The sequence below is a fragment of the Cyprinus carpio genome, chromosome B10 (genome assembly GCF_018340385.1).
Source record: "Cyprinus carpio isolate SPL01 chromosome B10, ASM1834038v1, whole genome shotgun sequence".
In the NCBI taxonomy this organism is placed as follows: domain Eukaryota; kingdom Metazoa; phylum Chordata; class Actinopteri; order Cypriniformes; family Cyprinidae; genus Cyprinus; species Cyprinus carpio.
This window is the reverse complement of record NC_056606.1, coordinates 1,038,693-1,110,781: the sequence shown is the minus strand read 5'-3', so window position 1 is coordinate 1,110,781 and position 72,089 is coordinate 1,038,693. Positions and strand designations below refer to the sequence as shown.

The 72,089-nt window shown below is 41.7% G+C and overlaps 2 protein-coding genes across 2 annotated transcripts; both read left to right on the top strand.

The window, feature by feature from the left end:
- Positions 1-34,281: 34,281 nt before the first annotated feature.
- Positions 34,282-46,281, top strand: LOC122134018 (protein PRRC1). The gene is made up of 8 exons (XM_042732069.1): positions 34,282-34,301; positions 36,010-36,321; positions 37,151-37,293; positions 37,381-37,483; positions 39,468-39,631; positions 39,742-39,845; positions 43,955-44,057; positions 45,177-46,281. The coding sequence occupies exons 2-8, from the start codon at positions 36,099-36,101 to the stop codon at positions 45,384-45,386; spliced, it is 1,050 nt and encodes a 349-aa protein (XP_042588003.1). The 5' UTR covers positions 34,282-34,301; positions 36,010-36,098; the 3' UTR covers positions 45,387-46,281.
- A 6,493-nt stretch (positions 46,282-52,774) lies between these two features.
- Positions 52,775-71,446, top strand: LOC122138637 (cortexin-3-like). The gene is made up of 2 exons (XM_042732068.1): positions 52,775-52,963; positions 70,147-71,446. The coding sequence occupies exons 1-2, from the start codon at positions 52,933-52,935 to the stop codon at positions 70,458-70,460; spliced, it is 345 nt and encodes a 114-aa protein (XP_042588002.1). The 5' UTR covers positions 52,775-52,932; the 3' UTR covers positions 70,461-71,446.
- Positions 71,447-72,089: the final 643 nt, after the last annotated feature.

The following is a 72,089-nucleotide window of genomic DNA, read 5'->3' as shown; positions in this document are numbered from 1 at the left end:
ATACTTGGTTGATCAGTTCATATACAGTATGTTTACCTGGATGACATGTTAATATTGACTTTTTCTATCTCTCCAGGAGCATATTCAGCACGTCAGGCAAGTGCTTCAGAGGCTGCTTGAAAATTGTCTTTTTGTCAAGGTGGAGAAATGCGTTTTTCATGCACAGTCGGTCCCATTTTTGGGGTTTGTCTCGTCCGAGGGGGTGCACATGGATCCAGACAAGATTCAGGCTTGGTTGATTGGCCAACCCCAGATTTCTGCAAGGCCCTGCAGAGGTTTCTGGGCTTTGCCAATTTTTCAGCCTCCAAGAACATCAAGCCGATGCTTTGTCTCACATTTTTGATCATTCCGAATGTCCATCCTCTCCCTATTCCATCATGCAGAACAAACTGGTAATTTCTGCAGTTATTTGGCGAGATAGAATCGAAGGTTCGCAATGCCTTATAAGGGGTAATGCCTCCGTCCAGTTGCCCACCGAGACGTTTATTTGTGCCGGAGAAGTTGCGGTCTGCCGTCATCTGCTGGGGTCACTCTTCTAAGATCGCTTGTCATCCAGGAGTGAATCATACTATTTTTCTGGCTAAACAACAATTCTGGTGGCAGTCTTTGGTTCGTGACGTCCATAGTTTCGTTTTTGCCTGTTCTGTTTGCGCTGTTGGTAAGACTTCCAATCAGCCCCCGGCGGGTTTCCTTCAGCCGCTGTCTGTCTCTTCGAGACCCTGGTCCCATATTGTGCTAGATTTTGTTACAGACCTCCCACCCTCCCAGGGCAACACAGTGTTTTTAATGGCCCATTTTATTCCCCTGCCTAAACTTCCTTTTGCCAAGGAGACAGCAGTTACTGTCAAAGACCATGTCTTATCTATTCATGGCCTCCCGTTGGACGTGGTCTTTGACCGAGGACCCCAGTTTGTTTTCAAATTCTGGAAGGAGTTTAGTTGATTGCTGAGTCTTTCTTCTAGGTCCTATACCCAGTGCAATGGTCATACTGAAAGGGCCAACCAAGATTTGGAATGGGGGTGTTGCGATGTTTGGTGTCTCAGAATCTGTCCTTCTGGAGTCAGCAACTCTCATGGGTTGAGTATGCACATAACTTGTTATCAGTATCGTCCACGGGCCTCTCTCCATTTGAAGGTAGTCTCGGTTACCAGCCACCAATTTTTCAGAACCTGGAATCCAAAGTCGTGGTCCCCTCCGCTCATGCCTTTGTCCAGAGTTGCCGCCATACCTGGAGAAAGGTCAGGTCGCCTCTCCTCCGGGTGCAGGCGCGCACTAAGGCCCAGGCCGACTGCCACCGGTCTAAGCCTCCTTTATACTTTGTTGGTCAAAATGTGTGGCTTTCTATCTCAGAACATTCATTTCCGCACTGTTTGTAATAAGCTTTCTCCAAAATTTATTTGCCCATTCACTGTCACTAAAATCCTTAGCACAGTGGCAGTTCGCCTCAAACTTCCTCCGGTATACAGGAGAATTCATCCGGTTTTTCATGTTTTCAAATTAAAACCTGTGTTCGTTCACCCATTAATCCGCTTGCCCTGGCCCCATAGCCACACAACAACCCCCCACCCCCCGCATCATCTCATAGAAGGGGAACTTACCTATTTGGTCACATGGATTCTGGACTCGAGACGGAGGGGACTCGGTTTTCAGTACTTGGTGAACTGGGAGGGTTACAGTCCAGAGGAGAGAAGTTGGGTTGCTGCAAGAGACATATTGGATCACTCCATGATCATTGATTACAGTCGATGGGTAAGTTTGCATGGGAGTGAGGAGGGGTACTGTCACAGTTCCCAGGTCTGTGGATTCCTTCTCTGTTTTATGTGTGTCTGTGTGTGTGTTGCTGTTACCTGTGTTGCTGGGCAACTCATGATCGCTGATTAGCAATCAGGGTTTGTTGGTGCTGATCAGCTGAGCCCTTTATACATTGCAGATATACTTACTTAATATAAACCTGTCAGGGTATTTCAGGAAAAGACTCGAGATTCAGTTGCAAGTGCACAAAATTTATTTTCTGAGATCCCGGACAACAGTCAAAGAAACATGTATTCCACAGAGAATAGCAAGAGTTCCTCAGTAACAGGTGGTTCCACAATAGAACGGCAGTAACTCCACAGGGTAGCATCCACAACGGTTGGAGCTGAGTGCAGCAAATGGGAGACAGGAGAACACTGAACAAAGAACGAGAATGAGCAAACAACAATCTGACAGGAAATGAACAACAAACAACTCAATATTTAGGTCCTAGGACATTGAGTGATTTATAAACCAGTAAAAGTACTTTAAAATCAATCCTAAATATAACTGGAAGCCAGTGTAAGGACCTGAGGACTGGTGTGATATGCTCAGATTTTCTGGTTCTAGTCGGAATCCTGGCAGCAGCGGCCTGTATGAGCTGCAGCTGCCTAACAGTCTTCTGTGGATCCAGTAAAAGCACTTTAAAATCAATCCTAGATGTAACTGGAAGCCAGTGTAAGGACCTGCGGACTAGTGTGATATGCTCAGTTTTTCTTGTTCTGGTCAGAATCCTGGCAGCAGCATTCTGTATGAGCTGCAGCTGTCTAACGGTCTTCTTGTGAAGGCCGGTGAGGAGACCATTACAATAGTCCACCCTGCTTGTGATAAAGGCATGAACAAGTTTCTCCAAGTCTTGACTGGAAAAAAACATCTAATTCTTGCAATGTTTTTAAGACAGGGGAGTAACCACAATAGACATTGAGGGGGAAAAGTCCCTCCCAATAATTAAAAATGGCCAGTCTGTCCCCCCCAATATTTGAAACTCTTGCGCTGATCCGCTGCACTACACAGCGCTATGTTTTTAAAAGTTACATTGTCAGCCTGCTCAGCAGGCTAACAGCGCTTGTTAATGTCACAAAAACTGAGCTGGCCAAGCAAATCTAAGTAGTTAGGGTTTACCATTCACAGAAAAAGAGCGCAAATTCCAGCATGAAGTTTCAGTTTAACGGTGAAAGAGAACGAGGTGAGATTTTTTGTCATTGATGGTCATAGATTTTTTAGTCATTTTGATTAGTCAACTGTTTAACCATAGACATGTTTAATGACTGCTCTATGATGACCCAGTGATGCAAACTACATTATTTTTTTCCCCTTAAATATGGCCATTTTGAGAGAGAGAAGATAAAAATTGTGTGTGTGAATTATCTGTTCTACACCTTGTTGCTGCTGATTAATGTCTCAAAGCTATTTTATTATGCGAGATTCAATTCAATTCAAGTTTATTTGTATAGCGCTTTTTACGATACAGATCATTGCAAAGCAACTTTACAGAAAATTAAGTTTCTACAATATTTAGTAGTAGCTTATCAGTGGTGACTGTCAGTTTATGTGTATACGGCAGAAATGTTCAGAAAAATTAATAAAAGACGTAAACAAACAGACGATTAACACTATTAACAGCAATTATGCAATCAAACTTAGAGCAAAATGTGGTAGTTCTGTATTTTGTCTCTGGGTTAGCATCATCTGAGGTCCTCAGAGGGGTTGGCATCATCTCTTCTCAGGTGTTCTGGATCCAGACTGGAGCTTGTGTAAATCCTAGTTACCACGGGATGTAAATCCCGTGGCAAAACAGAGAAACAAATAGAGACATAATTAGCGTAGCTGCTGTTCCAGCCAAGTAAAATTAATTAGTTTTTAACCCAAGTTAAAGAATAATAATGCGCATTTGATCAGATATAAATGCAGTCCAAAATTATGAGATGCATTATTTGAATGCTTGGCCAAAGAGGTGTGTTTTTAATCTAGATTTAAACAGAGGAAGTGTGTCTGAACCCCGAACATTATCAGGAAGGCTATTCCAGAGTTTGGGAGCCAAATGTGAAAAAGCTCTACCTCCTTTAGTGGACTTTGCTATCCTAGGTACTATCAAAAGTCCAGCGTTTTGTGACCTTAGGGAGCGTGGTGGGTTGTAGCGTGGTAGAAGACTAGTTAGGTACGCAGGAGCTAAACCATTAAGGGCCTTATAAGTAAGTAATAATATTTTGTAACTGATACGGAAAATTAATAGGTAGCCAGTGCAGAGACTGTAGTATTGGGGTAATATGATCATATTTTCTTGACCTGGTAAGGACTCTAGCCGCTGCATTTTGGACTACCTGTAGCTTGTTTATTGAGGATGCAGGACAACCACCTAGCAGTGCATTACAATAGTCCAGTCTAGAGGTCATGAACACATGAACTAGCTTTTCTGCATCAGAAACAGTTAACATGTTTCGTAGCTTGGCAATGTTTCTAAGATGGAAGAATGCTGTTTTTGTAACATGGGAAATATGATTTTCAAAAGACAAGTTACTGTTTAATGTAACACCCAGATTTTTGACAGTAGAGGAAGTAACAGTACATCCGTCTAATTGCAAATTGTAGTCTACGAGATTCTGTGTAATGTTTTCTGGTCCAATAAGTAATATCTCTGTCTTATCTGAATTTAATAGGAGAAAATTATTGGTCATCCAATCTTTTACATTTTTAACACACTCTGTTAGATTAGATAGTTTAGAAGTTTCACCTAGTCTTGTTGAGATATATAGTTGAGTATCATCAGCATAACAGTGGAAACTAATCCCGTATTTTCTAATGATATTACCAAGGGGGCAACATGTATATTTAAAAATAGCAGAGGACCTAGGACAGATCCTTGTGGCACTCCATATTTTACTGGTGATAAATGAGATGACTCCCCATTTAGATAAACAAAGTGGTAGCGATCGGACAGGTAGGATCTAAAAACCATCTTAAAGCCTGCCCTTGGATACCTGTATAGTTTTGTAACCTATCTATGAGTATGTTGTGATCTATGGTGTCGAACGCAGCACTAAGATCAAGTGATACTAGCAATGAGATGCAGCCTTGATCTGAAGCAAGAAGCAAGTCATTTGTAATTTTAACAAGTGCAGTTTCTGTGCTATGATGGGGCCTGAAACCTGACTGAAATTCTTCATAGAGATCATTTTTTTTGCAGGTAGGAGCACAATTGAGCAGACACCTTTTTTCTAAAATTTTAGACATAAAGGGAAGATTTGAAATGGGTCTGTAATTTGCCAGTTCACTAGGATCTAGTTGTGGTTTCTTAATAAGAGGCTTAATAACCGCCAGCTTGAATGGTTTTGGGACGTGACCTAAAGATAACGACGAGTTAATAATATTGAGAAGCGGGTTTTTCTGCTACAGGTAACAACTCTTTCAGTAATTTAGTGGGTACAGGATCTAATAAACATGTTGTTGGTTTAGATGCAGTGATAAGTTTATTTAGCTCTTCCTGTCCTATAGTTGTAAAGCACTGCAGTTTATCTTTGTGTGCGATGGATAAAACTAAAGTATTAGATGCTGTAGAATCTACATTTGTTATTGTATTTCTGATGTTATCTATTTTATCAGTGAAGAAATTCATAAAGTCATTACTATTTAACTGTGAGGGAATATTTAGATCAGGTGGCGTCTGGTTATTTGTTAATCTAGCCACTGTGTTAAATAAAAACCATGGATTGTTTTGGTTGTTTTCTATGAGTTTGTGGATATGCTCGGCCCTGGCAGTTTTTCCAAGTTAGTTTTTCTCCATTTGCGCTCAAGACTACGAGTTTCTTTCTTGAGAGTGTGGGTATTACTGTTGTACCATGGCACAGTACGTTTTTCTCTAACCTTTTTCAATTTGATGGGGGCAACAGCTTCTAATGTATTAGAGAAGATACTGCCCATGTTGCCAGTCATTTTGTCTAGTTCATGTGTATTTATGGGTACACAGAGCAGTTGAGATAAATCAGGCAGGTTATTTGCGAATCTGTCTTTGGTGGCTGGAACAATGGTTCTGCCCGGACGATAACGCGAAGCCATATAGTTATTATCATCAATATGCAAAATGCACGATACAAGGAAATGGTCAGTAACATCATCACTTTGAGGTACGATATATATGTCAGTAAGATCGATTCCATGCGATATAATTAAATCTAACGTATGATTAAAACGATGAGTGGGCCCGGTGACATTTTGCTTTACTCCAAAACAGTTTAATAAGTTTGTAAACGCAAGTCCTAATGCATCATTTGTTTTATCAATATGAATGTTTAAATCTCCGAAAATTAGCACTTTATCAGCGGTAACCAACAGGTCTGAGAGAAAGTCTTTAAATTCTTTTAGGAATTCTGTATATGGCCCTGGTGGTCTATACACAGTAGCCAGAGAAAGAGATACAATAGATTTCTTTTGCATATCTGACAGTGTAACATTAAGCATAAGTATTTCAAATGATTTAAACCTGTATCCTGTTTTCTGGGTAACACTGAGAATATCACTATATATTGTTGCAACACCTCCCCCACGACCAGTCTGACGGGGCTCATGTTTAAAACAGTAGTTTGGTGTAGTAGACTCATTTAGACCAATATAGTCATTTTTGGTTTGAGCCAGGTTTCAGTCAAGCAGAGTACATCAAAACTATTGTCTGTGATCATTTCATTTACAATAACTGCTTTGGGTGTGAGTGATCTAATGTTTATGAGCCCAAACTTTAGAAATTGTTTTTGTTCATTTATTTTATTTTTTTTCTGGTTTAATCACGATAAGATTTTTTTCTAGATCCTACATTAAATTTATATTTTGACCTCACTATTCGGGGAACAGACACAGTCTTAATAGATTGGACAGCGCAAGTACTTCTAACATTTAAGCGGGGTAGAACAAAAGCCATCATAGCAGTTATTTGAAAATTGTCTTACTAGTCAAATGGAGCGTAGAGTCCTGGAGATGTTGTCCGAGAGCAGCTCCGCTCCGACTCTGCTGGGGTGCAGGCCATCAGCGCGAAAAAGCCTAGGTCGCTCCCAGAAAAGATTCCAATTATTAACAAAGAGCAGTTTCTGTTCTTTAGACCATGATAATAACCATTCATTTAGTGCAAAAAGTCTACTGAACCTTTCGTGTCCTCGTCGATACGTGGGCAGTGGTCCTGACACGATGATCGTCGCCGCGGGCGTCGTGCTGCGAACCGTCTCGATCAGGCTCCTGAAGTCCCTCTTCAGCGTCTCCGTCTGCCGCTGCGTGGTGTCGTTAACCCCGGCGTGAAGCACGACCGCTCTGGGGCTCTCGTCGGCCTTCAGGATCGCGGGTATCTGCGCAGAAAAACATCGAGAACACGAGCACCAGGGAGACAGTGAGTGTGCACTTTACCTTCGGCTAACGTAGCACGGACGTGTCGGACGATGGAGTCGTTTATTTGTACCAGAGAAGTTGCGGTCCGCCATCATCTGCTGGGGTCACTCTTCTAAGATCGCTTGTCATCCAGGAGTGAATCATACTATTTTTCTGGTTAAACAACGATTCTGGTGGCAGTCTTTGGCTCGTGGCGTCCATAGTTTTGTTTTTGCCTGTTCTGTTTGCGTTGTTGGTAAGACTTCCAATCAGCACCCGGCGGGTTTCCTTCAGCCGCTGTTTGTCCCTTCGAGACCCTGGTCCCATATTGAGCTAGATTTTGTTACAGCCCTCTCATCCTCCCAGGGCAACACATTGATTTTTATGGCCCATTTTATTCCCCTTTTTATAATAAAAGGTGAGGGATAGTGTTGACACCATTTGTGTTCATTTCTCAGGGCTCTAATCTTACTTTTCTTTTTAGGAGCACTGGTAATTTAAAAAAAAAAAATTAGGAGCACAGTCAAAAAATTAAACCTTCTGTTTAATAATCAAAATTTTTGATAAAAAAAAATAGCCTTACCATTACGAGGTTGATATCTGACTCCTTAAAGTGATTTACAGTAATGGCATTTTTGTCAGTAATTATACTGAACAAAATTATAAACGCAAAACTTTTGTTTTTGCCCCCATTTTTCATGAGCTGAACTCTAAAATCTAAGACTTTTTCTATGTACACAAAAGGCCTATTTCTTTCAAATATTGTTCACAAATCTGTCTAAATCTGTGTTAGTGAGCACTTCTCCTTTGCCGATATAATCCATCCACCTCACAGGGGTGGCATATCAAGATGCTGATTAGACAGCATGATTATTGCACAGGTGTGCCTTAGGCTGGCCACAATAAAAGGCCACTCTAAAATGTGCAATTTTACTGTATTGGGAGGTCCGGAAACCAGTCAGTATCTGGTGTGACCACCATTTGCCTCACGCAGTGCGACACATCTCCTTCACATAGAGTTGATCAGGTTGGTGATTGTGGCCTGTGGAATGCTGGTCCACTCCTCTTCAATGGCTGTGTGAAGTTGCTGGATATTGGCAGGAACTGGAACACGCTGTCGTATATGCCGATCCAGAGCATCCCAAACATGATCAATGGGTGACATGTCCGGTGAGTATGCTGGCCATGCAACAACTGGGATGTTTTCAGCTGTCAGGAATTGTGTACAGATCCTTGCAACATGGGGCCGTGCATTATCATGCTGCAACATGAGGTGATGGTCGTGGATGAATGGCACAACAATGGGCCTCAGGATCTCATCACGGTATCTCTGTGCATTCAAAATGTCATCAATAAAATATACCTGTGTTCGTTGTCCATAACATACGCCTGCAAATACCATAACCCCACCGCCACCATGGGCCACTTGATCCACAACGATGACATCAGCAAACCGCTCACCCACACGACGCCATACACGCTGTCTGCCATCTGCCCTGTACAGTGAAAACCGGGATTCATCCATGAAAAGAACACCTCTCCAAAGTGCCAGACGCCACTGAATGTGAGCATTTGCCCACTCAAGTCCTTTACGATGACAAACTGCAGTCAGGTCGAGACCCCGATGAGGACGACGAGCATGCAGGTGAGCTTCCCTGAGACGGTTTCTGACAGTTTGAGCAGAAATTCTTTGGTTATGCAAACCGATTGTTCCAGGAGCTGTCTGGGCGTCTGGTCTCAGACGATCTTGGAGGTGAAGATGCTGGATGTGGAGGTCCTGGGCTGGTGTGGTTAAACATGGTCTGCGGTTGTGAGGCCGGTTGGATGTACTGCCAAATTCTCTGATACGCCTTTGGAGATGGCTTATGGCAGAGAAATTAACATTCAATTCATGGGCAACAGCTCTGGTGGACATTCCTGCAGTCAGCATGTCAATTGCACGCTTCCTCAAAACTTGCGACATCTGTGGCATTGTGCTGTGTGATAAAACTGCACATTTTAGATTGGCCTTTTATTGTGGCCCGCCTAAGGCATACCTGTGCAATAATCATGCTGTCTATTCAGCATCTTGTTATGCCACAACTGTGAGGTGGATGGATTGTCTTGGCAAAGGAGAAATGCTCACTAACACAGATTTAGACAGATTTGTGAACAATATTTGAGAGAAATAGGCCTTTTGTGTACATAGAAAAAGTCTTAGATCGTTGAGATCAGCTCATGAAAAATAGTGGCAAAAACAAAAGTTTTGCGTTTATAATTTTGTTCAGTGTATGTCAGCTTTTATGTCAAATTCAAATGTTTATAAGCTTTTTAAAATTTCTAATTAAAACAATAGAATATGAACAAATAAGAATAAGTTACCAGGCATATGAAAACAGTATTAACGTTAATTTGTAGGCTACTAGGTGGCACAGAAGAAGACAAAAGTGGATTGTAGGTGTATTTTCAGATGTTTAATGAGACTCAGAGGTGGCATGAGTGCAATTAAATTCATAAATTTATGTTGAGATTAATGTTTTAAATATAACAATTTTAATAGGCCTATAGAAATATTCAGTGTTTAGGGACGATGCTGATGTTTTTTGTGTATAATTTTGTAGGAGTTTATTAAGGGAAGATCTTACAATCAGAGTCGTGAAACCAGGCAAAGTGTCAGTACCGTAATGGCAGTCGGATCTTTCAACATGCACAGGGGTAATCCAATAGGCAGAGACGAGTAGGCAGGCAAACAGGTCAAACACAAACATCAGTCCAATCATGCAGTAAATCCAATGGGGCAATCCAAGAGACGTGAACGAGGAAACAGGCAGAATAGTAAACAAACAGGCAGTCAGAATAATCACAAGGAAAACGCTCGGTAAGGCAGGTAAACTGGCAATACTTCGCAGTGAGGTAACATGCTGACTCATGTTAAATAGTCCCAAACAGGAAATGACTGTAGAAGCAGAGAGAGCAGTAAACAGTCAATACTCAGGTGAGAGCTCCCTCTGCTGGCGTGGCGTTACAGAATCCCCCTCCCTATGAGTGCCTCCTGGCACTCGGGCGCGGATGTCCCTGTGGCTGGCGCGGGTCGATCGGGTCTGGCTCGATGGAAGTCCTCCGTGAGAGATGGATCCAGAATGTCGCTGGCGGCTACCCATGACCTCTCCTCAGGTCCATATCCCTCCCTCCACCAAATATTGGAGCTGACCCCCTCTCCTTCTAGAGTCCAGTAATTCCTTGACCTTGTAGGCCAGCGCTCCATCAATGTCCAGTGGCGGTGGTGGCTCTTGAGCCTCATGATTGTGGTCAGCATCCGGGTGGACCGGTTTTCAGCAGCGACACATGGAAGGAGGGAGAGATACGGTAGTTAGCAGGAAGCTCTAATTGGTAAGTGACCTCATTTATTCTTCGTAGAATTTTGAATGGACCAACATACCTTGGGCTGAGCTTCCTGCTTAGTAGCCGCAACTTGAGGTCCCGTGTAAAGAGCCAGACCCGTTGTCCTGGTTGGTAGGGAGGGTGTGGCTGACGTCGCTTGTTAGCCTGGAGTTCCTGTACTCTAACAGCTCGTTGAAGGCGGACATGAGCACTGTCCCACACCCTCTCACTACGATGAATCCAGTCATCCACAGCGGGGACTGATGATGTTTCGCCAGACCACGGGAACATAGGGGGTTGATATCCAAGGACCCACTGGAAAGGGGTCAGACCTGTTGATGAATGAGTCAATGAGTTTTGTGCATACTCTGCCCATGGGAGGAATTCTGACCATCGATGTTGTTCTCTGCTGCAATAGGATCGTAAGTATCTGCCTAGTTCTTGATTTAACCTCTCCACCTGACCATTAGCTTGCGGATGATAACTTGATGTGAGACTGACATTAACCCTCTGGAGTCTAAGTGTATTTTTGGGGCCTGGAGAAGTTTTGTCATGCCCTGACATTTGTGCTTTTTTCAGTTTCTTATAAATATCTAAATGGCTAAAGTCTAATTTCACTGTAATCAGCACAAACTGGGCTATAATAATATGTGAGCTGCATGTATGTACATGATTGTGTTTTTGAGAAAAAAAATGTTATGCGTGGTTAGTGAAAAACTAAAAATGTTAAATCACTTGAATAAGGCAATAAAACACATACAGAAAATTGGTTCCCGGGACTTTTGAGAACTGGAGCTTGTAGCCTAGAATTTTCTTTTCTAAATGATGTGAAAATCATCTTGTTTACTCACTTACAGAAAACAATATATTGATTTAAATTTTCTAAGACACTTTTTGTTGGTAAAAGTCATATGCGAGTAGGCGTCAACTATCATGAATTCACACCTGAGAAGACAAAGGCCTGCATAATGAGCCATTCAGTCAGCTGTGTCACTGAGAGGGATGAGTTACAAGAAAGAATGTGAGGACAAAATAAATGTATATAATTTTATGTTTGTAGTTTATTTAGAATATATTTAATTATCCCACAACATAATTTAATATTCACTTGTGAGTGCAGTTAAACAGTTATTAGGAACAATCAAAGCTGACTTTCAAACTGAATTTTTTTGCATCATTACTCCAGTCACACAATCCTTCAGAAATCCTTTTAACAATCTTATTTTCTACAAAAAAAAACATTTATTATTATTATTATTATTAATGTTGAAAAGAGCTGAGAATATTTTTTTCAGGTTTTTTAGGGGGGATAAATTGAAAGAACAGCAATGTTTGTTACATTTGTTACAGTTACATTCATTGTTACATTTATATTATTTACATCAAGCTTTTGAATGGTATAGTAGTGTATATTGTTATTGAAACTTCATAATATTTCACTTGATTATACATTTAGTCAGGAATTATAGTTTGGAAAAAGTCTTTGGAAAAAGTCTAACTAGTAAAATGTTTACACGTTATGTGAAAACTAGTACAAGTATATAAATAAATAAGAGACTTACTCATGTTTATGATCTCTGCTGAATAAAGTACTTCATTCTTTTTTTCTGAGTAAAAAATCCAAATCTCAAATCCTCAACCACATCACATCTTTTTGGGGTGAATTTTGTCTTATTCCTCTCATCGCGAAGCAAACAGTAAAATGAAAAAAACTTGAAGAACAATCTCGCTGCGTTGTCTTCTGTTGTGTAGGCGTATCCAAAAGCCACGCGCTTCAGTGAAACATTTGAATCTCAAAAGCGCGCTCCAGTCTCACTGCGTTGTCTTCTGTTGTGTTAATGAAGGGAGACGTGAAAAACGGACATCGCGTAGTTTTTCATATGGATTACTTTATCACAGAATATTTGTTTTCGGCAGCACTTGTTTAGTTTAAAAGTAGACATGTCAGGCTTTCTATAGATATCTCTCTCATGTCTCTTCGTTGAGTATTCACTGAGTTACAGTTCATATTAATGACGCGTTTGGAAATGAAGATAAGCACAGACAAAGGCTGCAGACAGCACTCCTTGTTTGTTATCTTTATTTTATAAGTGCACAAAGTTTTGTTGTTATTATGTCTGTATACAAAAAAAAGTAGACCCTTTACAGATTCGATTGAGGTATTGCTCTTATCTGTACGATCAAAACTGAAAGTGTAATTTAAGTTCTTTTCGGGGTTATCAGGAGAAAATACCCCAAAACGCGTATACGCGTTAATCGACTTCAGAGGGTTAATATTATGTTTTTTGTAGAATGTTATAGTGACCTGGGATGTGAACTGGGTGCCTGTCACTGACAATATCCTCCGGGATTCCATAATTCCTAAAAACGTGGTGGAACATAGCTTGTGCAGTTTCCATGGCTGTGGGGGGTCCTTTCAAGGGGACCAACCGGCACGACTTGGAGAACCAGTCTATGATAACTAGGATTGCCGTGGACCCTTTGACAATGGTAAGTCTGTAACAAAGTCTATTGAGAGGTGAGACCAGGGGCGTTGTGGGATGGGCAGAGGTTGCAGGAGTCCGGATGGTAATTCCTTGGGGGTCTTGGATTGAGCACAGACTTGACAGGCTTTGACATAGTTAGTGACGTCCTTGGACATTGAAGGCCACCAGAACGAGTTGCGTAACAGGTGTAGCATGCGGGAGATACCTGGGTGGCCAGAGCTGACTGAGGTGTGGACCCACTGAATTACCCTGGTTTGCAGACTTTGTGGAACATAATGGGTGTTAGGGGGGCAGTTGGTAGGAGCCGGTTCTTGGATCTGTTCCCGTTGGATCTCCTCCATAATATCCCAGGTAATTGGGGCAATGATTACCGATGGAGGAAGAATGCATTCTGGGGTATGGTTGTCGATAAGAAGATCATACTGCCTGGAAAGAGCATCTGCCTTACTGTTTTTACTCCTTGGGCAATAAGTTACGGTGAATTGGAAGCGTGTGAAAAAGAGGGACCAGCGAGCTTGGCGGGGGTTTAGTCGTTTTGCACCTTTAATATATTCAAGGTTCTTGTGATCAGTAATCACCTGGAATGGGTGGACTGCTCCCTCGAGCCAGTGTCTCCATTGCTCTATAGCAGCTTTCATAGACAGGAGTTCCTTGTTCCCCACATCATAGTTTTGTTCAGCTGCCGTTAACTTTCTTGAAAAGAATGCACAAGGATACAATTTACCAGGTTGACCATGGCGTTGAGAGAGTACGGCTCCAATTCCTGAGTCAGAGGCATCTACTTCAACGATGAAGGGCAAGTTGGGGTCAGGGTGTTTGGGGATTGGAGCTGTGGTAAATTTACCTTTCAATGTGTTAAAGGCCTGAGTTGCTTCCTCACTCCACTTGAGTTTAGCAGGTTTTCCCTTGAGGAGCGATGTCAAGGGTGCTGCAACCATGCTGTAGTTTCGAATAAATCATCTATAAAAGTTGGCAAAACCCAGGAATCTTTGAAGTTCCTTGATGGTGGATGGTTGGGGCCATTCAGTTACTGCCTTGACCTTGGCTTCGTCCATCTTGACACCCTGATGACTAACGTGATAACCCAGGAAAGATGTCTGCTTGACGTGAAACTCACATTTCTCTGCCTTGACGTACAGTTGATTCTTCAGGAGCCGAGTGAGTACGGTCTTGACATGGTTAATGTGTTCTGCTTCAGACCTGGAGTAGATGAGAATGTCATCAATGTAGGCAATCACATACTGATTCAGTAAGTCACGGAAGATCTCATTTATGAAGGACTGGAAAACTGCTGGTGCGTTGGCAAGTCCATACGTCATGACCTGATACTTGTAGTGCCCCCTAGTAGTGAGGAAGGCAGTCTTCCATTCGTTGCCCTCCTTGATCCGAATCAAATTGTATGCACTTCGTAGATTGAGTTTGGTGTATATCCTTGCTTCCAGTCCTCCATCCTTTTTCTCCACAAAGAAGAATCCTGCTGCCGCTGGAGAAGTAGAAGGTCGGATGAATCCTGAACTCAGAGCTTCTTCAATGTAATCCTCCATGGCTTGGGATTCAGTTTGAGACAACGGGCAAACTCGACTCTTGGGTGGCATGGCATTGGGGAGTAAATCAATACTACAGTTCCGATTGCAGTGTCGTTGATGGCCTTAATCTTAATGGGTGGGTTACATGGTTGGACGGGTAAGTTGTACTTCATGACGATATCCTCATGGATGAGATTTAATGCAGCTCCAGAGTCAATCATTGCCGTTAACAATATAGACAGTTCTTCAGTTTTCAAGATAAGAGGAAGTTTGAACGCTTGATTACTAGGCAATGACAAGTGTTCAGTATTTACCATAATGGGATTCTGGGCTTTGTGTGGGTGTGTTTTGTTGTGATGGCCTGGTTCACCGCAGTAGAGACAGAGATGGAGTTGGAGTCGCCTTGTTCATTCGATCTCGGAGAGCTTGGTAAGGTTTACTTCCATGGGTTCTCCAAGGAAATTGACAGTATTGGTAGGTATGGCTTGAGTCATCGTTGGGGTAACAGGCGGTATCTCACTCACATTCCTTCCTCGAGGAGTTTGTCTCATTAAATTATCCATCTTGATTGCGAGCATGACAAAGTCGGTAAACGATACATTTTCTCCCTTACAAACCAATTCTGCCTGAAGGTCAGTATTGAGGCTCCTCTGGAACACAGCTCTCAGAGAAACATCATTCCAACCACTCTGGCCGCGAGGGTGCAAAACAAGATGGCGTACTCTGCAGCTGTTCTGTTTCCTTGCAACATTTGCAGAAGTTGAGTTGATATATCCTTGCCCCCTGCGGGATATTCAAACACTTCTTGAAGTTGTTGCAGGAAATAGTCAAAGGATTGTCTGAATCGCATGTCAGTATCCCCAAACAGCTGCAGCCCAGTCAATCGCCTTTCCAGACAACAAGGACATCATGACGGCACATTTCTTTTCGTCAGAGTTAAACTTGTCTTCCTGGTTGTCAAAAAAAATCTTCACTTGTCGAACAAAGCCCCTACATCGATCAGCAGAACCATCAAATTTATCGGGTAGTGCAAAACTCACCGCTCTAGGCATGGTTGATGGAAGTGACTGGATGTAGCTCGTCAAGTGCTCATTGACTGCTTGAAGTTTACCCAACTGATCTTGGTACCCCTTTAATACTTCACTTTGATAAGCGAACGCCGCTTGCATGTTAGTAACTTCTGCTGGATTCAGTTGAGGTGAAGTATTCTGTAACAACGAGGCTGAGGCAGTATGAGAATCCATTTGCAGGAGTTTATTAAGGGAAGATCTTACAATCAGAGTCGTGAAACCAGGCAAAGTGTCAGTACCGTAATGGCAGTCCAATCTTTCAACATGCACAGGGGTAATCCAATGGGCAGAGTCGAGTAGGCAGGCAAACAGGTCAAACACAAACATCAGTCCAATCATGCAGTAAATCCAATGGGGCAATCCAAGAGACGTGAACGAGGAAACAGGCAGAATCGTAAACCAAACAGGCAGTCAGAATAATCACAAGGAAAACGTTCGGTAAGGCAGGTAAACTGGCAATACATCGCAGTGAGGTAACATGCTGACTCATGTTAAATAGTCCCTGAACCACACACAACATCAGAGGAGTCTTACCTGGGATAAGGAGAAGAACAACTGGACTGTTGCCCAGTGGTCCAAAGTCCTCTTTTCAAATGAGAGCAAGTTTTGTATTTCATTTGGAAACCAAAGTCCTAGAGTCTGGAGGAAGGGTGGAGAAGCTCATAGCCCAAGTTGCTGGAAGTCCAGTGTTAAGTTTTCACAGTCTGTGGTGATCTGGGGCAATGTCATCTGCTGGTGTTGGTCCATTGTGTTTTTGAAAACCAAAGTCACTGCACCCGTTTACCAAGAAATTTTGGAGCACTTCATGCTTCATTCTGCTGACCAGATTTTTGAAGATACTGATTTCATTTTCCAGCAGGATTTGGCGCCTGCCCATACTGCCAAAAGCACCAAAAGTTGGTTAAATGACCATGGTGTTGGTGTGCTTGACTGGCCAGCAAACTCACCAGACCTGATCCCCAGAGAGAATCTATGGAGTATTGTCAAGAGGAAAATGAGAAACAAGAGACCAAAAAATGCATATGAGCTGAAGGCCACTGTCAAAGAAACCTGGGCTTCCATACCACCTCAGCAGTGCCACAAACTGATCACCTCCATGCCACACCGAATTGAGGTAGAAATTAAAGCAAAAGGAGCCCCCACCAAGTATTGAATACATGTATAGTAAATGAACATACATTCCAGAAGGCCAACAGTTCACTAAAAATGTTTTTTTATTGGTCTTATGAAGTATTCTAATTTGTTGAGTGGTTTTTGGTGGGTTTTTGTTAAATGTGAGCCAAAATCATCACAATTAAAAGAACCAAAGACTTAAACTATTTCAGTCTGTGTGCATTTAATTTATTTAATACATGAGTTTCACAATTTGAGTTGAATTACTGAAATAAATTTACTTTTCCACAATATTCTAATTTATTGAGATGCACCTGTATATTAGTTGATCCCCTCAATGTTCAAGACATCGTTACGGCCTGGTTTTGAGAGGATACTATGCTGATTTATTTACTGTTTTGACATGACTACTGAAACTAAGGTCTGTCTCCAGAATCACACCAAGATTCCTGACTTGATTTTTAGTTGTTTGACCCCTAGAGTCAATGTATGCATTCACCTTGATAACTTCATCTTTGTTTTCAAATGCAATGACTTCAGGTTTTTTCCTTGTTTAACTGAAGAAAGTTCTGGCACATCCAACTGTTAATTTCATCAATGCATTGGCAGAGGGAGTCAATGGTGCTGTTGTCATTTGGCGATAAGGCTAGGTAAATCTGGGTATCATCAGCATAGCTGTGATTGGCAATATTTGACTTAATGGGAGCATATACAGGCTAAACAAGAGCGGTGCAAGAATTGAGCCTTGTGGGACACCACATGTCATGGATGTCCACTTAGACTTATGCTCACCTATACTCATATACTAACCTCTCCCTTCTAAGGGAAAAAGTGAAAGTGAAAGTGACGTGACATACAGCCAAGTATGGTAACCCATACTCGGAATTCGTGCTCTGCTTTTTACCCATCCAAAGTGCACACACACAGCAGTGAACACACACACCGTGAACACACACCCGGAGCAGTGGGCAGCCATTTATGCTGCGGCGCCCGGGGAGCAGTTGGGGGTTTGGTGCCTTGCTCAAGGGCACCTCAGTCGTGTTATTGAGGGTGGAGAGAGCGCTGTACATTCACTCCCCCCACCTACAATTCCTGCCGGCCCTTGGATTGCAAGTCCGACTCTCTAACCATTAGGCCACGACTTCCCCACCTGGTTCAGGTTAAGTATAACCTGAACCAACTGAGTACCATCCCAGAAAGCCCGACCCAGTTTTCCAGTCTCTCTAGAAGTATGTTATGATTGACAATGTCAAATGCAGCACTAAGATCTAGTAGTACCAGCATTGATACTTTGCCAGAATCAGAATTTAAGCAAATATAATTTATTATCTTAATGAGCACTGTCTCTGTGCTGTGGCGACCCGTGCAGCGCTGACGAATGTGCGCTGCGCTTCCACCACAATGTAAAATGATAAACAGCGCAAGACAAGTTGCTTGATCCATTCATATGTCACACAGAATTGTGTTATACAGTCGTGTGATATATGAGAACATTAAATGTTCTGTAGTGATGCTGGCTGAAAACAGCCACGACAATGTAACTTCATGAAGAGGTAAATTGGAAAACGCCAGTACATAGACTTAAATTCAGCACCATAGTAATTTAACTTGCAGTTATTAACACTGTAAAATAGAAATGTATTAATTAGGGGCCAAGCACTGAAGGTGTGATGTATCCGTTAGAATTTTTCTTCTTCTTCTGCTCTTGAGTCTATTGCAGCCCATAGAACCACTTACAGGAAAGTTATGAAATTTGGAACACTGATGGAGGACAGTCTGAACAGTCACCATTGCAAATTTGGAGTCTCTAAGGCCTCGTTTACACTGCCAGTTAAATGCCAGTTAAATGTGACCCAATCCCATATGTGACACAGATCGGATCTGTTCTATGACAGTGTAAACAGGAAAAAAGCGCATGCATTCGGATATTTCGAGATCGGTTTCAGGCCTCATTCATATGTGGAAATAAATTGGATATAAATCAGATATGTGCCAATGCGACTGTCATGTAAACAGGCAGATCGGATTTTCTGAGGCATTGCGTTCTGTACGTCATTAAAACTGTGACAATTTGGTACTTCTCCGTGGTTTAACAACGTCATATGTGACCCGTGCTGGTAAAATGAGTGTAAATTCGCACCGGCTATTTTGAGCTACAGGCAAAAAAAGTGAAAAATGCTCCAAGTCGTAATTAATCATCTAAAGTTATCTTTATTTGTACATTTCCTGAGAGGATTAATGTTACAGTAGCTAACTTTTCTCCACTCGCGCTGACTGTCATCCGAAGTGTGTGCATATAACGGCGCTTCTGACGGTGTGCTATCCCGATAAATAGCCTACACACATATACAGAATTACAGTATTTCATAATTCACGCAAACATCATCTGCTCTGTCTTAAGTGAATGCTTGGGGAACTGTTGGGGGTAACTTTTTTTGTACATTTTCTCCACTTGCTTCTCCATTACAGTATAGGATATCTGTATCATTATCATAATGTTAATCTAACAACAAAAGAAAAGAGGGAATCACTCGCTGCACTTCATTGAACTGCTTTTGTTGTTTGAATAATCAATTTATTTGTAATGAACACACTTAAGTTATTTTTACGTTTGACTATTTGTTTTTCGTACATGAATGCTTTAGTTTAGATATAAAATGATAAAGGTAATGCATTATCTGTTTCATTCTTTTTTTTCATATGTTCTCATTTATAATAGCAAAGATAAAATAAAAAAAATCTGTATTGTGATTATAAAAATAGTAATTAATAATAAGAAAAGACAGAGGACTTCACAGTATCGACTTAAAATGGGTGTGACGTTTTTTGTCTGATTCCAATAAATCATAAATAATTTTGAAGGTCTTTTAATGGAGAATGTCTTTTTTTTTTTTTTTTTTTATTGCTCATTGTGACTTTTTTTGTCAGCACAGGTCATAGTATTCTCATGAGGAAGCACATATGGAGGCGGTAAATGACAATAACGCATGCGCAATGTTTCAGATGCTATGGCAAGTGTAAACACATGAATCAGATATGGGTCACAATCAAAAGAACGTGTAAACGTACAGCCAAAAAAATTGGATATAGGCAACAAATCAGAATTGGGCATCAAGACCTGCAGTGTAAACGAGGCCTAACTCAAACTCTCTAGTGCCACCACTTGTTTGGACTTTGGAGTTTCACTCATGTTTATGTTAATAACTTTTGAACCGTAAAGAATAGAAGGAAAATTCTTTGGCTTCATTGGCTCATGCAGAGTCGAATGAACTCTAAAATGTAAAAACTGTAAAGTTAAGTTTTTTCGCTATTTTTAATAGTTAGAAAAAATCTACTTTTTCGAACTCGTCCTAGATAGTTTGTCTGATTTTCACCAAAATTGGCTCAGATCATCTTCAGACCATGCTGGCAAAAAGTTATGGAAATCAAATTGATTCATCAAATCCTTCTCGAATAAAGCAAAAACGAATTTGATGAAAAGCATGCAAAAATGCATGTGAGGCTGTACCTCCACAATGGTTTGGCGTATTGACTTGGTGACCAAAATTAGTGTGTTTTAGCAAGCATGACCTGAAGCTACATGCAGTGTTTCGGCACAGTGCTACCTAGTGGTCAGGTGATATGAAAAATGGCTATTTTTTATTAAAACGACATCTTCAGACCAAGCAGGTTGATCCAAGTTATGGATTTCGTGTCAATATATGAAACGGTTTTCAACAAATTTGCTGTAAAGATGCCAAACTGCATCTGAGGCTGTATCTCTGCAAAGCTTTGACATATTTACACCAAACTTTGTATGTGCCATTGTCACCTCACACTGACCAGGCCACATCATTTTGCTTACAGCGCCACCTGTTGGTCAAGAGTTATAAACCATTCATTATCCATTAATTATGAAATTTACAAAAATGCTAATTTTTTTTATTGTATTAGCCTATTATTATGAAACTGCTCTCAAGATATTCCTTGGGTCATGCTGACAACATAGATACCAATAATGCCATTGTGGGCTGAACCTCCTGTCCGCCATTTTGATTTATGTTGAAAACCTACTTTTTTGAATTCCTCCTCGACCGTTGGTCCGATTTTCACCAAAATCGAATCAGATCATTATCAGACAGTGCTGACAAAAAGTTATGGATTGTCTTGAGGCTGTATCTCTGCAAAGCTTTGATATATTGACACCAAACTTTGTGTGTGCCATTGTTACCTCACATAGAACACACCACATATATTTGATAACAGCGCCACCTATTGGACAAAAGTCAAAAGCCAATAACTTACATATTACTAGTGGTTGTATTTATGATTTTTGACTAAAATCAAGTGTTCTTTTAAACAACAACGATATTTAAAGCCATAACAAATATTAAATACATTAATTAGTGTAAGAAAAGTCTTAATTATAATTTCAAGAGGTCTTAAATTTGGGGACCAAAAAGACAAGAATTGCGTTATGGATTAACTGTGCTTTGAAACATGCCACATGGACCGTTTATCCGCTTTATCCGTTTATCAAATTCAAACAGCAGCAGAGATCACATTTACTAGAGCATATACGTTCACTAGCGGGCACTAAACAGCGCTGTGAGATCCAGAGTGAAATGCTTGAAATCAGTGAAGAAGGATTATTTTGGCCATATCACCCAGCCCTACTTTTAAGGGAACTGACTTGACTTCAGAAAAGTTTTGATGCCATTTTCATTTAATGCCTGAAAAAGTATAATTTATGAACACAGTTCCCCCTTGTTTACAGTCATCACCGGGAAACAGCTGTATTTCTGCTGTTCCAAAAGCGCCTCCTATTGGCAGAGAATGAATGTGCACTTGAAATAAGACTTGTTAATGTTCTGATCAGTTTAAAGGCTGACATGTGATGCTTATAATTTTATGAGACTTTTTTTTTTTGTGAAAAACTGTATCTAAGCTCTAAAGCATGATATCGGTTTAATATGTTATTAGACATTGCTCTATCCTGCTCATACCTTATAAATTACATTTGTGCAGATCTTTAAAAAGGTAACAAAAAGGCTTAAATCCTGCAGATACCCTGTAGGCCTAAATAGTTAAATAAAATTCCTTCCTTGATATTTGTGTTTTGAAAAGTAGGACAGACTGCAGAGGGTTTGAGAGGCTGAAACCACCCCAACTCCTCACTCTTAATCTATTCTCAGCCCATACTACAGTAGGGTGACCAGGCGTCCCTGTTTTTGGTGTCCTGTCCCCGAATGGAGTTGTCCCCGGAAATGTCCCCGTTTTACAGCACGTTCAAAACAACCCACAAATACACTGGAAAAGCTCGACCAATCTAGCCAGCTGGCTATCATATGATTGGGATTATTTTCACCAGCAGAGGGCGCTGCGAGCTGATTACTTGGTCGACTGTAGCCATGAAAAGCTTGGACGAGAGCAGTGCACTATTATCATCAGTTATTAAAAGAGACCGCGTTATATACATATTAAAATAAAGTAATACTGTTTGTGTGCAGTGTAACAAGACATGTAGGTTGTGGAATTGTTTTGCACACAATAGGCCCATTAAACATTCCTTAAACTTCCCCCGTCACAACTCTGAAGTCTCTGATATGAATAATATAAAAAATAATAAACTAATCAATTACACTTGCACAATTACATTTGAAAATAGCACATACTTTGTAGTCAATATGAGCCTAAAATGCAAAATATTAACCCTGATTAGGTATAGAAAGGATCCATTTCCAGAAGCATGTTTATAAACATAAAATTTGAAAGGTTGTAGGTATGTACACACAGTTATGAAAATGTTAAATAAAGTAAGAAAATAACATATATGTTGTTTTATTTATCATATGTTATCATATTTATTGTTTTATTTCTAATGTGTTTTAGTAAAACCATATATATTTTTTTTACAATATTAGCCTACTGTTTTGAGATGTTTGCTATTTGCAGGGGTGTAAAATACTTGAGTAATTTTACTGGATTACTGTACTTAAGTATTATTTTTGGGGTATTTGTACTTTATTAATGTAAAATGTAAACTTGTACTTTTACTTGATTACATTTCAGAAGATAAAAAACTGTACTTTTTATTACTTACAATTTTATTTCAACTTAAGAAGTACTCATAAATTTTTTGCCTTTTTATTTTATCTCATGCACATTAAATATGGTAAACAGAAACTCAAAAGTGCCTTTGATGTGCAAGAACCAATGAGGTTTGTTTTCACGCATCAAGCACACACATTTCAGCTTCAGTTATAACTTTATCCAGGTACATTTCTGGCATCAAAAGTTTGCTATCAAATCTGAGGAAGCATTCCGAGGTAGCAAAGTTGCTTTTTCCCCCCTCAAAAAGATAACTAAATAAATAAATATATAATAAATAAATAAATAAATATACATACAGACATAAAACAAATAATGAGAACTCAGAACTCCAGTCAGAGCTGGCTTGCCGAGATGAGGGGAGAAACCTGAGTGAATTCATTGATCTCACCATCCAAATTGACAATTTAATCCGCTCACGACGTCCTTCCCGAGCCCTGTCCCGATTCTCGCCGGACACCAGCGCGGCAGCAGAGCCGATGCAACTCGGATTTACTCATCTCACTCCCGAAGAAAGGGAACGCCGTATGCAGAACCAACTATGTCTTTACTGCGGTCAGGCAGGACACAGGATCTCCTCTTGCTCGATTCGTCCATCATCTAAGCCCCGAACGGTGAGTGTCAGTACCCGCGTCACTACCTCTTCCTCGAGCATAAGGTTGCCGGTTATCATAACCGTTAATGATGATGCTATTACCACTACTGCACTATTAGATTCTGGGGCCGCTGGTAACTTTGTGTCACATGGATTTGCCCTGCAACATAAAATCAAACTGACCCCTTGTGATCTTCCTTTGGCAGTGGAGGCGCTAGATGGCCGACCCATCGGAGAGGGGAGAGTTTTATCTGTCACAGAGGAGGTCAAACTCCAAATAGGAACCCTTCATTCGGAGCACATCACGTTCTACGTCATCCCTTCACCCAATCATTCTGGGACTACCCTGGCTGCGCAGACACAATCCACACATCTCCTGGAGGGAGGGGCAAATCACTCAATGGGACCCTACCTGTCAGAATCACTGCCTAGCGAGGATCACACGGACGTCCCTTCCTGACTCTTCTCTACCTGTTCAGAACACGGAGAAAGTAAGTCTGCCCACCGAATATGCAGACCTCGCAGAAGCCTTCAGTACGAGGAAAGCATCACAGCTCCCAGCCCACCGATCAGTTGCTTGCGCCATCGATCTGATGCCCGGTGCCACTCCTCCTAAGGGGAGGATCTTCCCGTTATCGCAACCAGAATCAGAAGCTATGAAAACTTACATCGAAGAAGAACTGGCCAAAGGATTCATTAGACCCTCGACGTCTCCTGCCTTGGCCGCATTCTTCTTTGTAAAGAAGAGAGACGGAGGACTGAGGCCGTGCATCGATTACCGCGGCCTTAATGACATCACTGTTAAGTTCCGTTATCCCCTGCCGTTGGTCCCAGCAGCCCTAGAACAACTCCGCCAGGCTAAGTACTACACTAAATTGGATCTGCACAATGCATACAATCTGATTCGCATCCGAGAGGGGGACGAATGGAAAACTGCATTCTCAACCACTAGTGGGCACTATGAATATTTGGTTAAGCCCTTCGGCCTAGCTAACAGTCCATCGATCTTTCAATCCTTCATGTTTCGGGACCTGCTCAGAGGAGTAATCGTGTACATCGATGACATTCTGGTGTACTCAAATTCCCTCAAGGAACACATTCGTCAGGTCAGAGCGGTGTTACAACGCCTAATTCAGTACCAACTCTACGCGAAGGCTGAGAAATGCGAGTTTCATCAAACAAGCACCGCTTTCTTGAGGTATGTGATCAGCGAGGAGGGAATAGCAATGGATGAGAGAAAGGTAAAGGCAGTCCTGGAATGGCCGCGTCCTCGGACGGTCAAAGAGTTACAGCACTTCCTAGGATTCGCAAACTTCTACCGGCGATTAATTAGAGACTTTAGTTCTATCGCCGCTCCTCTGACCGCCATGACTAAACATCAATCCACCAAATTAACCTGGTCCTCGGAATCGCAACAGGCCTTCGATGCACTAAGGACTCGGTTCACTTCAGCGCCCATCCTCCGACATCTGGATCCAGGCCGTCCATTCATTGTCGAGGTCGACGCTTCTAACACTGGGGTAGGCGCTATACTTTCTCAACGCCATGGATCACCAGCGAAGTTATATCCCTGTGCCTTCTTTTCTCGCAAATTAACGGCAGCAGAACGGAACTACGATGTGGGCAATCGTGAACTTCTGGCCATGAAATTAGCACTAGAGGAATGGCGCCACTGGCTGGAGGGAGCATCACACCCATTTGTAGTTCTCACCGACCACAAGAATCTCGAATATCTCCGCTCGGCCAAATGACTAAACCCCAGACAAGCAAGGTGGGCGTTATTCTTCACAAGATTTCAGTTCACTGTAACGTATAGACCTGGTTCAAAAAATACCAAGGCCGATACCCTCTCTCGTCAAACTGAAGAAATGGTCTGCTCAATCATCAATGACAGTATTCTTCCCGCGAAACTTCTCATTGCCCCTGTGCAGTGGGACATCATGACTGAAATAAACAACCTGAATCTTCAGAACCCGCCACTCCTCCCCCTCCTGAATGTCCCGCAAATCTCACCTATGTTCCAGAATCCCTACGAGAACGCCTATTAACCCAGGTACATGTTCCACCCAGTTCAGGACACCCCGGAATCACTTCCACAGCGCATCTGCTCAAGAACCAATTCTGGTGGCCCACTCTGTTAACTGATACCACCAAATTTGTCCAGAACTGCACCGTCTGCAGCACGTCTAAAACCCCCAGACAACTACCAGCAGGACTGTTACAACCACTGCCCACACCACAACGCCCATGGTCTCACATCGCCATCGACTTCATCACTGATCTTCCCAACTCACAAGGTAATACTACTATCCTCACTATTATCGATCGATTTTCCAAAGCCTGCCGTCTAATTCCCCTGCCGAAACTCCCCACCTCCTTTGAAACAGCTGAACTAATGTACAATTATGTATTCTTCTTTGTAAAGAAGAGAGACAGAGGACTGAGGCCGTGCATCGATTACCGCGGCCTTAATGACATCACTGTTAAGTTCCGTTATCCCCTGCCGTTGGTCCCAGCAGCCCTAGAACAACTCCGCCAGGCTAAGTACTACACTAAATTGGATCTGCGCAATGCATACAATCTGATTCGCATCCGAGAGGGGGACGAATGGAAAACTGCATTCTCAACCACTAGTGGGCACTATGAATATTTGGTTAAGCCCTTCGGCCTAGCTAACAGTCCATCGATCTTTCAATCCTTCATGCATTCTATGTTTCGGGACCTGCTCAGAGGAGTAATCGTGTACATCGATGACATTCTGGTGTACTCAAATTCCCTCAAGGAACACATTCGTCAGGTCAGAGCGGTGTTACAACGCCTAATTCAGTACCAACTCTACGCGAAGGCTGAGAAATGCGAGTTTCATCAAACAAGCACCACTTTCTTGAGGTATGTGATCAGCGAGGAGGGAATAGCAATGGATGAGAGAAAGGTAAAGGCAGTCCTGGAATGGCCGCTTCCTCGGACGGTCAAAGAGTTACAGCACTTCCTAGGATTCGCAAACTTCTACCGGCGATTAATTAGAGACTTTAGTTCTATCGCCGCTCCTCTGACCACCATGACTAAACATCAATCCACAAAATTAACCTGGTCCTCGGAATCGCAACAGGCCTTCGATGCACTAAGGACTCGGTTCACTTCAGCGCCCATCCTCCGACATCTGGATCCAGGCCATCCATTCATTGTCGAGGTTGACGCTTCTAACACCGGGGTAGGCGCTATACTTTCTCAACGCCATGGATCACCAGCGAAGTTATATCCCTGTGCCTTCTTTTCTCGCAAATTAACGGCAGCAGAACGGAACTACGATGTGGGCAATCGTGAACTTCTGGCCATGAAATTAGCACTAGAGGAATGGCGCCACTGGCTGGAGGGAGCATCACACCCATTTGTAGTTCTCACCGACCACAAAAATCTCGAATATCTCCGCTCGGCCAAACGACTAAACCCCAGACAAGCAAGGTGGGCGTTATTCTTCACAAGATTTCAGTTTACTGTAACGTATAGACCTGGTTCAAAAAATACCAAGGCCGATGCCCTCTCTCGTCAAACTGAAGAAATGGTCTGCTCAAGCGTCAATGACAGTATTCTTCCCGCGAAACTTCTCATTGCCCCTGTGCAGTGGGACATCATGACTGAATTAAACAACCTGAATCTTCAGAACCCGCCACCTCCTGAATGTCCCGCAAATCTCACCTATGTTCCAGAATCCCTACGAGAACGCCTATTAACCCAGGTACATGTTCCACCCAGTTCAGGACACCCCGGAATCACTGCCACAGCGCATCTGCTCAAGAACCAATTCTGGTGGCCCACTCTGTTAACTGATACCACCAAATTTGTCCAGAACTGCACCGTCTGCAGCACGTCTAAAACCCCCAGACAACTACCAGCAGGACTGTTACAACCACTGCCCACACCACAACGCCCATGGTCTCACATCGCCATCGACTTCATCACTGATCTTCCCAACTCACAAGGTAATACTACTATCCTCACTATTATCGATCGATTTTCCAAAGCCTGCCGTCTAATTCCCCTGCCGAAACTCCCCACCTCCTTTGAAACAGCTGAACTAAGGTGCAATTATGTATATCGTTTCTGCGGTTTACCGGAGGACATTGTCTCGGACCGGGGTCCTCAGTTCACCTCAAGAGTATGGACTGCCTTCTTCAAACATCTGAACGTGAACATCAGCCTCACATCTGGCTACCATCCTCAGTCCAACGGACAGACTGAACGCCTGAATCAGGAAATTATTCGGTTCCTACGATCCTATTGCCAACGACGACAGGCGGACTGGAGCAGGTACTTATTTTGGGCGGAGTATGCACAGAATGCTCTCATGAAACCAGTCACGGGGGAGACCCCCTTTAAATGCGTGCTGGGTTTGTTCCCCTGGGCTGGCGAGCCACCGACCTCCCCTCAGTCACAGATTGGTTGCAACGCAGTGAGGAGGTCTGGGACCGAGCTCATACCCACTTACTTCATGCAGTAAGGAGACAGGAACAGCAGGCTAACCAACACCGACGCCTCAGCCCCGCATACATCCCAGGACAGTGGCTCTGGCTCTCCACTAAAGATCTACGCCTCAGACTGCCATGCAAAAAACTCAGTATGTCGGTCCCTTCAAAATTTTGAGACAAATAACTCCAGTTTCGTTCCGTTTAGATCTGCCCACTAATTACCGTATCTCTCCAACATTCCATGTATCACTTCTAAAAACCCGCTGGTGGTCCGGGAGGAGAGCCGGAGGAGGGAGCCAGACTGCAGAATCCCCCGCCTATTCTGGTGGACGGCGAGGAGGCGTATCAAGTGCACAAGTTGCTTGACTCCAGGCGCCGGGGTGGCACTCTCCAGTATCTGGCCGATTGGGAGGGGTAGGGACCGGAGGAGCGTTCTTGGGTCAGAGCTGGAGATATCCTCGACCCCACACTCACAGAGGAGTTTCATCGGACGCATCCGGAAAAAAACGGCCCCTCGACCTCGTGGTAGACCCCGGCGTCGGTTGCTTCCTCGCGTCAGGAGCCACTCGCAGGGGGAGGGCTCTGTTACAAGGGAGGCTCCCGTGCTGCCTCCTTCCCACCACCAGAGGGAACTCTCACCTGAATATTGACTGTACCCATTGAACTCCAATTCCCATGCTGCCTCATCCCAGGGACTAATTACATCCATTTATTCTGCCTTCTCGTTTTGACCTGGACTGTTTAACGTTTATCGATTGTTCTCTGCCTGCCCTGACTCGGATTGACCTGTTCCTGTGATTGTTTGCTGTCTGCCCTGATCTTGTGCCTGTACCTGGTTCTGTCTCGGCCTTGCCTTCTCCATTGTATCTACTGGTAATTGACCCTGTCTTGTCTGACTATCCAAATAAAAGCTGCAAATGGATCCCGCCTCTGCTGATGCTTCACAACACATACATACATACATTTTTTGTGTTTATTGATAATGTTTTGTTTGATTTTATATATAAAGTTGAGACCAAAAGTTTGGAAACATTACTATTTTTAATGTCTTTAAACGAAGTTTCTTCTGCTCATCAAGCCTGCATTTATTTGATCAAAAATACAGAAAAAACTGTAATATTGTGATATATTATTACAACTTAAAATAATAGTTTTCTATTTGAATATACTTTAAAAAAAAGTAATTTATTCCTGTGATGCAAAGTTGAATTTTCAGCATCATTACTCCAGCCTTCAGTGTCACGTGTAACATCCAGTCTATCACATGATCATTTAGAAATCATTCTAATATTCTGATTTATTATGAGTGTTGGAAACAGTTCTGCTGTCTAATATATTTGATGAATAAAAGGATAAAAAGAACTGCATTTATTCAAAATAAAAAGAAAATTCTAATAATATATATTCTAATAATATATTTTCTTTACTATAACTTTTTATCAATTTAACACATCCTTGCTGAATAAAAGTATTGATTTTATTTAAAAAAGAAAAAGAAAAAAATTACTGACCCCAAATTACTGACCAGTAGTGTATATTGTTATTACAAAATATTTATATTTTAAAAACATAGCTTTTTTTTTTTTTTTTTTTTTTTTTTATTAATCAAAGTATCCTAAAAAAGTATCACATGTTCTGAAAAAATATTAAGCAGCAGAACTGTTTCCAACTTTGATAATGAATCATCATATTAGAATGATTTCTGAAGGATCATGTGATAATGATCCTAAAAATTCAGCTTTGCATCACAGAAATAAATGATAATTTAAAGTATAATAAATTTAAAAACAATTATTTTAAGTTGTAATAATATTTCACAATATTACAGTTTTTTCTGTATTTTTGATCAAATAAATGCAGGCTTCATGAGCAGAAGAAGCTTCTTTCAAAAACATTAAAAATAGTAATGTTTCCAAACTTTTGGTCTGTACTGTATATATATATATATATATATATATATATATATATATATATATATATATATATAATTATATATATTTATTTGTCCATTTTTATATATTTGTTAGCTGTAGTATATTGGCTGAAATGCACAAAATGGCTGAGTGCAAATACTATCAGTGAACTATTCATGTTTTGTTAGGGATGACAGCTTTTTTAAATTAAATGTTACAAATTTCCAAAATGTGTTTAAATGAGCATTGTATGTTAAATGAATTATTAATCATGTTTAGTGATGTTCTTACCAGGGAGTGGACTTCTTACACCCCAGGCTATTTGCAATAGTTACTATGTACTATTCTTCAGTGTGATTTTTGGTGAATTGTATTTAAAAAAAAAACTACAGTAAGTTTGATTCTCAAACACCACTGTTATCAAGTATGATATTAATGTATCGAACCCACAACAATAATAATAATTAAAAAAAAAAACATTGTCCCCGTTTTTAAGTTCGTGGATAATGACAAGTGAGATTTCAGTGATATTTTGACCACTGAACTAGTAAATGTCCCCGGTTTTCATTTCAGAAATCTGGTCACCTTATACTACAGACAGGGGGAGTTCTGTGGGTTCAGGCTATATTCCCCAGGATAGCACGCCAAAATATGCTTACTACTTGCTGAATCAGATTATATGTAAGAGTGAACTGTGAAACTAAGCTTAGTAGTAACTGAGAGAGACAAGAGGTCTGCAGTCGTCACAGAAACACCCAGAACTCAGAACTGTTCTGCGTAAACTCATTATGATCATTTAAGGAATTTAAATAAAACTTATATATACACATACAAATAGAAATAAACATAAATAAAAATGAAATATATACAAATAATTTAATCTGTGACCAAACTATACGTGTGGTGGTCATATTTACATGAACTTGGTAAGCAGTTTGACAATATTATAGTGAACATTGTTGGTGCATCAAAAATTGTGTTCATTAAGATACCATAAGACATGCGAATCCAGCAAAAATTGGTGCAGAGAAGTCGCCAAAATGAAGTATCAGTATCTCCAAGTTTACTAAATGGGTAGGAACTGAAAGGTCCACTTCTGCCGCTGGCAGGGTTTGTGCTGCTCTCTCTCCCACTTTCTGAGAAGAAGAAGAAGAATGAAAGGTTTGAAAATGACTGATTAAATCGAGTGATTCAAATGAGCCGATTCGCTAAAACGAGTCACTGTTCGCAGCACTACTGAACAGTCAGACTTAACTTTGGAGCGAATCATTTTGGTGTTGATTATCTTATAAATATTTTCTGGCGTGTTCTTAGCACGTCTAAATAACTTCCAAATTATTTGATGGAAAGTGACGTCACTGTTTTGTTGACACGGTGGCACTGCGTGACGTCATCAGCAGCGCGCGGCGTGCCCAGTGTTTTCTCTCATTATCGGCTCCAGTTTTAACATTTATACTCAGCTTGATTGCGTCAGGTAAGTAGCTTCATACTCGATTTATGATTTATGATTCATGATTCGTTCTTAGTGAAGATTGTGTTGACACGCAGTCAGAGAGCGCGGTTAGCTTGAGGCTAGCCTCGCGGAGACATCAGCAGCAGATAATGATGAAATTAACATGATTATTGTGATGCGAATCAGATCTCGTCAAGAGTGAAGTCGAGGAGTGTGTGTGTGTTTTGACTGTAATAGTCGATCAGTGCAGTGTGCATTATAAACACAGTCACAGCCATCACAAACTCACATCAGTTTCATCGTGTTATTAATAAAGCTACTCGTGTTTAATGTCTTCTCGTGTCCCTCGCACTGAAAACATGATTGTCGTGTTCTCCAGTAATCATATCTAAACCTTCACTTATAAGAGCAGCTGATGTGTGCTGTTAAGTCTTGTTTTCTGAAAAACGCATGAAAATGGTGTGTTATTGCTTATAACAAGGAGAAATATTGGCCAGGAGGGTCTGAAGCTTCATTCTGACACAGTCTTCCTGAAACAAGACAGCAGTATTAATGAAGAAACAAATCTCTGCTGGGTGTTGCTTGAAGACACTACAGTTATAGAAATATTCTCGTTGGCAAAATTGAGCAAAAACAGACAATATTGTCACCTGCTGGCCGATATATCTTTTTGTTTTAAACACATCAAGAATTTTGTTTATTTTTGCAGTGCAGTCAGTCCAGATTGTGTTTCATCTTAACGCTTGTCATGTTTACTGACAGCACAGTTTGTTCCTCAGAGAGAAGATGATGGAGGAGAGCGGCATAGAGAGCACCCCACAACCACCCCCCCCCACCACCTCCACCCTCCAGCGGTAACACACACACACACACACACACACACACACACACCTCCCCCACCCCCACCCTCCAGCGGTAACACACACACACACCACTCCACACACCCACCCTCCCGTTAACACCACCACCCACCCTCCAGCGGTACCCTCCACACACACACACACACACACCCCTCCACCACCCCCCCCCTCCAGCGGTAACACACACACACACACCACACCCACACCACCCCCACCCTCCACCCCCACCCTCCAGCGGTAACACACACACACGCTCACACCACACACACCCCTCCAGCCCACCTCACCCTCCCCCTCCAGCGTAACACACCACACACACACACACACACACACCCACCCACCACCCCCCACCCTCCAGCGGTAACACACACACACACACACACCCTCCACCACCTCCACCCTCCAGCGGTAACACACACACACACACACCCTCCACCCCCACCTCCACCCCTCCAGCGGTAAACACACACACACACACCGCTCCACCACCCCCACCCTCCACGGTAACACACACACACACACGCTCCACCACCCCCACCCTCCAGCGGTAAACACACACACACACCCCTCCACACACCCACCCTCCAGCGGTAACACACCACACACCACTCCACCACTCCACACCCCCACCCCCCCTCCGCGGTAACACACACACACCGCTCCACCACCCCCACCCTCCAGCGGTAACACACACACCCACACACCCTCCACCACCTCCACCCTCCAGCGGTAACACACACACACACACACCCCTCCACCACCCCACCCTCCAGCGGTAACACACACACACACACCCCCTCCACCACCACCCCCCTCCAGCGGTAACACACACACACACACACCCCCTCCACCACCCCCACCCTCCAGCGGTAACACACACACACACACCACCCCTCCACACACCCCACCCTCAGCGGTAAACACACCACACCCACCCCCCCCACCTCCAGCGTACACACACTCACCAACCCCTCCACCACCACACACACACACAACACACCACACACCCCTCCACCACCCCCACCCTCCAGCGGTACACACACACACACACACACACACCCCCTCCACCACCCCCACCCTCCAGCGGTAACACACACACACACACACACACACCCCCCCCACACCACCCCCCCCTCCAGCAGCGGTACACACACACACACACACACACACCCCTCCACCACTCCCACCCTCCAGCGGTAACACACACACACCACACACCCCTCCACCACCACCCCCACCCTCCAGCGGTAACCACACACACACACACCCTCCACACCCCCACCCTCCAGCGGTAACACACACACACACACCCCTCCACCACCTCCACCCCCAGCGGTAACACACACACACACACACCCCTCCACCACCCCCACCCCCAGCCCTCCACACACACACACACCCCTCCACACCCCCACCCTCCAGCGGTAACACACACACACACACCCCTCCACCACCACCCCCACCCTCCAGCGGTAACACACACACACACACCCCTCCACCACCACCACCCTCCAGCGGTAACACACACACACACACCCCTCCACCCACCCCCACCCTCCAGCGGTAACACACACACACACACCCCTCCACCACCCCCCACACCCTCCAGCGGTACACACACACACACACCCCTCCACCACCCCCACCCTCCAGCGGTAACACACACACACCCCTCCACCACCACCACCCTCCAGCGGTAACACACACACACACACCCCTCCACCACCCCCACCCCTCCAGCGGTAACACACACACACCCCTCCACCACCCCCACCCTCCAGCGGTAACACACACACACTCCACCACCCCCACCCTCCACGGTAACACACACCACACACCGCTCCCCACCCCCACCCTCCAGCGGTAAACACACACACACACACCGCTCCACCACCCCCACCCTCCAGCGGTAACACACACACACCCCTCCACCACCCCCCCCTCCAGCGGTAACACACACACACACACACCCCTCCACCACCCCCACCCTCCAGCGGTAACACAACACACACCCACACACCGCTCCACACCCCACCCTCCAGCGGTAACACACACACACACACCGCTCCACCACCCCCACCCTCCAGCGGTAACACACACACACACCCCACCCTCCACCACCCCCACCCTCCAGCGGTAACACACACACACACACACACACCCCTCCACCACCCCACCCTCCAGCGGTAACACACACACACACACACCCTCCACCACCCCCACCCTCCAGCGGTAACAAAACCACACCCCCCTCCACCACCCCCACCCTCCAGCGGTAACACACACCACACACACCGCTCCACCACCCCCCCACCCTCCAGCGGTAACACACACACACACACCCCTCCACCCCCCCACCCTCCAGCGGTAACACACACACACACACCCCTCCACCACCCCCACACCCTCCAGCGGTAACACACACACACACACACCCCTCCACCACCACCCCCACCCTCCAGCGGTAACACACACACACACACCCCTCCACCACCCCCACCCTCCAGCGGTAACACACACACACACACACCGCTCCACCACCCCCACCCTCCAGCGGTTACACACCACACACACACACACCCCCTCCACCACCCCCCCACCCTCCAGCGGTTACCACACACACACACACACCCCTCCACCACCCCCACCCTCCAGCGGTAACACACACATACACACACACACCCCTCCACCACCCCCACCCTCCAGCGGTAAACACACACACACACACCGCTCCACCACCCCCACCCTCCAGCGGTAAAACACACACACACACCCCTCCCACCCCCACCCTCCAGCGGTAACACACACACACACACACCCCTCCACCACCCCCACCCTCCAGCGGTAACACACACACACACCCCTCCACACACCCCACCCTCCAGCGGTAACACACACACACACACACCCTACACCACCCCCACCCTCCAGCGGTAACACACACACACACACACACCCCTCCACCACCCCCACCCTCCAGCGGTAACACACACACACATACACACACACACGCTTACACACACACGCAGTGAACAGTGGGTGATGTAGATCTGAAATAATCTGATAAAGAGGGACAAAATGCTTGAAGCCAGCTGTTATATCAGATGAATTCTGAAATACATGCTGATGCTCAGGACTGTGATGATGCGTATGTGTACGTTGGTGTATGTCTCATGAACGTGCCATTGTTTACTTTGTCTGTTGTCTTAAAAACTGGTCAGGTGAGTAGACTGAAATATTCTTCTGGCATATAGATCAGCTTTTTTCAGATGTGTCATCAAGGCAAAAACAACAGTCAATATTATATTATTATTTCTGTTATTAATCGCGGCAGCTACCTGAATGCGGTGACTGGGCACGGCGCACATGTTAAAGCTCTGTGCGGAGTACATGTATCGCTGTGAAGGTTCGGCTGATGATACATGGGGCTGTTTGAGCGATGCTGCTTATTCTCTTTGAGAATGGGTTCACATTTCTGTGTGGATAATTTAGATCACTGTGGGCCGTGTCTCACCGGTTCGCTGTTGACCGCAACATTGCTTAAAAAGTTGCCCTGTGTATCATCAGCCTTAAGCCCCGTTCACACCAAGAACGATATCTATAAAGATAACGATGTTAGTTTAAGCACACACGCATCTGCCGCTTTAAATTCTCCAGCTCATTATAGCAAGATGGATTCTGATTGGCTGTCAATGTTATCGTCCATCAGCTGAAAAAAACCGTTCTGAAAATGATTCCAACGATATTGTTTCTCTGTGCCTGTATCGTTATATTTGTAGTGTGGACTCTGCTATTCTCTAATACTGAGCGTGGTTTTCAGAACTATATCTTTATAGTTATCGTGCTTGGTGTGATCTGGTCCTCATGAGCCGTCTGCAGGTCAGGTCTGGTGTCTGACACGGCTGTCTCAGTGGTTCATGTGTGCTCTTCTTGTGTCCAGGTGTCTCCGGTCCTCAGAGTCCCCCCGGCGTCTCAGCTTTTGCCCCGGGAGGTTTCTCCAGCCCTGTTCCTCCAGTGGCTTTGACCTCCATGCAGTCTTCTGCTCCTCCTCTCTCTCTGAGCGGCCCGTATGGTGGCCCCGCTCCGATCGGCGCCGCTGCCCCTCTGGGCCCCGTCCTCTCGGCCCCCCCGATGGGCCCGCCCAGCACCGGCTTCTCTGTGAGCGCAGGATATGACATCACCCGTGGCCACGCGGGCCGCACCCCTCAGACGCCGCTGATGCCCAGCTTCTCCAGCGCCTCGCCCATGCCAGGTCTGAACTGTTAGCATTAGCCACAACCTTCTGACTCCCGAGGCTTTTCGTATTCACACAGGTGCTTGGCTCAAAACATTGATAGAGATTATCTTTTACATTTGACAACTTTTCATGCAAAATTAACTACGTCTTCTCCCGGCTTTCGGGAGCGCGCGAGATCTCACTTGAGGTGTTCCTCCATGAGGTGAATAGCAGTTTCGTGATATCAGTATAAAGTTGAGTTTGTGGTAAAACCTTTGATAGAGCTTGAGTTTTATTGATCGGTCTGTTATTGCATGTGCTGTTCGTTTGGGTTTCATTTGGGAATGAGTATAAAGTCTGATGCGCTATGTGCTGCACTGTTATCATTTACAAGCGTGGAGCACATCTCCATCTCAGCCGCTCGGGACACAATCTCTTCCTCTGCATGTGCTGTGAGTTTGGGCTGCTTAACATTCATCAGGGAAAACAGTGCTCGTTATCGCACTAGATTCATAACAGAAATCATTTATAAACCTATGCCAACACAGGAGAATACATCAACATATTTATAAATATGCATTTGGTTGTACAACGTGATTTCAAAATAAAAGTTCAAACCCTCGCTCGGAGTTTGCAGGTGACCAAATATTAAAATCGAATGGATTGAAACATTTCTAAGTAAAATGAAACTAAAATTACAAGGAGTTGGTAGCAAGTCCCTGTCATAATGAGTGAGTGAATCATTCATTCATTCAAATGATTCGTTCAAAATGGCTGATGACGTCGAGCACTCTGTGTGGGGCTGATGGGTCTTTTCATCCTGTCAGCAGTATCCTGTAGTTCAGCTGTGATTGTGCTTCTGCAGGGATCATCACCAATCCCATGATGCAGCAGCCGGTGTCTGGAGGGTTGGACGTCAGCTCACCCATCACGTTTCCTGAGGACTCTGAAGACCCCAGAGTGGCTGCGGACGACAGCTCACCTGGTGGATTATGGGGCTTCATCAAGGTACTGGACACATGTATGCAGCGTAAGGCCAGGACGGCGCGCTCTTGTTCCCGTGTACGTCCTGATGCTCTTGTGTTGTGATCTCAGGGTGTAGCCGGGAACCACATGGTCAAGACCGTCCTGGATAAAACCAAACACTCTGTGGAGTCCATGATAACCACGCTGGACCCTGGGATGGCACCATACATCAGTGAGTGCTGCTCTCTCTGTGTGTGTGTGTGTGTGTTTGTGAGGACATGGGTATGACAGAGGTTTTACAAGTGATGTATCAGGACACTGTCTGCGCCTCCTGTAATTCAAAAGGCTTTAAAAACATACCAAATGGTGTTTTTTTGTGACTCTAATAATACAGGAAGTTTTGTGTAAGAGGTAGGTTTAGGTGTAGGGCGATAGAAAATAGAGTTGGTAGGGATGTCCTGAGCCTATCTGCAGATATGGTCTTGTTTAGGGATCTGTGCATACGGACATCTGACTGATAAGTAGTGATTGTGTCTTTCAGCAGTAGTGTGCACCCTTCATTTACAGAGAAAAGAAGGTCAGGGAAAAATCTGTTGATGGAAGAATCTTCATATTCTTCATGTTACTTTGCACTTTTGGTTAGAAAATTTACTATTTATCCAAGTTTAAGGTATCTAATATTTTGATTCTTAATTTCCATGATCTGAATATTAGTGATGCACCGAATATTCGGCAACCGAAATTATAAGAATGAGCGAAAAGGCTGAATAATATGTACCGAACAATGACTACCGCAGTCAAACAGAGGCACGCACTAATGCAGCAAACATGTCAGCAGTGTGAAAGTGTTTAAAACTATCAGAGGGATCAGTTGGGATCTGTAATATTTTCTAATGTTTTAATAGAGTTCTCTTCTGCTCAGCAAGGCTGCCTTTATTTGTACAGTAAAAATACATGCCTAATTCAAGTCTCAAAAATGGTCAAAAAATATTATTTTACTTATTAATTTTAAGTTAAATTATGCTCTGTTAGTATAATGTCTGCTAGAATGTTAAAAAAGTGTTGAGTAAATATTTTTAAATAGTTGTTTTTTAATTGATTTTTTATTTGAAAAGCAGGACAAAACAGTAAAAAGCACACTTTGGCAATTTCATTTATGCAATGGTGGAAAAAAAGGGCAAAATAGGCCACCATGGGGGGGGGATGTGAAAAACCGTGATCGGCCTTCAGCGCAGTGTTTCATTTTGTTCAGTTTCGGCTGCGGCCAAGAATTTATTTCATTTCGGTGCATCCCTACTAAATATTCTTAAGAATTAAAAGTTTGTTGCCTTCTTGCATTATTATGCTGTTATATTATTATTATATATTCAGTGTCCTAAAATGGTCTTAAAATGACAATAATATCACTTATCGCAATTATTTCCGGGGCAATATATCGGACAACAAAAAGTTGTTATCGTGACAGGCCTAGACAACGCGAGCTTCATGCTTTCTAACCGTATCTCCACTTTTGTTTGCAATTATTCATGATTATGACCATAAAGTCGGTTTACAATGTCTTCCATTGTAACATGTTTACATCTGTGTGAATCTTGTAATGCATATACATATACATAAACATACAATGTTTTATATATATATATATATATATATATATATATATATATATATATATATATATATATATATATATATATATATAATAATTATTATTATTATTATTATTATTTCCATTGTAACATGTTTACATCTGTGTGAATCTTGTAATGCTTTTTATTATTTGTAATGATTTGTATATATTTTTTTTATTATTTTTTTTTTTTTGATCTATGACTGATTCCTGTAGGAATATGCAAGTATCGCATCAGGACTCGGTATCGGCAGATACTCAGTATTTAGACTCGGATCAGATTGGATCAGGGGCACAAAAAACCTGATCGGGACGCCCCTAACAGTTTGTACAGTATAAAAACCATTACGCCTATGGAGAGTACTTTTTATTGTGTTTTGGAATGTGACTGATTCACTTCCAGTTTTTTTTTTTATTTTTTTTTTACCACTCCATTACCACAGTCCCATTACCTGAGCTGAGACACCTGTCTGTGGATTGATCTGTAATGTACTGAGCTGCAGTGGACAGGAACCGTTACTCTGCATGCTCAGAACCGCTCGGCCTGATGGGAAGGCAGCTGATGTGGTTTGTGTGTTTGTGTCAGAGTCTGGAGGAGACATGGACGTGGTTGTGACGTCAGATAAGGAGGTGAAGGTGGCCGCGGTGCGGGATGCGTTTCAGGAGGTGTTTGGTTTGGCCATGGTGACCGGAGAGGCCAGTCAGTCCAACATCGCCCCGCAGCCGCTGGGATACGCCGCAGGGGTCAAGGTGAGCACACTTTGTGGAGAGTCATGACAAGAGCTCTGTGATACGAACACTGAACCGTGAGACTTCAACCCATATGTGTTCATCAGAAGTGTGTGTGTGTGTGTGTGTAGGGAGCTCAGGAGCGCATCGACAGTCTGCGGCGTGCCGCTGTCATTCATGAGAAGCAGCCTGTGGTCTCTGTGGAAAACTTCATCGCAGAACTCTTCCCAGACAAGTAAGATTGGTTTATCCACAGCTCTAAATCTGTCCCATCTATCAGACTGGATCTGAATCTGGGTCCAAACCTTTCCATTAATGGAAATTACTTGCCACTCTATCAGATTTGGTTTTAATATGGGTAAGAATTTTTTCTTTAATGGTAATTAATTGTGTTATTGGGTTTGTTTTTCAGTTTTTGATTCGATTCACGATTTATTCGATTAGGATTTATGACAAATTATTTACATTTACATTTAGTCATTTAGCAGACGCTTTTATCCAAAGCTACTTACAAATGAGGACAATGGAAGCAATCAAAAACAACAAAAGAGCAATGATATAAGAGTGCTATAACAAGTCTCAGTTATCTTAACGCAGTACACATAGCAATGGCTTTTAAATAATATAATAAATAAAAAGAAAACAGATAGAATAGAAAAAGAATAGAGCAATCTAATGTTAGAGGTCTTTTTTTATAATTGTATAAACAATGAAAAGAAAACAGATAGAATACAAAAAGATTAGAAAGATAGTTAGATTTTTTAAAGAATAGAATTAGAATAGAGAGTGCTAGAGTTAGAGGATCAAATAAAGATGGAAGAGATGTGTTTTAAGCCGATTCTTGAAGATGGCTAAGGACTCAGCTGCTGGATTGAGTTGGATTTAATTTAAAAGTCTGTAAAAGTGACTTTGTGCTTCTTTGGGATGAACAATCAAGCGATGTTCACTTGCAGAACACAAGCTTCTAGAGGCACATGAGTCTGAAGTAATGAATTTAGGTAAAGGATTATAAATTAAATGTCCTTTTATTATTGCTTGGACAAAATGCTGCACGTTTCTTTGTGAAATTGAAACATAACACTATAATAATATACTAATATAGCACTTCCATATCATTGCTCTTTTGTTGGTTTTGGTTGCTTCTTTTGTCCTCATTTGTAAGTCACTTTGGATAAAAGCGTCTGCTAAATGACTAAATTGAAATAGAATGTAAATGTAAATAACAAAACTAAATTGAAATTTTAAAACAAGCCCCAAATCAAATAAATAAATAACACAAAATAGATCTCTCCATATAAACAAAATAAGGCTTTGTCTGTGATCTCTCCATTTAAAATTAGAGGCAACCACTGCATTTTAATCATGATCCCATGATTAAATCTAATTTTAATCTAAATCTTTAATCTAAATCTAAATTAGATTGTATAATTTAGCAAAAACAGAATGGTCTGACTTGAGTTTTGTGAAACTGTACATAAAAATATCTGCATGAAACAGCAGACGAGCTGAACGAGACGCAGATTCACTCTCTGCCAGCAGGTGGAGCTTAAAGCGTTTCCTTGGTTACCGCTGCGCTTATGAACTTTAATATGCTTTATACAGAGGAAAGATGAAAAGAAAAAACTACCATCTAAACTTTTCTAAAGACAGTAAGTTCCCCTCAGACTAAAATCCTACCTCTAATTGAATCGCAATCTCTTTAGCATCTCAACCGATTTGAATCGTCATATGTTTGAATCAATGTTCCCTAACTGTTACCAATAAAATGTTATCAACATCAACAAAAAAGCCATCTTAAAACTGCAAAAGAGGAACAGAAGCTACAAGTAACTTGACAAGTAAATAGCCTACAAAAAGTTTATAAATTGTAAAATTGTGTAAAAAAAAAAAACAGGAACTCATTAGAAGGTAGGAATGCAATATTATCACACATGTCATTGTCTATTATTGCACTTGATTTTGTAATAACAGTGATTAATGTTGGTTAATAGAACACGTGTTTCCCCAAAATTGTGTTTGAGGAAGCTGCTATGCACACAAAGCACGCTAAGAATCATTTATCAGTTAGTTGATTGAGTGGGTGTTTTATCTATTTTGTGTTTTGGTGATTTTGTATGTTTGCAAAGTTACAAAGAAATGAAGGGTCTGTAATTTTTATAGTAGGTTTATTTTAACGGATAGAGGCAGAATGTCAACCAAAAAATCCAGAAAAAGACACATTATATAAAGGTTAGAGATTGATTTGCATTTCAGTGAGTGAAATAAGTATTTGATCCCCTACCAACCAGCAAGAATTCTGGCTCCCAGAGATTGGTTATGTGCTCATGTGGAACACAGATTAGTCCTGCCAGCTTTAAGAAGTTACTCCTAATGTCAGCTGGTTAGGTGTATACGACATCTGTCCACACAATCTGTGTCTTCCATTCCGACCTCTCCCACCACCATGAGTAAGACCAAAGAGCTGTCAAATGATGTTAGAGATAAGACTGTAGATCTCCACGAGGCTGGAATGGACCATCAGCAAGAAGCTTGGTGAGAAGGAGACAACTGTTGGTGTGATTTTTCGGAAATGAAAGAAATAAAAAACAACCATCAATCGGCCTCGGTCTGGAGCTCCGTGCAAGATCTCGTCTCGTGGGGTAAGGATGATCATGTGAAAGGTGAGGGATCAGCCCCGAATTACACGGGAGGAGCTCATTAATGATCTTAAGGCAGTTGGGACCACAGTCACCAAGCAAACCATTGGTAACACACTACACTGCAATGGACTGAAACCCTGCAGCACCTGCAAGGTCCCCCTGCTCAAGAAAGCACAGGTACAGGCCTGTTTAAAGTTTGCCAAAGAACATCTAAATGATTCAAAGAAGGCTTGGGAGAAAGTATGGAGGTCAGATGAGACCAACATTGAGCTCTTTGGCATTAACTCGACCCTTCATGTTTGGAGGGAGAGAAATGCTGACTACGATCCCTACAGTCACGCACGGAGGTGGAAACATCATGCTTTGGGGCTGTGTTTGTGCTAAGGGTTTAGGACCGCATTGAGGGGCAAATGGATGGGGCCATGTACTGTAAAATCTTGGACGAGAACCTCCTTCCCTCAGCCAGAACACTGAAGATGGGTCATGGATTGGTTTCCAGCAAGACAGTGACCCAAAACGTACCGCCAAGGCCACAAAGCAGTGGCTCAAGAAGAAGCACATTAAGGTCATGGAGTGGTTTAGCCAGTCTCCAGACCTCAATCCTGTAGAACATCTGTGGGGGGAGCTGAAACTTCCAGTTGAAAAACAACAGCCAAGAAACCGTAAAGGTGCTGTCTGTAGGATTGACACCGAGTGGTTGAACAAGGTATTGCAGTCCAAATTCAAAATATTGAAGAGGGTTTTTTCACCCGGCCCCTCCTCCTCAGACTGATGCACACGCAGGTTGCCAGATTGACTACACAAACAGGAATGAGTGTACTTGACAATGAATGAAATGAAATATGCTGTGTTTTTTTTCTCCAGCTGGCAACCCGGGATGACGAAATACAATTGGGTAAACTGGCAGTGGGCGGGTTTCACAAACCAAAACAGAGATCCCATTCCGGCCCGGAACACACATTTTCAAAGGAGAATAACTGACTAGCATTGTTTTTCAGATAAACAAGTATGTTAACTTAGCATATTTCTTAAGTATCTGCAAACATATTATGGTATTTTTAAGCTTTAGTAGAGTCAAAATCTAACATACAGGACCTTTAAGGATTTAGAGAGGATCTGTAAAGAGGAGTGGATCAAAATCTCTCCTGAGATGTGTGCAAACCTGCTGACCAACTACAAGAAACATCTGACCTCTGTGCTTGCCAACAAGGGTTTCTGCACCAAGTGCTAAGTCATGTTTTGCTTGGGGATCAAATACTTATTTCACTCACTGAAATGCAAATCAATTTCTATTCTGTCTCTTTACGTTAAATTAAACCTACCGTAAAAATTACAGACCATTCATTGGCAAACTTACAAAATCAGAAGGGATCAAATAAATATTTTCCCCTCTGTATTAGTAGTAAGAAAAACAAAACAATCATTCAAACTGGGAAAGCTTACAAACAGAAAGCGAGTGAGCAGCGTTCCCATCACTGAAGCAGTCTGTGAGAGGAGTCGTCACAGAAATCCTGTTATCATCACTGCACACTTCATCTCTCACATCATCTCTCAGCTTGTTGTTTATAATGAGGGATTTTGTCAATAAAGCATACGTGCTGGGAAGAGCTTCATGTTGAGTTCTGTAGACACTCCGTGAGAGTGTTGTGCTTCCTTTTCTCATGATAGGAGAAACTGAGCAGCCTTGTTCATGCTCTCTCGTCAGGTGGTTTGACATCGGCTGTCTGATCCTGGATGATCCAGGGAACGGGATTCACCTGGAGACGTTCACTCAGGCCACACCTGTGGCCCTGGAGCATGTGCAGCAGGTAACACTACATCTTCTGAGGATCTGTTCAGAGTGATGCAGCTCTATGGAGGTGCCCTGCAGTTGCTTCTGAGATTTTTTTTTGTCTGAATAACATAAAATTATCCAGCTTTCTCGAGAGACTGACTGGCATATTACTACATTCCTTTTTTTGTTAAAGGGGTCATATGATGCGATTTCAAGTTTTCTTTTCTCTTTGGAGTGTTACAAGCTCTTGGTGCATAAAGAAGATCTGTAAAGTTGCAAAGACTAAAGTCTCAAATCCAAAGAGATATTCTTTATAAAAGTTAACACTCGTCCACGTCCTCCTAAAATGCCTTGTTTAAACACGCCCCCACATGTGGGAAGATTTGCATAACACCGCCCAAATGCTCACGCAAAGAAAGAAGGCGTACCTTTGATTCTCGCTGTAGTGTTGTTGCTTGAATACGTGTATGTAATGACTACAGATAAGACCACAGTTAGGGCTGGATGATATGCCAAAAAAAATGTAATCTCGATTTTATTTGACCAATTCTCGGTTTTCAATTTTTTAACAAGTCAACTTGAAAATGTAACTACAGCATGATTCAAGTTACATTTTCTTTATTAACGCTCTAGTTAAAGAAAATTCACGTGAGCGGTTAATCACTCTTTTCTCTTTACTGTTATCATATTGGCATATGGTCAAAGTGTCTAATTCTAACGTTTGGTAATATTTCAATTCAAAATCATGATTCCTCGATGTATAAAAAATAAAATCCTTGCAAAACATTAAATTCGAGTTAATCAATAAAATCTGAAAAATCACCCAGCCCTAGCCACAATAAGCCCATGGAGAAAACGTGTCCATGCATCTTGATAGATGATGTTATGAGGAACAGGGACTGCAGATGCGTTACAGCTAACTCTGGCACATCATTGTCCCCTTTAAATAAATAACCAATGAGAGGACAGTTTTACTCACATGTGACTTGCATAAACACACTTTGGTAAGCTTTGAAATGTTGCCTAGTGAAAGCAACTTTGTAACAGAGTGCTACACTAACAGCTAAAGAGCACTAAACTCTGTTTAAAGCCACGTATGTTTAGTGCTGTCATACTAACACGCTGGTGTGTGATGTGTGCTGTTCTCCCGCAGGCGCAGGCGCTGACTCCTCCAGACTATAACCTGCGCTGGTCCGGTCTGCTGGTGACGGTCGGGGAGGTTCTGGAGAGAAATGTGCCCAATGTCAGCCGCACAGACTGGCACCAGGCCTTCACTGGCATGTCCCGCCGGCAGATGATCTACTCCGCCGCCAAGGCTCTGGCTGGCATGTACAAGCAGCGCCTGCCCTCCAGGACAGTGTGAGCGTCTTACGCCGTCACGTTACACGGACCACAGCTTCCCAGAATCACACAGGAATCCACATTCCATCTGCAGATGTCCTGTGTTTCTCAGTCACGTCCCATCACAAGACTGAGCCCACTCTAAACACCAAAACAAACAGAACCGTTAGTTTCTGCATCAGGTCTGAAATAAACCAGTTACAGGGCACGATATTTAATACCTAACTTTTAAATTATTGATTGAATTGAATATCATGTCCTTGATATTATATTTGAGTTTGATTGATATTAATAATTGACAACGTCCCAGTCTCTACGATGGAATTTGATGGGAATGAAACCACAGCAAGACCGCTTGCGCTCCTTCAAATGATCAGATCTCACCAAGGAAAAGGGGATTCTCAAATTCATTACGCTTGTGTTTACGTTTAAAATCAAATAATTTGACTTGCAGATTTTTCAATTGAAGAGTTGAATATATAATATTGATGTTATGGTTTTGGATCTTATTTTATAGCGTTTTCTTTTCAGCCTAATCGAACATTGTTACAGCATTGTGTTTGTCTGCATGTCCATTTCTTTTTCAACTCAGTCCATACTAGTCAGTGTTTACTGCAGTCAGATGAAATCAGATCACCAGCTGTGCTGTTACTGTAGATGTTCTGCAGATGGGCGTTAGCGATGATGTGCAGCAGGATCATTGACTGCCGGAGCATGACCTCTGAGGGACAGATGATGTGTAGCACATGCTGTATGTTTGCTTTCGTGGACTGAAAGAGTTGATGACGAATCTAGAACTGCCCTTAAAATGTCTTTATATGTTTGTAAGATTTCTCCAGAATAACTGATGATTTTATTCCACAGCATTTTACAAACGTGCCTTTGACCAGCAAACAAGTAAAATCTTTTGTAAAGCATCATGTTTTTCTGTTGTTTTTGATGTGTATTCAGTGCCTTTAGGAAACTTCATCAGTCATGTTCTCTTTTTACTTACATGCTGAGACTGTTCTGAATTACTTGTTTGTAGGTTTATTCCCCAACAAGCTCTGTGGTGCATTCATCTGCATTTCAAAGTATTTTTATATTTTGGGCAGAAATTGCATTTCATTCATGTATGGCCAATGAGAGGACAGTTTTACCGACGGTGAGGGGGGCATGACATAATGGGTACGGCTTGGATTTGCATCAGAAATTTTGGCTTCATTGGAGAGACACTGGAGAAGAACTCCTTCTTTCTGCCTTGCCTTATGTTCTTAGTTCATAGGTCGGCTGCACTGCTTGAGAGAGCGCTATTGTCTGGGGAATGTCCTCTTCAGGGATCCCACGGGTCCTTGAAATACTTGAAAGTTTGTGAATCTGAAAAAAAAATTCAAGGCCTTGCATAGAAGCATACATAGAAGCAGGTCCTTGAAAGTGCTTGAATTTAGTTTGTGCAAGAAGTTTTCTGGAAAACATTCCATATTATTCGCTCTGGTCCGCTAATGTGTTATTTTGTCAACACTTCGTGGCATATGCATACTAGCTTGCTTGATTTACATTAGTTAGATGTTCACGCTTGCACAAAACTACTGTGGTACCTCAACGTTTCACAGACATGCCGTGAAATTAATGTTGAATTGCTTTGCTTGGCAAGAAAAACTTAAAAGCATATTCATATATCTTAAATCTTCTGGTTACATGAGCCTAAGCTCTATTCAATAAAAGCCATGCAAAATAGGGTTGCCAACCATTTTGTATAAAACGGAATTGTGTCGTATTGAAGGCATCAGAGAAGCGTTCTGTATGAAAGCTAGACGAAACGCAGTTTGTCCCGTATTCACAGACATACGCTGTATGACCATCTAGACCAGGGGTTCTCAAAGTTTACATTCAGAGGTCTGAATCTGAATTCTCATCAACTTGAAAAGGTCCGAAATGTTATTACAAAACTTGTTTTTAATAAACATGCTTAGAACTTTATATAACAATTCAACTTTATATAGCCTATGCAATTATCATATTCATTGTCATTAAGTCGTACTTGCATTTACTCTCTGAACTGTTAGCTACATTACAGGAGCCTACTGCTTTTTTATAAAACTAAATGCCCAATGAAGCTATTCTCATGTACTTATTTTCTGTTTCTGAAATAGTACTTCAATGTAACCTAAAGTCACTTCAACTTAATTGCAAACATCTTGAATTATAACTGCAATACGCTGTTGTACAGCAGTGCATTATATTACTTTATTTATATCATGCAGCACAAACGTCCGTCTGTGTGTCAAAATATGTGCATATTTAGGCCTAACAGTTGCAGACGAACTACAGTCAACAGTGATAGGTTTTTGGAAACGCTGTTTTGTACTCATTCATGCACTAGTCTGTTGCGGCTCAGTCAGTTGAATGTGCGGCTAACTCTGCCGGTCTGGAAAAACCTTGCTCTTGCAAAACCGGTGACATTATTCTATTGAATTAAAGATAAAGGTTTATCCAAAAGGTCACTAGTTGCTATGCGCTTTGTTTTGTATTAAAGAAAGTAAAGTATGAAATGCTGGTTCGTGCCCCCTGCGCTTTGTGTTTGTGAGAAGTAGGTTTGTGTTTTTTGAGTGTTTGTGTTGAGATGGTCTGAGTGATAGGAATTCCCTCCCGGTCTGGATCCGGACCGGAGCCCGGGCTTTGAGATCTAGACCATACACATAACAAATTAATCATTCTTTTTGCACAAATCATTGTTTGAATTGTAAAAGTAGCCAGTAGCCACTCAAGGAAGGCTTTAAGACCTCGCAGAATCCTCTGCAGCCTGGTCGCTCCCACTTCACAGCGAGCGGGGCTCGTGCTAACGCTTTTAAAAAAATTGCAATTTCTAGCATATTCCTAAACCTGGACCTGGAGGTGCTGAGTGCTCAGAATAGTTAGGAATGAAGTGGTGATACCAACCCACCAAGCCAAAGAATCCTTCCTTCTGAGAGGACTTCCTCCTTCACATTCTTGGGAGTTGGGAAGTTATGGATGGCTTCAGCATTTAGCTCAAAGTATACTTCACGCTTTAAGCGTACGCGAGGGTCAGCGTACAGTGCGCGTGATGCAAATTTCATCATCAGAATAGTACATTCTTTGTTTTTGGTTTTTTTGCGCAGGTCGACAATTTGATCATTAGAGTTGTTTTTCGGTAATCATTTGTATTGGGGTTTTTTTTCAGTGTTGAGTTGGAAAGTTAAGAGACAGAACAACAACAGACAGCTGCATTGACAAGTGCTTGTGAGCGAGAGGCTATGAGAGAGCCTAGATTTGGTTTAAAAGAATTCAAAAATATTTGTTATCGGTCATAACTCGTGGGGAAAAATAGAGCAGACTCTGGAAATGGATGAAGCTGCCAAGAGCATGTGTTGACTGCCCACGTTCACGCACAACATCGAATGGAGTACTGTATACTTTGATATTTTGATTTGACTGCACGCATACACTAATGTACACATACAAAAACAAAGTATACTTTGGGCTTTAGAGGGTTCAGTCTTTACTCTTCCTTCTGAGATGACATGACCCAGAAACGAAAGGGACCTTTTTTAACAGGTTACATCTTCTTTTTTTTCAAGTTTCCAGCTTTGAGAGCAACTCCCTTAAATGCCCAAAGAGGTCCTGAACATTGGCCGGTTACACGACAATATCATCTGTATAGACGAAACAACTATCAATCTACCAATGAGCTCCTGTAAGATTGTGTCCACTTGCAATTTATTCCAATGAGTTCACTTTAATCGCTGGAAGATCCCAGCAGCATATTTCCAATCAAATGGTAGATGAATGAACTCATATTGTGCAGACTTGGTAACAAAAGCAGTTTTGAAAATGCTATTTTCCTCCATACAGACCTGCGAATAACCGCTCTTCAGATCCAATGTGCTGAAAACTGAGGCTCCATATAAAGAGCACCCGAGGCACAGGGAAGGAGTCTAATGGACTTCTTGCATTTAAGAACCTGTAGTCTATGCAAATGTGTAAACTAGCCACTCAAGCAACGAGACGACTTTCTCACTGCTGTTCTTAAATGAAAGTTCTTGTGGACTCATTGATCTGAACAGCAGCAAATGTGAAATGTAACCTGGTAACCTGGCCCCTATGGAAAGGTGAAGAGATGGAAAATTGATGCATCTTATCCTCTTCTGGTAAGGAATATGTGGCTGCATGGAAGTCCAGTGCCACAGCAGAACTGTTCAAGAACTCATGTCTTATTATTAATGGAAAAGTCAGATCACGGTCCCTCACGATCAGGGCTGCATCAAGACTGTAAGGGACCCCTGGGCTTTACCTCTTGAGGGGCCACACATCCATCTTTGTTTTAACATTAAAACAAAGGAGGGTAAATTATTGAAGATAAATGTACATTTTTACAAAATGTTCTGTGCACTTTGAGTTGCGCCTTCACAAATATGTCTTTCTGCTTGTGGATCTTTATAACAGGCTGGTTAGTTCATTTATGATTTCATTAATCTTATTCTACACATGCTATTTCTTTTTTTAAATCAGCAATTTACATTAATAATAGTGAATTTTTTTATTAACATTAACCAAAAGAAATAAAAGATGAGAAATATTGTTAATCATGATCGTTATTCCTGACAGCTAATGAAATTACTAGGCTAATATTAACGAGTCAAACCTTTGTAACATGCTACAATACATTTTTAAGTGTAGTAATCACACATATACACAGTCACGCAATGCTGATATTGTTAACATTAACAATTTGAGAACAAAGTATAACAATAATAATAATTAGCATGGTCTGACAGCCACATACTCCTCAAAACATTAGATTCAGCTGCGCTGGAGCCGAGCCAGAGCACAACCCACGTAATGAAGATAATTCTGCAAATAACTGCAATTGCAGGTTTCAAACATAGATGGCGACAAAGAGGTGAAACTTGTGGACTACAGCTTCAAATTGTTTTAAAAGTGTCATATGATGTGATTTCAAGTTTTCCTTTCTCTTTGGAGTGTTACAAGCGCTTGGTGAATTAAAGAAGATCTGTAAAGTTGAGTTTTGAGCAGTGTAGAGTAGCGCTTGTTGTTTGTCACAAATGCAGACATGGTTTTATGTTTACGCAGCGCGATATGCAACACAACACGTAAAAAGACAGTATAAGTCATTCTAATCAGTAATTATGTCCCCACTGGATGCAACAAATGGCTCGATTATAATAGTTTTATTGTTTTTGTCTGATCGTGCCGGGACACGCATCACAGTATGTGAGGGACGTAACATTTCCGTCACATGCTTGAAGTATTCGGCCAATCACAATGCACTGGATAACTGGCCAATCAGAGCACACCTCACTTTTCAGATTGATGAGCTTTGTAAAAATCAATGCGTTTCATAAGGCGGGACATAGAGGAGAAACAATAATGTACAGCATGTGGAAAATAATGTGTTTTTTGAACCTTAAACCACATAAACACATTTCATTACACCAAATACACAACATAATGTTCTTTTTAGCAACATCATATGACCCTTTTAAGGATAAAACTCTACCTCAGCCTCTGCTCTAAACTACAGGGAGCCCTTTTACATTACTATATAAGGTTGGGGTTAACAACAGAGCCCAAACTTAAATTCAATTATTATTTAATTTTAACAATACTAATCAACATTCAAATTAAAATATTGTCTAGAAAAATCAGATGCTATTAAGTGCTTTGCTTCTAAGGGCACACATAACATTTCTTTATATATTTAATCTATAACAAGAGTACTGTCTTATAATAAAACCATACATTAATATGTATGATAGGCCTATTTAACTACATTTATGCAGAATTGTGCACATCAGCATTGCGATGCATTATAAAAATGATCATACTGCACAGCTCTGTGTGGTGGCTAACTAACTACTGCGTGCTCAACTATGCTAAGATGAAAAAGTTAATTATATGACTAAATATAGCCTATTGTATCTAGCTACTGCTAGCATGACCTACCATGATCTGCATCTGCATCTTATCTTAGCCCTGCATTAAAATATGCCTCGAGCTTTGGATTATTTTTTTTTCTTTCAACATATTTGACTGACTTTCCACTTTATTTTTGCCAATTTTTCCCTTTTCTCTTTCATATTTGGGAGCATTTTACTGACACTTCTCGCACAGGACATGCAACTCCCACACGTGCATTCAAACCAAAAGTGACAAAGTGTAATTTTCAGGGAACAGTATAAAATGTGGTTACAATATTTCCGGAGTGCCTTGTAGAATTTCTTTCCATCATAGAAGGTGTCAGTCTTAGGCACAATGCTCTACTGATTTTCCTTTCAGCTTTGACATTGTGGTCAACAGGTAAGAATGACTGTAAGAAAGAGGTCTGAAACTGAGCCCAGGTTTGTACCAGTCACCAGTCTGATGGAAGCATGTGTAAGACTTCTGCACTGCAGGCCAGATATTCGTCACACTTCTCTAGGTGTGCTATTGGATCAGCTCCTTGCCTGCATTTTGGAAAGTCAGTTTTGATAGGGGTATTAAAGTATATATAACTAAAGTAATATAATATAGTAATATATTTACAAATGTGAGACCTGTCAGTACTGTGCTCATCAGAGCATTGCTCAATATTTCAGTGCCCTGAAATGAGTTTCCAGACATATCATGCATATGAACACATTGAGAAGTGGCTCATGTTTTCCCTGCATCTAGGATCATTTCTTCAGCACATAGAGTCTGATTTCTGTGCTGGAGCATGTCACGGATTTAAACCGCTTCAGTCACATTAAATATGCATGACGCTGCTGCAGTTATCCAGGACTGTGCAAGACTTTAACCTGTGGTTGATAAAAAGTTTAACTGATATCCAGTCAAGGAAATATTAGCTGAAGAGTTTTGAAGGGAAGAAACTGTCAATTCTTTGTCTCCAGACATTAGTGTAATTGTTCAGCATCTTACCTTTTTTAAAAGCAAAAGCATCTGTGTGAATGGCCACTTAAAACAAACTAAAACGAAACATATAAAAAGCATCAGGATAACTGCTGGCAGCACACTGCATTCAGTAGAAGTGTACATACTCTTGAACTAGATCATAGAGAAACAGTGAAGGACACCATTTTGGGACACCATGAATATGAACTAAAATGTGCTTTTAACAGACTTTCTCTGTAAAACAAATACCACTGAGTGTAGCTGCGTGACTGCCTCAAACAAAAAGTGTTACTATCATCCCTACTTCCTTCTAGCGAATCGATTCCTTTGAACTGTTCCAAACATTCCAAATAATTCATCAACTGATTCATTTTGCTCATCATATTGTTAGGGGAGGGTGTGCAATTAAGTAAAACAAAAATAGTGGTTTTGAGGACTGCTCTGAAAGTTCATTTCGGAGCGAAGCGATTTATTCAAATGAATCGATTCGTTTCTGAATCAACACTACGTCAAGATTTCACTCCGGCGCGCACACACAGCCGAGGCGCGAGCGTCGCGTTCACGCTTCTGCAGGAGGAAGCGCTACTATTGTATTATATTATTCCATTATTTAAACTGCCGAAGGTGACTCGTCGGGTGTCGCGTCGCTGGGATGGATCTCCGCTGTCACTGTGGACATGGACCCCACCTCCTCACAGGGACACAGAGGTGCGAGTCACATATCATCAAACACCATTCACATGCGCCCATCTGTGATTGTCTATCCCACTGCAGTGTTGTCATCTCACCGATGAGCGATCATGACGCTCTTCTGTCCCTGAGGAGCGCTGAGTTCATGTTCATCAGACTGCAGTCAAGGGTGTCGCCTCAGCACAACTTCACATGTCTCTGCATCGCATTAATTAAACTCTTTAGATTAGAGTCCCAGTCTCTGTCGACAAACCCTTGCAATCAGTGCGGGATATAGGTTTCTCCCACATGACAGGTGAACGTGAAAACACGGGGAAACAATCAAACTCATGAATATCTGTCTGATCAGGCCATTGATTTCCTTCACAGTGATGAGTCTGAACATCAGCGTTATGAGTCCTCATGCAACTCTCACAATAACGCTGCGCGCGCGTGCGTGTGTGTGTGTGTGCGCGTGAGAGAAAGACCACAGTCAGCTTTTTACTCTTATTTTGCCTGCATGTTAATGAAATTAACCAGGAATAAATATATTCATCAGAAAATGGGAAACTTACAGTTTTTCTCGACTGCTAACACTCTGTAACTAATTTGTTTGGCACAATTTTCCAAACATTACAGTTCCTGAAACAAAGACACGGTTCTAAAACTTTTAACACATTTCATGTTTTCACACTCATTCTAATTTGCTCAGTGTTTTCTGCAGAACTCTACACAAGAACGGCATCATTTTGCACAGGTTTAACCGTGTTCTCATTCAGAAAACACAAACACACAATATAACTACCTCATGAATCACATATGAACTCAGACAGCACACATTTATCCCTGTGTGCACATTCAGCAGCACAACTGACGACACACAGGTCAGGATCTCAGAGATATGAACAGAAGCACAGCTGATTATGTGATTCAGAGAATGAATCCTTCTAGAGGAAGACAGAGAGGAAGAGGAGGAGAAAGAGAACTGAAGCGGAGCTGGTGAAGTACACCGCGCTGTAGTGGATCATGCTCTTGTGTGTGAGGACAGCTGATCTACAGGCTTTCAGTACTACACACAGATCAAATATAATGACAGAACAGTAGCAGTACTTCAGATGATATACATGTACAGTAAATACTGAAGCTGTACATCCTCAGACTCATAACTGATGAACTGACTTGTAGCCAAGTATTTCTTTCATGTGCTGTATTTTTTCAGAACTGAGAGATGACTCTATATTCTGTTGTGTTTATATTCAGTTCTTTGGTATTTGGCCTTTTTCTTTCTAGAGCTTTTCATCTACTGTACGGTCAGATCTCTTCACAGCAGTGTAATAAAAATAATATTTTCTTACTGTAAAGCTTATCCTTGAATTTCAGTGTATCTGCTCTAATTATGTTTATACTGTAAGAGACACTGATCTGTAAAATTATACCTGATTGCCAAAAGAAGGTTTTTGCAGCAGTGTTATGAACTGATCTCATTAGTGTTTAAGACTGTTGTAGTGTGTGTGTTTCTGAGGGCTATGTGTTTTTTCAGCAAGATTGAATAGTTTTGAGTGGAGAGCTTCTTTTTGACCTGAAAATAGGAAGTATGGGGAATTGGTTGAGAAGTTATGGATTTATTTTTAGAGTTTCGAGAAAAGGAGTTTCATTTCAAGAAATGTGTTTAAGCAATCAAGAAAAACTGTAATAATCTACTCTTAAAAGTTCAATCATGAATTTTGCAGTGAGAAAAATTACCTTCTGGAGGATTCTAACCTTTGGGAAATGGCTCTTTATTTTCAGTGAAGTGCCTGATCACATCAGTAGGGCATAATTATTTGTCACAATTACATACAAGCTTTGTAAACACACTTTTAATGAAAGATGAACACAACCACAGGGCTGGTCCTGGTATTTGAGCTTGCGCTGAACAAAACTCTGGTCATTGCATTCGGCGTTCAACACTAGCTCCAATGCGCAGCGCTGGAAAAACACATTGTTAAAGGAGCTTCGGTGTAAACAACACTGTAATCCATACCTTCCACATTTAATCGCAGCCACTGTGTTTTGTCTGTTCCAATTGTACAATAGAGAGTCCTGCAGGGGTGAATTATTTTTGTAGACCAAAACCGAGTTAGCATTTTAGCATTTCTGGTTCCATCGTCCTGAAGTCAATGGGCTTTTTGGTAGTGTAGACAAGGCAAGGCAAATTTTATTAAACACCACTGTCGTTGCTCCAAAGTGCTTAAATCTGAATTTAAAAGAGAATAGAAAAAAGAGAAAAAAAAAAGACAAAGGAAAATAACATAAAACAAAATTTAACACCAATTCAACTATTTAAATTACATATAGCATCACTCAAATTCTAGAAAGTAACTGGATTTAAAAGCATCCAGAAAATAAAACAATATAACTTAGCCTATGTTAACGAGTTGGAGCCCACTTCAACTTTTAGCACGTTTTATTAACTAAATAGGCTAAATGTGAGGAATAAAAGTTTGGACGTCACAGACGTTTTTGAGGAGTAGGTGGTGGAATTTTCACAAATTTGGAATTTTGGAATTTTCACAAAGAAAACAGTTTAATTTAATGAATTGGTTAACATAAATACAGTGATCTGATCATTAAAGAGCTTGAAAAACACATTATTGTAAGACACATAATTTGTGGTTCGTTATAAAACTGATTTTGAAAGACATTTAAAGTAGGCCTCCCAAAAGCACAAAGCTTACTGCTATTGCGTGGCTGGCGCACTACAAATAACAAATGCAATGGAAGATTATTGAAATATTATTGCATGAACGCATGAAATATTATTTCAAGCATACTGTCCCCGCGAGTATGACACGGTATGATTTCTGCTAATAATCCCACATATATTTGTGTATTTTAAAAAGGGTTAAATAGACAGAACAAAACTATAAACACAACACTTTTTTGCCCCCATTTTTCATGAGCTGAACTCAAAGATCTAAGACTTTTTCTATGTACACAAAAGGCCTATTTCTCTCAAATATTGTTCACAAATCTGTCTAAATCTGTGTTAGTGAGCACTTCTCCTTTGCCGAGATATTCCATCCACCTCACAGGTGTGGCATATCAAGATGCTGAATAGACAGCCTGATTATTGCTCAGGTGTGCCTTATGCTGGCCACAATAAAAGGACACTCTAAAATGTGCAGTTTTATCACACAGCACAATGCCACAGATGTCACAAGTTTTAAGGAAGCGTGCAATTGGCAGCTGACTGCAGGAATGTCCACCAGAGCTGTTGCCCGTGAATTGAATGTTAATTTCTCTGCCATAAGCCGTCTCCAAAGGCGTATCAGAGAATTTGACAGTACATCCAACTGGCCTCACAACCGCAGACCACGTGTAACCACACCAGCCCAGGACCTCCACATCCAGCATCTTCACCTTCAAGATCGTCTGAGACCAGCCACCCGGACAGCTGCTGCAACAATCAGTTTGCATAACCAAAGAAATTTCTGCACAATTTCTCAGAAATCTGCACAAATTGTCGAAGCTCATCTGCATGCTCATCGTCCTCATCAGGGTCTCAACCTGACTGCAGTTCATCGTCGTAACTGACTCGAGTGGGTAAATGCACACATTCTATGGCGTCTGGCACTTTGGAGAGTTGTTCTCTTCACGGATGAATCCCAGTTTTCACTGTACAGGGCAGATGGCAGACAGTGTGTATGGCGTCGTGTGGGTGAGCGGTTTGCTGATGTCAGCATTGTGGATCGAGTGGCCCATGGTGGCGGTGGGGTTATGGTGTGGGCAGGTGTATGTTATGGACAACGAACAGAGGTGCATTTTATTAATGGCATTTTGAATGCACAGAGATACCGTGACGAGATCCTGAGGCCTATAGTTGTGTCATTCATCCACGACCATCACCTCATGTTGCAGCATGATAATGCACGGTTCCATTTTGCAAGAATCTGTACACAATTCCTGGAAGCTGAAAACATCCCAGTTCTTGCATGGCCAGCATACTCACCAGACATGTCACCCATTGAGCATGATTGGGATGCTCTGGATCGGCATATACAACAGCGTTTTCCAGTTCCTGCCAATATACAGCAACTTCACACAACCATTGAAGAGGAGTGGACCAACATTCCACAGGTCACGATCAACAACCTGATCAACTCTATGTGAAGGAGATGTGTTGCACTGCGTGAGGCAAATGGTGGTCACACCAGATACTGACTGGTTTTTGGATCCTCCAATACAGTAAAACTGCACATTTTCGAGTGGCCTTTTATTGCGTCTTCTTTGCGCTGGCGCCGATACAGGATGGCTGCCTCCGTGACGTGCTCTGCAGTTGTTTTTGTGTTTTTGTTAGTTTGTCCTGTCTTTAGTTATATTCCTGCAATCAGTTTCACCAGGGACGAATTGCTGGACATTCAGCAAACACACATCTCCCGATATATTACCGGTTTTCGACTATTCTGATGTTTTGCTGGACATTCTTGTCTTGGGGGAGCAGCTGCGCTGATCAACACACGCTTCAAGACGACGCAAAGACGGGGACAGCGAGCTGGCGCTCGCCGCTGATTACTGTTTGGTTCATCTTATACCGACCTACAGAGACAGCGGGCAGAAACTAAAATCAGCTAAACATGTATTAAGGACTGTGAAAAGATGGACTAATGAAGCCAGAGCAGCATTTACAATCTTGTTTTGACCTCACTGATTGGAGTGTTTTTGAAGCGGCTGCCACTGATCTGGATGAACTCACAGAGACTGTAACATCTTATATCAGTTTCTGTGAGGATATCTGTATTCCTACCAGGACTCAACTAAATTACAAAAATGACAAACCGTGGTTCACTGTGCAAAACTCAGTCAGCTCTGTCAGGCCAAAGAAGATGCTTACAGGAAGGGGGACAATGTCCTGTATAAACAGGCTAAATACACACTGGAAAAGGAGATCAAAGTGGCAAAGAGGAATTATTCTGAAAAAAATAAGCACTCAGTTCACTTCGAACGACTCCGCATAAGTGTGGAAAAGTCTGAAGGAGATCACCAATTACAAGACACCATCCCCCAGCACTGTGGAGAATCAACAACTGGCAGATGATCTGAACGAGATTTACTGCAGGTTTGAAAGAAGAACACCCATCACCTGCCCTCCAAACAAGGCAAGGCAAGGCAAGTTTATTTATATAGCACATTTTGTACACAATGGTAATTCAAAGTGCTTTACATAAAAGTAAAATAATCATGAAGAAAAATAATTAAAAAACAAAGAAAAAACAAACAATTTTAAAGCTTTGAAAATTATTTAAAAATTGACTTATTTAAAATTAATTTAAAACAGTTAAAATAGAAAATGATTTTACATAAAATACAGTGAATACATAAGATGCAATCAATTCGGACATCGCACAGTGCTCATTCAATAAATGCACAGCTAAACAGATGAGTTTTTGAGTCTAGATTAAATGTGACTAATGTTTTAGCACATCTGATCTCTTCTGGAAGCTGATTCCAACTGCGGTTACCAACATAGTAACTAAAGGCGGACTCCCCTTGTTTTGTGTGAACCCTTGGTATTGCTAACTGACTCGATCCTAATGATCTGAGTGGTCTGTTAGGTTTATATTCAGTGAACATATCTGCAATATATTTGGTCCTATGTCATTGAGTGATTTATAAACGATTAAAAGTACTTTAAAATCAATCCTAAATGTAACTGGAAGCCAGTGTAAGGACCTGAGGACTGGTGTGATATGCTCAGATTTTCTGTTTCTAGTCAGAATCCTGGCAGCAGCGTTCTGGATGAGCTGCAGCTGTCTAATGGTCTTCTTGTGAATGCCTGTGAGGAGACCATTACAAGTAGTCCACCCTGCTGGTGATAAAGGAATGAACAAGTTTCTCCAAGTCTTGACTGGAAACAAAACATCTAATTCTTGCAATGTTTTTAAGATGATAGTATGCTGATTTAGTTACTGCTTTGACATGACTACTGAAACTAAGGTCTGTCTCCAGAATCACACCAAGATTCCTGACTTGATTTTTAGTTTTTTGGCCCCTGGAGTCAAGGTATGCATTCACCTTGAAAACTTCATCTTTGTTTCTAAATGCAATGACTTCAGTTTTTTCCTTGTTTAACTGAAGAAGGTTCTGGCACATCCAACTATTAATTTCATCAATACATTTGCAGAGGGAGTCAATGGGGCTGTAGTCATTTGGCGATAAGGCTTGGTAAATCTGTGTATCATCAGCATAGCTGGCAATTTGGTTCTTTCTCATTATTTGACTTAGTGGGAGCATATACAGGCTGAACAAGAGCGGTGCAAGAATTGAGCCTTGTGGGACTCCGCATGTCATGGACGTCCACTTAGACTTATGCTCTCCTATACTCACATAATCACGTGTCCCTTCTAAGTATGACCTGAACCATTTGAGTACCATCCCAGAAAGCCTGACCAGTTTTCCAGTCTCTCTAGTAGTATGTTATGATCGACAGTGTCAAACGCAGCACTGAGATCTAGCAATACCAGCACTGATATTTTGCCAGAGTCAGAATTTAAGCGAATATCATTTATTATCTTAATGAGCACTGTCTCTGTGCTGTGATGCGGTTGGAAACCAGATTGAAAATTGTCCAGGTATCCATTTGAGTTTAAGTATTTGTTCAGCTGATTAAGGACTACCTTTTCTATAATTTTGCCTATTAAAGGAAGATTAGATATTGGTCTATAATTGCAAAATGGTGTTATCAAGATTGCCCTTTTACAGGAGGGGCTTAACATCTGCAGTTTTCAGGGAGTCTGGAAGTGTCCCAGAAAGAAGTGAGGCATTCAACACTTCTAAGAGATCTGCTTCTAAACAGTTAAGCACACTTTTGAAAAAAGATGTGGGTGTGTCAAGATAGCAGGTTGACGATTTTAGGTGCTGCACTATTTCTTCCAAAATTTTGCTATCAGTTGCTTCAAAAATACACATAGTCTTTTTGATATTGCGGCCAAATCTGTCTGACCTCTGCATTACTTGAGGATGTGCTAATCTCCTTCCTGATATGGATGATCTTCTCAGAAAAGAAGGAAGCAAACTCATTGCATTTGCTGTCTGAGAGCATTTCACTAGGAATCTGACAAGGGGGGGTTTGTCAGTCTCTCAACAGTGGCAAAAAGAGTACGAGTGTTGTTTAAGATACTGTTTATAAGGTTTGAGAAGAAATTCTGTGTAGCTGTGGCTAGTTTCACATTAAAAGCATGAAGGCTGTCTTTATAGATGCTATAGTGAATTTCAAGTTTCGTCTTCCGCCACATCCGCTCGGGTTTTCTGCATTGTCTTTTCATGGTCTGAATTTCTGTTGATCTTCTTCAAACTGATTTCTGTCTGTTTGTTTTCCTACTGACTATTATTGGAGCCAATATCATCAATAACATTCTTAACTTTTGAGTTAAAGGAATCAAGGAGAATATCAACAGAGTCTGCAGAAATGCTTGGTGTTAAAAATATAGCCTGCATAAACAGCACACTAGTGTTCTCGTTTATGCATCTCCTTCTGACAGAGAGAGATCTAGATTCAGTGGTAGCAGAGATCAATATATCAAAGAAAATACAGAAGTGATCAGATGCTACGTCCTTAATAACAGTGGATGAAATGTTTAGACCCCTACTGATGATTAGATCTAGAGTGTGTCCACCTTTGTGTGTGGGTCCATGCACATGTTGTATCAGGTCAAAAGTGTTTAGAACCGTTATCATTTTTTTTGTAGTTTTGTTTTCTGGATTATCTATGTGAATATAAAAATCCCCTGCAATAGCAAAACAGTCAAACTCTGAGGAAATCATTGATAACATTTCTGTGACCTCTTCAACAAAGGCTGGAGAGTGTTTTGGAGGCCTGTAAATAATGATAAACAGAATGCGTGGAGCACCTTTCAGCACAATTCCTAGCTATTCAAAAGACAAGTACTGACCAAATAACAATTGCTTGCATTGGTAGACCTCTTTAAAAAGAGCAGCTACACCTCCACTTCTCCTAACAGTCCTGCAGACACTCATGAAAGTAAAGTTAGGAGGGGCTGCTTAATTGAGGACCGTTGCACTGCAGCTGTCTGCTAGCCATGTTTCGTTTAGAACATAAAATCCAGATTGTTTGTGGTTATAAAGTCATTGATTAGAAATGATTTATTTTTTAGTGAGCGAATGTTTAAAAATGCTAACTTGATGGCAGAGCTTTGTGTCTTTACATTAATCTTAGTTTGATGCATAATAGGCCGCAGATTAGATGAGTTTGCCCTTCGGCTTGAAAAGGCCTTGGACTTTCTATCACGTGATAAAACTGAAAAAGAGAAATCTACAGGCACACTTGGTTCCCGCTTATTCTGTAAACATTTGTGAATGTTGCATCTATTATAGAGGGGACCCGACACACATCACTGAGAGCTGCTATCAGTTGTTTTTAGTTCACCTACAGCGGATGGAGGGTTGGGGCCCTGGCGTTGTGGCAGCGGTCGGAGAGCTCTCACTGGAGCAGGGCCCACAGGCTTTGGTGGTTGGGGGGCCCGCCGTTTTTTGTTGATATCTGCGGGCTTGTAGCGAATGAGTGAGAGAGTTTAGTCCCAGTTCCCAGTTAGTCCCAGTTTTAGTAACAACCGTTCACACCATTCACAACTCCTGCATCCCCCCTCTCCCCCACGCACCTGCAATACAGATAAGCGAGGATGTGGTGCGCCAGGTCTTCCGGAAGCAGAAAAGGAAAAAAGCACCAGGCCCAGATTGTGTTACACCAGCTGGCCCCCTTCTTCACACAGATCTTCAACAGATCACTGGAGCTGTGCGAAGTCCCTTCATGCTTCAAACGCTCCACCATTATCCCCATCCCAAAGAAATCCAAAATTACAGGACTAAATGACTACAGGCCTGTGGTCATGAAGTCATTTGAAAAACTGGTGCTGGTCCACCTGAAGGACATCACTGGACCCTTACTGGATCCTCTTCAGTTTGCCTACAGAGCAAACAAGTCTGTGGACGATGCAGTAAACATTGGACTGCATTATGTTCTGCAACACTAGGCAGTGTCTCCATATTTGGCACATAATGACTATTTGCAGCATCAAATCCTTGGTATCCCTGTGAAAATGTGGACATCAGGACAATCAGCGGATACATGCTTAATTATAATCAAATCCAAAGTTCAGTCATGAAACTCTAGATGGTGCAGTCTGATAGGTCAAACTTATAATGACATCATAACATGGCACAGCTTTTTGGTTCTCTCCTGTATCACCAGCCAATGAGCTTGCTGCTCAACATTCAGATACTCGCCTAGTGCTTACACACTTCAGAAACCCTCCACCTTCCCCAGCTCCACCTGCATAGATCTGCTACAGGAACTGTATATGGTAGGGGCTGGGTAAAAAATATCTATTTCTCGATTTTAATCTATTCTCATTTTTACAAATGATGTTGATTCTTAAATACAAAGAATCTAAGAAGAGTGTAGCCTGTTTTCAGTTAAAGAACGTAACATTGTAGTGTGGATCCCAGTCTCAGATTTCAAATTCTGTCCATTGTATTACAGAATTCAAACAATAAATTCTGTTTTGGCATTGTTTAACGTGAGTGTCGGATACTTTTTAAGAAAAGTTGCAAAACGGGCTCAGATCATCTTAAGGTCATGCTGGCAAAAAGTTATGGAATTCAAGTTGATCCATCAAACCGTTCTCGAAAGAATTCTACAAAAAGCGCACAAAAATAGATGTGAGGCTATATCTCTGCAACAGTTTGAGACCAAACTTGGTGTGAGTATATCAAGCATAACTTGAGGCTACCTGCAGTGTTTTTCAGTGCTGTGCCACCCAGTGGTAATAAGATATGAAAAATGGCTGTTTTTGCTTATAACTTCTGAATGGTTTGGCCAAAACTGGTCTCTAGATTTGGAGGAGCATGTCGAGTTGAACCATACCCAATTTTCCCATATCAGCCATTTTGGGTGTCGGCCATTTATAATTTTGTCGTAAAATGCTATAATTTAGGAATGCATTGACGTATCTTTACGAAACTCTGTATGCATCTTTGACTCCATGCCCTTATGATACTCAAAAAGTTTGAGGGCATGAAAAAAAACTATAATAAAATTTCTAAAAATGCCTATTGTAATGAGACTGATGTTGATAGATTCCTTGGATATGCCATAATTGGCTGAATTTACTGTCCGCCATTTTGATTTATGTTGAAAACATACTTTTTCGAACTCCTCCTAGATTGTTGATCTGATTTTCACCAAATTTGACTTGGATCATCTTCAGACTTTGCAGGCAAAAAGTTTTAATGTTTAGCACATTAACGAATTTGCTTAAAAAATGCCAAACTGCATCTGAGGCTGTATCTCTGCAAAGCTTTGACATATTGACACCAAACTTTGTGTGTGCCATTGTTACCTCACACAGAACACACCACATTGATTTGATAACAGCACCACCTATTGGTCAAGAGTGATTAACCCTTTATTAACCATTAATTATGAAATTTCCAAAATTGCTAATAACTTTTGATTGCATTAGCCCATTATAATGAAACTGGTCTCAAAATATTCCTTGGGTCATGCCGACAACAAATACAAAAGTCCAAAAGGTAAAGGGGGAGGTGTTGCTTCAATTTATAACAATGTTTTCAGGATTTCTCAGAGGGCAGGCTTCAAGTATAACTTGTTTGAAGAAATGGTGCTTAATATAACATTATCCAGAGAAACAAATGTTAATGATAAATCCCCTGTGACGTTTGTACTGGCTACTGTATACAGGCCACCAGGGCACCATACAGACTTTATTAAAGAGTTTGCTGATTTTACATCCGAGTTAGTGCTGGCTGCAGATAAATTGTTGGTGATTTTAATCCATGTTTAATGAAAAAGATGCATTTGGATCAGCATTTATAGACATTCTGAACTCTACTGGGGTTAGACAACATGACTCAGGACCTACTCATTGTCAAAATCATACTCTAGATTTAATACTGTCACATGTAATTGAACTCTGATTGTTGGCAGCCAGCGATGATATCTCAGATCATTATTCAGTTTTGTTCAAACTTCCTACTAAAACTGTAAATTCTACTTCTTGTTACAAGTATGGTAGAACCATCATCGTCTGATGTATCCCAATTCCTTAGCATATCCAAAACCTCAGAACAACTGTGTAACAGAACATGGACTTCTCTTTTTAGCATTTTAAATACAGTTGCTCCTTTGTTGAAATTCTGCACCGTGGTATAAGCGACTCGCACCCTAAAGAGAGCAGCCTGGATATCTGGAGGAAAAGTATTTCATTATTTTCTCTTTTAGAGTTTTGTTCACACTAATGACTTTATGAACTAGCTAACCACTCAGCTATAGTAACAGTGCACTATAGATCCCCTGAGGAAACTATTCTTATTGTTAGGAAAGTTTGGTAGAATCCCTAACCATCACTTACTTTTAACTAGTGCTGGGCAACGGTTCATACCGAAACCAGGTATATATTTTAGTTACGATACTGCTAAATTTTTAACGAAAAATAAAGCATCAACAATGTGTTGACATTTCTCAACATCACAGCAGTAATGACTTTGTGAACTACTGCGTTAGCGGTGCTTCTAAAGTCGATGAATATTTTTGCTGTGGCTGCAGATTAAATAAAATTGTAACATGGAACCATGCAGCCAATCAGCTACAGTATGCAACACATCAGGTTTAAACAGTGCACTATAGATCCCCTGATTGTCACATCACCACAACAGTTCCTTGGTGACTCATTCTGGGGAGCTACTATAGAAACAGATATAACCAGGAAGAAAATTGTATAAACTTGTTAACACAGTGTCATTCTAAACCAGTTAGCACTAACATTTATGTTATACTAGTGCTGGGCGGTATATACCGGTTCATGTAGACATAAAACCGGTATGCTAGGATGCAACAGAGTTTCGTGGGCTGGATACAGAAATGTTATGGGCAATGGATGGAATCCATTAGCAGGTAGATTATTGTATTAAATAGTTCGAGTGTGAACTGTTTTAATATACCACCGCCACTGTTCATAAGTCCGATGTAGTTTAATTATTGAGGGCAGCAGAGAGAGCAGTCTGTTGGGGAAGGATGGCTGGAGTCACTGATGATCCTCCGGGAATTCCTTATACACCGCCTGGTGTAGATGTCGAAGCTCACCTCCAAATGTGGCTGGCAGTTCGTTATGCTGCAGGTTGCCAGCGCGGCCGCGGGACACTGTTTCAGATGGACCCTTTACAATGTAGCACTTCTAAGCTGGGCGACTGCGAGGCATGGTGAGGGTAAACACAGTAGTGCTCTGGTGTTACATTATAATCTTCCTGTGTTAACGCCACACATACTCCGTCCACTGCTTGTGCGTATGCGTTGTGTGTGTCTGCTCTTTTTACGCACCCATGGTGTAACGGATTCCAGCGTTCATACATGCACAAGGTGCTCACCTCCTACTGTAGTCCGTCAGTGCGTTCAAGGAGCGGTGCGTCTGCAGCAGTGCAGAGATCGTTTACGTAATGAGTATATTTTTGCTGTGCTGCAGATGCTGAATTAAAGTGAAAGCGCATTGTTCGCGGGAAAAATGAACATGGATTGACACTGAAATGCAGTCATTTCACAATAAATGTGTACTAATTAAAGCTGTTTCACATGCAACACATGGGGTTTTGGCTAGGTTTAAAACAAGAAAAAGTGCACTTTTAGATAAACTGAAGATGGGTGTGAAAACAGTCATTATATATATTCACTTTGGATTTTTTGATGGAGGCAGAGAAAAGGGAGAAGTTGAAAATGTCTTAAGACCCGTAGGGAATTGCTTGTGATAAAGATTTGCGGAATGCAAAATCAGGGTACGACAGAGACTGCACTCACATCTTTCTGTCTGTGATGTTTTAATTTTAAATATTGTTCGAAACGAGCATAGAAAAGTAGGCTAATTCACAGTTGTGTTTAAATGTGATTGCCACCTTGCTGGTGTTGAGTTGCTTGAGTCTTTTGCTTATGGATTTCCTATACAAACCTTGTTTAGAAGTCCCGATTTAAAAGCGGAATCCGCGCTGACAAGGCTGCTCGCATGAATTAATGCGTTGTTTATGTGGATTTTATGTGAGTTTAACACTACATGTACAACTATAACTATGAAAGATTGTTACTGTACGAGGACTGTTTATCTGTGATTTTTAATATGACTCACTTGAGCTGAACAAACCTAGAAGTAAAATATATAAATATTTATTGAGTTTAAACTAATGACTCTAAAATGTGAAAGATTGTGTTTGTGTGACTAAACATGCTGAAAAAAATATATATAAAACAATGAACAAATGTTGGTTTGTGGGATAAACAGAGCGGATCAGTAGCGGACTGCAAACGCATCCTGTGTGAAAGCACAATGAGTCCGTGCTGCGGAGTGCAGAACTAGTAGAACATGACACAGAAGAACTTGTGCCAAAAAGAGGAGCCTGGTCTGTTGTTTGGAGGGTTTTTGGTTTCCAAAAATCTGACGTCGACCAAACAACCATTTTATGCAAGTGCTGTCAGGCTAAAAGCACGTCTTGGAATATCAACCAGCAGAAAATGCATTGTACACCTGATTATGCATTAAAAAAAAAAAACGTCATAAACAGGGAAACCGCTATAATTTAGAAAAAAAAACGTGATATAAATTTTTGTTCAAACCGCCCAGCACTATGTTAGACCCTATTCCGTCTAAGCTCCTAAAAGAGGTGCTTCCAGAAGTCTTAGATCCTCTTCTGACTATTATTAATTCCTCATTGTTATTAGGATATGTCCCAAAAACTTTGGCTGTTATTAAGCCTCTCATCAAAAAACCACAACTTGGACCCCAAAGAACTAGTTAATTATAGACCGATCTCGAACCTCCCTTTTCTGTCCAAGATACTAGAAAAGGTAGTATCCTCACAATTATATTCCTTCTTAGAGAAAAATGGCATCTGTCAGGATTTCCAGTCAGGATTTAGACCGTATCATAGTACTGAGACTGCTCTCCTTAGAGTTACAAATGACCTGCTCTTATCATTATCTGATCGTGGTTGTATCTCTCTATTAGTGCTATTGGATCTTAGTGCTGCGTTCGACACTATTGACCACACTATTCTTTTGTATAGACTAGAACAATAGACTAGAATGGAAGTGCATTAGCATGGTTTAAATCGTACTTATATGACCGCCATCAATTCGTAGCAATGAATGAAGAGGTATCATATCGTTCACAAGTGCAGTATGGAGTACCGCAAGGCTCAGTACTAGGGCCGTTACTCTTCACGCTTTACATGTTACCCTTGGAAATATCATCAGGAAACACGGTGTTTGCTTTCACTGTTATGCTGATGATACTCAGCTCTATATTTCTTCGCAACCCGGCGAAACATACCAATTTGAAAAACTATTTGAATGCATAGTCGATATAAAAAACTGGATGACGAGTAATTTCTTACTGCTAAATTCAGAAAAAACAGAGGTGTTAATCATAGGGTCTAAAAACTCTGCTTGTAATAACCTAGAACACTGTCTAAGACTTGATGGTTGCTCTGTCAATTCTTCGTCATCAGTTAGGAACCTAGGTGTGCTATTTGATAGCAACCTTTCCTTAGAAAGCCACGTTTCTAGCATTTGTAAAACTGCATTTTTCCATCTCAAAAATATATCTAAATTATGGCCTATGCCATACTCTCAATTTCAACTGCAGAAAAGTTAAACCATGCGTTTATGACCTCAAGGTTAGACTATTGTAATGCTCTATTGGGTGGTTGTTCTGCACGCTTAGTAAACAAACTCCAGTTAGTCTGTAGTGGATAGAGTTCTTACTAAAACCAGGAAGTATTATCATATTAGCCCGGTTCTGTCAACATTGCACTGGCTCCCTATCAAACATTTTATAGATTTTAAAATCTTGCTTATTACTTATAAAGCCCTGAATGGTTTAGGACCTCAATATTTGATCAAGCTCTTGTTACATTATAATCCTCCACATCCGCTGTGTTCTCAAAATTCTGGCAATTCGATAATACCTAGAATATCAAAGTCAGCTGCGGGCGGCAGATCCTTCTCCTATTTAGCGCCCAAACTCTGGAATAACCTACCTAACATTGTTCGGGAGGCAGACACACTCTTGCAGTTTAAATCTAGATTAAAGACCCATCTCTTTAACCTGGCTTACACATAATATACTAATACACTTCTAATATCCAAATCCATTAAAGTATTTTTAGGCTGCATTAATTAGGTAAACCGGAACCGGGAACACTTCCCATAACACCTGATGTACTTGTTACTTCATTAGAATAATGGCATCAACGCTCATATTAGTCTGTTTCTCCTCTTATTCCGAGGTCACCGTAGCCACCAGATCCAGTCTGTATCCAAGTCAGAGGGTCACTGCAGTCACCCGGATCCAGTATGTATCCAGCCCAGATGGTGGATCAGCACCTAGAAAGGACCTCTACAGCCCTGAAAGACAGCGGAGACCAGGACTAGAGCCCCAGAGACAGATCCCCTGTAAAGACCTTGTCTCAGACGACCACCCGGGACAAGACCACAGGAAACAGATGATTCTTCTGCACAATCTGACTTTGCTGCAGCCTGGAATTGAACTGTTGGTTTCGTCTGGTCAGAGGAGAACTGCCCCCCCGACTGAGCCTGGTTTCTCCCAAGGTTTTTCTCTATTCTGTCACCGATGGAGTTTTTGGTTCCTTGCCGCTGTCGCCTCTGGCTTGCTTAGTTTGGGGACACTTCATTTACAGAGATATCGTTGACTTGATTGCAAATTATTGCACAGATACTATTTAAACTGAACTGAGCTGCATGATGACATCACTGAATTCAATGATGAACTGCTTTAACCGTCATTTTGCATTATTGACACACTGTTTTCCTAATTAATGTTGTTCAGTTGCTTTGATGCAATCTTTTTTGTTTAAAGTGCTATATAAATAAAGGTGACTTGACTTGACAAATATACAATTATGCCATTGTGGGCTGAATGTCCTGTCTGCCATTTTGATGTTGAAAACCTACTTTTTCAAACTCCTTCTCAACCGTTGGTCCAATTTTCACCATAATCAAACCAGATCATCATCAGACTGTGCTGACAAAAAGTTATGGATTTCATGTTGATAGACAAAACTGTTTTTGTATCGCGCCGCAACAAATTTGAGGCATAATGCCAGATTATGTCTGTGGCTGTATCTCTGCAAAGCTTTGATATATTGACACCAAACTTTGTGTGTGCTAATGTTACCTTACACAGAACACATCGATTTGATAACAGCAACACCTATTGGTCAAAAGCGATAAGCCATTAAATCATATTACCAGAAGTTATGTTTATGATTTTTTCAGCCATTTTGCTTCATATCATCCTGAACTTACTTGAATTACTCATTGTTGCAGTTGGTCTGATGCTCCATGTCATGCTTAGCTCCTTATTTTGCTTTTGGAGTGCTTGGCCCCTTAATTGCTGCTTGCAGCTATATTTATAATTATTACTGTTCTTCAATGTTTAATTTATGTTTGAATAATTCGGTCAAGTTTTTTGACAGTCAGCATTGAAGTAGAAATTTTATTATGTAATTGTAACTTAATTATTTTAAAAACTTCATAAAGTGTAATTTAAGTGGTTGTACACAAATCAATTAATCTTGACCTTCAATATTTGTAGTAATGTAGTACCAACCGACTCTCAACTGACAGCATTAGTTAAGAGATTTTTTTTCACTTGGGAAGATTTGGTATGTACTGTTCCTGATATATATCCATAATAATTAATATTGAATCGAATCACATCGAACTGGTAATCAAGTGAAATCATATCGCAAGCTTTTGAATGAGAATCTAACCAAATTGTGAAATTTGTGTCAAAACCTAGCCCTACTATATGGAGTTATTTCATATATGTTATATGTGCAGCAGTAGCATTTCTTACATGCTTACAGCAGCATGTTGTGGATGTGTTAGCAGCAGCAGCGTACAAGATCTTTTTGCCAAGACCAAACACATTAACATCATGTACATTACCATGCCAATCCCTCTGAGAGTTGTCATGATATAACTAACTGTTAACTTCAGAAAACACTCAAGACTGATGAAGAAAATTGAAGCATGCCATCAAGCCATTGTGTCTGTTTTTCCAAGTGGACTTCTATCACTTCTCTGCTTGGAGTTGATATTATGTGTGTGTGTGTGTGTGTGTGTGTGTGTGTGTGTGTAGATGAGGCCCATGTGGAGGATGTGAGGATGCGTGAGCGTCTGCTGTGGGACGAGCCACTGCAGATCTCCTGGCTGATGGAGGCCGAGCCGTTCACCTCCTCCCTCCAGACGGGGGGTCCTGTGGCAAGCGCCAGCATGACCCTGGAGCAGAAGACCACCTTTGCCTTTGTCATCTTCCTCCTCGTCTTCCTCTGCATTCTGATTGTGCGCTGCTTCCGCATCCTGCTGGACCCCTACCGCAGCATGCCCACCTCCACCTGGGCAGACGGTCTGGACGGCCTCGAGAAGGGCCAGTTTGATTACACGCTGGCATAGAGACACACACACACACACACACTGACTCACACACACATGCTCCCACAGAGTGCTGGGCATCCTGAAGTCATACACAAACATGTGTAGAAATACATCAAGAATACATTAATTCTGCATATGAGCAGCTCCGTCACAAGCTTGTGAAGACTATAACACACACACATGCACGCTGTGCTCACTGCCATCCACATACACTTCACACTCCTCTGTTTGAGAAGATGAGTGTGCAGTGCTTTATTCCAGGCCAAATGGATCTTGAGCTCTTATTAGCTGCCAAGTACAAATCTCTAGAAGAGAAGCTCTTTCTAAGACTGTTTATAAGCACTTCATATGACGCTTTTGTCGAAATAGCCTTAAAAAAACTTGCACTGTAATCATCTACCGTCAAAGTTTACATGATTCATTACTGGCAATTACTGCAGTGCTTCTGGTCACATCCTCTCCTTTTTAGAAAGCTGGAGGTGATATGAATACGCAGTTAGGATAGGCTGTTAGATGAGCTGTTTGATTCATGTGTGTGTGCAATATGTGGCTCACTTCACAGGTTCTGTATGTCTAAAAAAAGTTCATTGATGGTAGGAACGCAGGATCTGTCAGCCTTAGCACGATAAATACTCTTAGATAACGTCTCTACTTGTATATTCGTAGGCTGCCATCAGGAGAAGAATTGTAACATGAAATCTCATGACCCATTTGAGCCTTTGAGCCGAACGCTAATCTTGAAAATCCATGTTTTTGAAAGCCGATAGTCACACAGAGATAACAATGTGAACGTTCCTCTGCCCCGTCGATCATCATCTCACAGATGATTGTGAAGATTTGTGTTGCACTACTTCATTGTACCTGCTGTCACTGTGAAAAAGCTGACAAGCTTTAGAGCACTTAGTAAAGGACGTATATTCAAACACAAAATTATTCTGAATTATGATGCTTTGTTTTAAAGTGTCACAACCTCATTTATGATTCAGAGATAATTAATAAAACATTTCCAAAGCAGTATAATTGTCATTTCCTGTTTTAATGTCATCAGAGTACCTGTGCACCATTGCTAAGATATATTTCAGTCTTTAAGTCATATTAATGAGTAGTTTAAATAGATTGGTGCAGGGGTGAGGTATTTTTACATTTTCGCATTTTAAGTCGGCTTTGTGTTAAATGACTTAAGGTCTGCGGTGAAAGCTGAAGATACTCTCATGTTTTATTCTACAACATAAAATGCATTGGTAATGAGATTTTTCAAAGCTTTTACCTGTCTTGAAAAAAGGTGGTTGCTAATAAGTGTCTAAATGGGACTACAGAGGTTGTCTGGGATTTTAAAGGGGTCATATGATGCGATTTCAAGTTTTCCTTTCTCTTTGGAGTGTTACAAGCTCTTGGTGAATAAAGAAGATCTGTAAAGTTGCAAAGACTAAAGTCTCAAACCCAAAGAGATATTCTTTATAAAAGTTAAGACTTGTCCACACCCCCCTGAAACGCCTCATTTAAACAGGCCCCCACATGTTTACGTCACAATGTAGGAAGATCTGCATAACACCGCCCAAATGTTCACGCAAAGAAAGAAGGCGTAACCTTTGATTGTCGCTGTTGCTGCCGGCGCCATGTTGTGGAGACGCTGTTTCATTGTGAAAG

Bases quoted from the DNA above. Each gene is read 5' to 3' on its own strand.
- LOC122134018 (XM_042732069.1), top strand. From the start codon at position 36,099: ATGCAGTCTTCTGCTCCTCCTCTCTCTCTGAGCGGCCCGTATGGTGGC. The intron at 37,294-37,380 runs GTACTGGACACA...TTGTGATCTCAG, and splicing joins GATTATGGGGCTTCATCAAG to GGTGTAGCCGGGAACCACAT. The intron at 44,058-45,176 runs GTAACACTACAT...GTTCTCCCGCAG, and splicing joins CCCTGGAGCATGTGCAGCAG to GCGCAGGCGCTGACTCCTCC.
- LOC122138637 (XM_042732068.1), top strand. From the start codon at position 52,933: ATGGACCCCACCTCCTCACAGGGACACAGAG. The intron at 52,964-70,146 runs GTGCGAGTCACA...GTGTGTGTGTAG, and splicing joins CTCCTCACAGGGACACAGAG to ATGAGGCCCATGTGGAGGAT.